Source organism: Micromys minutus (genome assembly GCF_963924665.1).
Source record: "Micromys minutus genome assembly, chromosome: X".
Classification (NCBI taxonomy): Eukaryota; Metazoa; Chordata; class Mammalia; order Rodentia; family Muridae; genus Micromys; species Micromys minutus.
In genome coordinates, this window is record NC_137970.1 from 117,888,465 (window position 1) to 117,960,553 (window position 72,089).

The following is a 72,089-nucleotide window of genomic DNA, read 5'->3' on the forward strand; positions in this document are numbered from 1 at the left end:
CAAGAACATAAGAAAAGAAAAGAAAACAAAACAAACAAACACAACAAAAAAATAAACGGTCATGCTCAATCCTTACACACCAAGAACATGTTGACTAATTTCGGGTTACACCCTGTTTTAGATGTACTTTTTGCTCATTGTAAATAGTAAGACCTTAATGCAGAGCATCAAACCTTGAAAAGAAAAGAAAAAAAAGTCAAAAAAATTACATTATTGAATTTATTTATTATTATAATTATAATATTACATCTTAAATTGTTTCTTAATATCATAAAAACAATAGATTTTAATTATACAATAGGAAAAGCATATTTATTTTTATCAATAAGAGGTAACCTTTGAATTGTAGAATGTATTGAAGATTTCCTTTGTAGTATACTAAAAGATATGCATATGTAATACAAATAATATACATTTTCTTAAAATATCACCTCCTGAGTTCTGAGGTACAGTAAAATATTGTGAGGATTTTCATGTCAGTGGAGATACTTTGTAAATGATATGTTGAATATGTGCACTTGTAATGTTTATGAAATATTTGTCTAACAAAGTTTATCAATTCTCCTGTCTAATATTTGTTATAGCTAAATTTGATATTATAAACAATATGGTACTCAATATTATAGTGCATAAAAATTCAATATATTCATATTTTAATGTCAGTGTGCTTTTCTACACATTGAATTGTTGGACTGCATGGCATAATAATTGAGATTATTGGGATGAGAGAGGTTTTTCAGCTATTAAAATCATGGTTTGTTTTGGAGGACTAAGAATTTAGTACCCAGCAATCACATCTGTAGCTCAGAGCTGAGACTCCAGATCCAGAAGATGTGGCATCATTTTCATTCCACCAGGATCACCACATTCATAAACACAGAACAACATACACAGGTTCAAGTACACATAATTAGAAAATCTCCACATTAAACCAGGTACAGTGTTACTATTAGATGAGAAAGTAGGGAAAACCTTAGAACTCATAGGCACAGGAGAAAATTTCCTGAACAGAGCACCAATGGCTCGAGCTCTAAGGTCAAAGATTGACAAATGGGACTTAATGAGATTGCAATGTTTCTGTAAGACTAAGGAAATTGTCAAGAAAACAAAACGGCAGCCAACAGAGTGGGAAAAGATATTTACCAACACCACATCAGATAGAGGCCTAATATCCAAGGTATATAAAGAACTCAAAAAGCAATACACCAGAGAATCAAACAACCCTATTAAAAATGGGGTACAGACTTATAGAAAAAGTTCTCAATTGAGGAATATCTAATGACTGAGAAACATCTAAGGAAGTGTTCAACACTCTTAGCCATCAGGGAAATGCAAATCAAAACAACCCTGAGATTCCACCTCACATCAGATTGGCCAAGATCCAAAACTCAGATGACAACAGATGCTGACGCAGATGTGGAGAAAGAGGAACACTTCTCCACTGTTGGTGGGGTTGTAAACTGATACAACCACTCTGGAAATCAGTCTGGCGATTCCTCAGAAAAATGGACGTAGTACTACCTGAAGACCCAGTTATTCTACTTCTGGGCACATACCCCAGAGAAACTCCAACTTACAACAAAGATACATGCACCACAGTGTTCATTGCAACTCTATTTATAATATTATAGTATAATAATGTTGTCCCACTTAATGTGAGAGTCTGAGCTGAACCATGTAACAACTAAGGCTTTTATTTCTCTTTATACCATAATGTATTTTGATATTTCTTGTTTAATTTATTCAAAAAATGCAGAGCTTCATTGAAAAACATTTAAGAATATTTTATTTATGTTATTTTAAACAAAAAATGATGACATCATTCATCAAATATAACCAAGCTAACAAAGGAACACAAATATATTAAAATGATTTTATCCATGATAAAACATTTACAGTTTTATATGCACAAAATACCTTTGAAAATATCAATGTTATGTTATTAATCCCCATATCTTGGACCTTGACTTCTAAACAAGGATTGAGATAAATGTAATGTTTTCAATTTCCAAGCAGAAATTCGACATGTGGTAATAATAATTTAGAAAACATTCTCTGATACTTGAAGAAATAGAACTAAGTCTCCACAGGAACATGAATGACTTCTTGAAGGGCAGTTGATGTGACATCAATTTTTAAAGAATTAATACATATTACTTAGTCAAAAAGGGAGGATATTAGAGAACAGGTGAATAGTTGGGTAAAATTCATTGTTGATTTAAGCCTATTTCATGATGACTCTCTTTAGAAGCCAATATGAACTCAATTGCGTGTGCTATCACTTGTAGGTCTCTCCCCACTTCTCTTAATGACTATAATTAAATTTATAAGAACACTTATTCTTAATAAAATCTAAACTTCACCTTACTGAATAAATAAATTGTGCACATATTTAGAAGTTAAAATGATGTGGGTCACGGTCACCCATCTGTGGATGAGACCCATGGCAGCATGACCCTGCAATTTAATCCCATTTACTAATCATGATCATATTAATAACACAATAAAACATTTTTAACATTTCCAAAAAAAGTATAGAATATTAAACAGAGTAATATGATGAGGTACAGAAGAAAATTTGTCACAGAATGTATTTTCTCTTGTGAACCTTATGCATAAGAGTCAAACATGAGCTAATAAATCAAACATATGTGTATTTAGGATGGAAGAAATAGTGCTAATCATAAACTTGGTCAGTCAAACACACTTGTGTGCCATTTTGTAAAATAATGTTATCCACAGTATCTAAACTCCTTACAATACTATACATAATAGTTTGAGGTATATGCCTCAATTTAGTTAAGTGATTAATCTACTTTTTGGTTCAATACGTCACCATTCAATGAATCATAACAAAACACCAATAAAAGAGGTATAAAGAAGGGATCACAAATAGTGAGTACAGATAATCAAGAACTGGAATACAAGTATTACTATTCTTCCTTTTCTCTCCCCGAATTCACCCCCACACAGGCACACTTCTCCCACATACTCCACACACAACCATATCTCCCAACATACATACACACATACACAAGCACACACACACACAAACACACACATACACACACACACACACACACACAGAGAGAGAGAGAGAGAGAGAGAGAGAGAGAGAGAGAGAGAGAGTGAGAGAGAGAGAGACAGACAGACAGACAGACAGACAGACAGACAGAGACAGATAGACAGAGAGAAACAGAGAGAGAAAGAAAGACACACAGGGAGCAAGAAACAGAGAAAGACAGAGACATAAAAAGAGACAGAGATACAGAAAGAACCATGTATAATAGTTTAGTTGGAGTTACCAAACACAGGAGATTAAGATCACTGTAGAAACCATGGGTTTCCAAATCTAAAGCACTGTTCAAAGAATAAGATATTTCCCAAGAACTTGGGTTTTTATTTAAATTTCTTTTTAAAGGAATTTTTATTGGATATTCTCTATACATTTCAAATGTTATCCCCATTTTCCTACTTCCATACATCCTACCCATCAACTTGTTTCTATGAAGGCACTCCTTTTCCCAACAACCCTCACCACTTCAGTGCCTTGGCATTCCCTTACACGGGAAAAATGTGACTTCACTGGATCAAAGGCCTCCTCTCCCACTGATGCCATACCATGCTATCCTCTGCTACAGATGCAACTGCAGCCATGGGTATCTCCATGTGTACTCATTGGTTGGTGTTTTAGACCCTGGGACCTCTGGAGGGTTTGGTTCATAGATAATGTTGTTATTCCCATTGGAGCTGCAAATCCCCTTAACTCCTCCAGTCATTTCTCCAGATCCTTCATTGGCGACCCTATGTTTAGTCCAATGGCTAGCTGCATGCATCCTCATCTGTATCTGTATGACTTTGGCAGAGCCTCTGAAGCGGCATCCATATCTGGCTCCTGCCAGTAAACACTTCTTGGCATCAGCAATTGTGCTTGGGTTTGATGGCTGCATATGAGGTTAATGCCCAGGTGAGGCAGTCTCTGGATGATCCTTTTTACAATGCCTGCTCCTCTATCAGTCCCTGTATTTCCTCCCATGAGTGTCAGTAGCCAACTTCAAACTAAATGATGAGAAACTCCAAGCAATCCCACTAATGTCGGGAACTAGACAAGGCACACCACTCTTCCCCCATCTACAAAATAGAGTACTGGAAGTCTTTGCCAGAGAAATTAGAAAGCAAAAGGAAGTCAAAGAAATAAGATAGGAAAGAAAGAAGTCAAAATATCACTATTTGCAGATGATATGATAATATACTTAGTTGACCCCAAAAATTTCACCAGAGAACTCCTACAGCAAATGAACAACTTCAGCAAAATAGCTAGATATAAAATCAACTCAAATTAGTAGCCTTCCTCTACTCAAACGATAAACAGACTGAGAAAGATATTATGGAAATGACACCCTTCACAATAGTCACAAATCATAGAGAATACCTTGGTGTGACCCTAACCAAACAAGTGAAGGACCTGTAGGACAAGAATTTCAAGTCTCTGAAGAAGAATATTGAAGATGATCTCAGAAGATGGAAGACTCACTCATGATCATGGATTGGAATGATCAACACTATAAAAATGGCCATCTTGTCTAAAGCAATCTATAGGTTCAAATAAATCCCCATCAAATTTCTAACTCAATTATTCATAGAGTTAGGAAGAGCAACTTGCAAATTCATTTGGAATAATAAAAACCCAGGAGAGCAAAAACTATTCTCAACAATAAAAGTACTTCAGGAGGAATCACCATCCCTGACCTCAAACTATTACACAAGAATCATGATGAAAAAAATAACATGGTACTGATACAGAGCTAGGTAGGTAGATCAGTGGAACAGAACTGAAGACCCAGAAATGAACCCACATACCTATGATCACTTGATCTTTGACAAAGGTACTAAAAACATTCAATGGAAAAAGCACAGCCTCTTCAACAAATGGTGCTGGTTCAACAGGCAGTCAGCATGCAGAAGAATGCAAAGCAATCCTTTCTTATCTCCTTGTACAAAGCTCAAGTTCAAGTGGATGAAAACCCTCCACATAAAACCAGGTACACTGAAACTGTTAGAACAGGAAGTGGGGACATATGCACAGGAGAATATTACCTGAACAGAACACCAATGACTTATGTTCTTAGATCAAGAATCAATAAATGGGACCTCATGAAATTGCAAAGTTTCTGTAAGACTAAGCACACTGTCAACAGGATAAAATGGCAGCAAACCAATTGGAAAATGATCTTTAAAAATCCTACATCTGATTGAGAGTTAATATCCAATATATACAAAGTACTCAAGAAGTTAGACTGCAGGGAACCAAATAATCCTATTAAAATTGGGTGCAGAGCTAAAAAGAAAATTCTCAACTGAGGAATACAGAGGGCTGAGAAACACCTAAAGAAATGTTCGACTCACTTCTATCATGGCCTCAGAATTTATTTTCATCATTAAATCCTATTCCCAATACAGAAAATGTACTAACTTTCACCGTATTTCAAAATGAAATTATGTGCTATGACTGTAATTCAGATGGCAGAGTGATGACATAGAATCCATAAATCCAAGAACTCAGTTTTCAGTACCACATAAGCTGGGTTAGGTAGGGTATGTCTGTAACCTCAGCATTTAGAGATAGAATTATGAGTATTATAATGAACATTAAGATAAATTTTTCCTACATGAATCGTTCAAGCCTACTTGAGATACATGATATCTAATCCCAAAAACATGCAAGAGAGAGAGGAGAGAGAGAGAGAGAGAGAGAGAGAGAGAGAGAGAGAGAGAGAGAGAGAGAGAGAGAGAGAGAGAGAGAGAAACAGACAGAAAGAACGAAAAGGGGAGGGAAGGGGAGCAGAGGAGAATAGAGGAGGAAAGAGGTTATGTAACATTTGTGTTCAAAGTGTTAGCCAATTGATCAGTTGCACAGAAAATGAGTTCATTCTGTGCAATATGAACACCACTACAAAGCCCTGACTTACCCCGAATAACCCTTGCACTTTTATTCTTGGAAGTTTCTTTACCATGCAGACACTTCATAATTAAATGATCTTGATCATGTCAACAGGTCCTCAGGGAAAACATTTTAAGTTACTTCAAGCACTTTATTTGGTATATGATTTCCAATTCTTTTCTTATATAGTTGCTTTACTTTGAGCAGAATCTGCTTTGACTATATTCCAATATAATCAATTGCCTTCATGGAGACTGACACATACAAGCACATTTGATTTTCTGTGTACTTAGTCCCCTGAAAATATCCATTGACTTTGGTAAAAGAATAGTGTTGACCTTTGCCCTTTCCATCATTTGTGTAGCTAATCTAAAGCAGAATGCTAATTTATCCAATAAGTAAATAGAAAGTATTCTAACATGAGCATCGTTCTTTAATGCTTTGTGCTATCCTTTGAAATCAATGTAGATGGATGCAAATAATAATACTTTACAGCATTAAGGATTAAATTCACTATAAACAAAGGCTGTGCTTTTAATGCAGGCTGAGAAAGACAATTTTCTGTAAAAGCAAATAATTTGCTACCAACTGCTCAGGGAAGAAGCCATTTCTTTGTTGGCCTGTCTCCATCGCCAATCTATTTGTCTAAAATTGCATCTACTTAAGTAAAATTTAAATGAGGGATCTATGGAGCATCTTCAGGTTTCAAATACAAAAGATAGCTCTGGAAATACGTGATGGTTTTGTAGTAAAAAGTCACCCTGTAATCTCTATTTTACATTTGTACTGCAAAGCCAGAATCAAACCATTGAAGAGTTCCCACTATAGCAAAAGGCTCTTTAGATGATGTATCAGAGTTCATAGGAGACAGTGCAACCTGTTCCAGGAATTCAGAGAAATAGCACTTGAAAGAAGCTGACAGTAATATTATCTCAGAAAACTAATGTACATATGGAAGGGAAAGAACAGGCATTTCCCAAGTGTTTACCAAAACAAAAATTGAAGCCCAGATGCTTACCTACTTGTAAATTTAAAAAAAAAAGACTTTTACTAATTTTACTTATGATAAAATTTTATGAGAGAACTAAAAATCAAAATAATATGATATAGGTGAGAGGAAAGGATAGCATTCTGTCTATTCTTATCTAATATGTATCATATAGAAGAGATCATCACTGAAAAAGTCATATTATTGTATGCTTAGTAAATTTAAAATGCACATGATAGAGAAGAAATGCTATATTTCACACTGTTTGGAAAGCATAGTGCTGGATTGAAATGTAATTAAAAATTCCAAGATTTTTAACATTATTAAAGATTACAAAATGTAATTTCTAAAAATTTCATAGAATTCCTGTTAATATTAAGTTTGTTTATTTTTACCCTTTTTCAGTTTAAAATATTATTTTTAAGCTAGGTTTTTTTCTATGTTCTGAAATAGGTTTTCATGTTATCACATGAATGTTTATCAAAGGATATATTTCTTTCCCAAATGTATGAAAATGTTTCAAGTGCATTGTATCAATTCACACCATAGTAGGTTTTAGTGTTTTCAGTATTTACCTTTAAATATATAATTATTCAAAAATACCCCATTATAAAATAGCATAAACTTTGCTCATTTAAATTTAGGACACATTTGAATATATTATGAATGGATTAAGACTAATCACATAAATATATTATAAATGAACATTATTAAAAATTAAAGTTTAGAGTACCAAACAAGAACTCTAGCATTTTTCATTGCCAGTGCTTTAAGAAGCAGAGAAACTTATGGGAATACAATTTATTGGCAGTTCACTGTGAGATTTGCTACCTTGCTTTGTGACCTTGCATAAGTAACTTATCCTCTATGGACTTAAATTTTTCTCATCTAAAGAGTAGGGAAAAATGTTACAGGAACTGTAGTGACCCTTTCAGTTATAATATGCCATGACTCCTTTTATATTTAACAAAATATGATAACATAGAGTGTCTCTCCAGATGCTAGTAAACAAAATAAAGTACATTATTAGTGCTCAAAAATACATAGAAAATTATTCATCATCACCTATTTAATTCATACTTCTACGCTCAATTGAAATGTCATCTATGAAAAAAGAAAAATAAATGTTTGTACAAAAATTTATATAACAAAGGAGCAAATTTATTAAGAGAACTGGGAAAGATTCAAGGAAAACAAAGAATACAGACTATGTGTGGTATAATTTCCAATAGTTTCTCCATCTTTTCTATTTTAATATGGTGATCACATCCTTTGTAGATTTATTTGTTTTTCTTTTTTCTTTTTTCTTACATTGGATTAATTGAATTTATTCTCTGCCAGTTTTGTACATGTAATGCAATGAATATTTATTACTCCCATTCTTTTATTTATTATTATTATTTACTTTATTTTAAAAACAAAATTAAATGTACAAATTTTCAGCATTATTGCATAAAAGAATATGAATACATACTTTTAAGGTTGTAATTAAGTATTTGTGGGTACATATACATACACACACACACACAAACACACACACATATTATACATATATATATATATATATGTAACAATAATATATAAAAAGAGGTTATTAATTTGAGGGAATTGGAGAGAAAACCAGGAGGGGCTGTAGGGATGAAAGGGGGATGTGATACAGTTCTATTTTAATTAAAATATATTCTTTTTTGTTGAAATTCACAGTCTGAGAGTTGTTTCTGAGGTGTTCAAAGCTTTCTGGGGTTAGTATCTCATTATCAGTGACTGCATTTTATTCTTTTGTGACTGGGTTACCTCACTCAGGATAATATTGTCTAGATGCATCCATTTTCTTAAGAATTTCATAAAGTCATTGTTTCTGATAGCTGAGTTGTACACCATTGTGTAAATGTACCAGAATTTTTGTATCCATTCATCTAATGAAGGCCATCTGGGTACTTTCCAGCTTCTGGCTAATATAAATAGAGCTGCTATGAACATTGTGGTCCATGTATCTTTGTTGTATATTGGAGTGTCTCTGGGTATATGCCCAGAAGTGGAATAACTGAGTCTTCAGGTAGTACTATGTCCATCATTCTGAGGAACCGCCCCACTGATTTCCAGAGTAGATGTATCCACAGCAGTGGAGAGGTGTTCCTCTTTCTCCACTTCCTCGCCAGTATTGCTTTGCATTTCCCTGATGGCTGAGGATGTTGAGCACTTCCTTAGATATTTCTCACCCATTTGATATTCCTCAATTGAGAACTTATTGTTTAAGTCTGTACCCCATTTTTAATAGGGTTGCTTAATTCGCTGGTGTCTAGATTTTTGATTTCATTGTATAACTTGAATATTAGGACTCTATCTGATGTGCGATTGGTAAATATCTTTTTCCATTTTGTTGACTGTCATTTTGTATTCTTGACAGTGTCTTTAGCCCTAGAGAAACTTTGAAATCTCATTAAGTCCCATTTGTCAAACTTTGACATTAGAGCTGGAGCCATTGGTGTTCTGTTAAGGAAATTTGCCCCTGTGCTTATGAGTACTAAGCTTTTCCCTACTTTCTCATCTAATAGTTTCAGTGCACCTGATTTAATGTGGAGATCTTTGATCCACTTACATTTGAGCTTTGTACAAGGAGATAAGAAAGGGTCTATTTTCCTTATTCTGAATGCTGAGTGCCAGTTGGACCAACACCATTTGTTGAATAGGCTGTCCTTTTTCCATTGAAAATTTACAGCTCCTTTGTCAAAAATCAGGTGACCATATACAAGTGGGCTAATTTCTGGATCTTCTATTCTATTCCATTGATCCACGTGCCTGTTTCTGTACCAGTACCATGCAGTTTTCAGCACAATTGCCTTATAATATAGCTTGAGGTCAGGGATAGTGATTCCTGCAGATGTTTTCTTGTTGTTGAGAATAAGTTTTACTATTATAGGTCTTTCGTTATTCCAGATGAAATTGCCCATTGTTATTCCAACTCAATGAAGAACTAGGTTGGAATTTTGATGGGGATTGCATTGAATCTGTAGATTGCTTTAGGAAAGATTGCCATTTTTAAGATGTTGATCCTTCCAATTCATGATCATGGGAGATCTTTCCATTTTCTGAGATCTTCCTCAATTACTTTCTTTTGAGTTTTGAAGTTCTTGACATACAGGTCCTTCACTTGCTTAGTTAAAGTCACACCAAGGTATTTCATAGTTTTTTGACTATTGTGAAGGGTATATTTTCCCTAATTTCTTTCTTTACATGTTTGTCCTTTGAATATAGGAAGGCTACTGATTTGTTTGATTTAATTTTATATCCTGCCACTTTTCTGAACTTGTTTATCAGCTGTAGGAGTTCTCTGGTGGAAAATGTAGAGTCTCTTAAGTACACTATCATATCATCTGCAAATAGTGATGTTTTTACTTCTTCTTTTCCAATCTGTATCCCTTTGCTTTCCTCTTGCTGTCTAATTGCTCTGGCCAGGACTTCCAGTACTATGTTGAATAGGTAGGGGGAGAGTGGGAAGCCTTGTCCAGTCCCTGATTTTAGTGGGATTGCTTCAAGTTTCCCACCATTAAGTTTGATGTTGGCTGTTGGTTTGCTGTATTTTGCTTTTATTATGCTTAGGTATGGGTTGGGAAGCCTGTTCTTTCAAAGACTTTTAACATGAAGTAGTGTTGGATTTTGTCAAATGTTTTCTTTCCATCTATTGAGATAACCATATAGATTTTTTTTTTCTTTGAGTTTGTTTATATGGTGAATTACATTGATTGATTTCCTTATATTAAACCATCCCTGCATCCCTAGGATGAAGACTACTTGATCATGGTGAATGACCATTTTGATGTGTTCTTGGATTCGATTTTCAAGGATTTTGGTGAATATTTTTGCATCAATGTTCATAAATGTGATTGGTCTGAAGTTCTCTATCCTTTTTGCATCTTTGTGTGGTTAAGCATGAAGGTTATTGTAGCCTCTAAAAATGAGTCAGGTAGTGTCCCATCTGATTCTATTTTGTGAAATAATTTGGAAAGTATTGGTATTATGTCCTCAATAAATGTCTGATAAAACTCTGCACTGAACACATTTGGACCTGGGCTTTTTTTGGTTGGGAGGCTTTTGATGACTGCTTCTATTTCTTTAGGTGTTATGGGATTATTTAAATTGTTTAGCTGGTCCTGGTTTAACTTTGGTATCTTGTATCTGTCTAGGAATTCAACCATTTACTCCAGATTTTTTAGCTTTGTTGAGTATAGGCTTTTGTAGTAGGATCTAATGATTTCTTGAATTTCCGCAGTTTCAGTCATTATTTCTCCACTTTCCTTTCTGATTTTGTTAATTTGGATACTCTCTCTTTGCCCTCCAGTAGTCTGGCTAAGGGTATATCAGTCTTGTTAATTTTATCAAATAACCAGCTCTTGGTTTTGTTGATTCTTTGAATGGTTCTTTTTGTTTCTATTTGGTCTATTTCTGCCCTATGTTTGAGTATTTCTTGCCTTCCACTCATCTGAGTGTATCTGCTTCCTTTTGTTCTAGAGCTTTCAAATGAGCTGTTAGGTTGCTAGTGTATACTCTCTCCAGTTTCTTTTTGGAAACACTCAGAGCTATGAGTTTTTCTCTCAGTACTGCTATCATTGCATCCCATAGGTTTCAGTATGTCCTGTCTTCATTTTCACTGAATTCTAGAAAATCCTTAATTTCTTTCTTTATTTCTTCTTCAACCCAGCTAACTTATAATAGAACATTGTTTAGTTTCCTTGTGTATATGGGCTTTTTGTTGTCTTTGTTGTTATTAAAGACCAGCCTTAGACCATGGTGATCTGAAAGAATGCATGGGAGTATTTCAATCTTCCTGTATCAATTGAGGCTCATTCTGTGTCCAATTATGTGGTCAATTTTTGAGAAGGTGCTGTGAGGTGCTGAGAAGAAAGTTTATTCTTTTGTTTTAGGACAATATGTTCTATTAATTCCAGTTGGTTCATAGTCTCTGCTAGTTTTACTGTGTCCTTGTTCAGTTTCTGTTTCCATGATCTGTTTATTGGTCAGAGTGGGGTATTAAAGTCTCCCACTATTATTGTGTGGGGTGAAATATATTCTTTGAGCTTTCGTAGGGTTTTTTTTATGAATGTTGGTGCTTTTGTATTTGGAGCATATATGTTAAGGGTTGAGAGTTCTTCCTGACCAATTTCTTCTGTAATGAGTAAAACATGTCCTTCCTTATATTTTTTGGTAACTTTTGGTTGAAAATCTACTTTATTCAATATTAGAATGGCCACTCCAGCTTGCTTCTTGGGGCCATTTTTTTGGAAATTTTTTTTCCAAACTTTTATTCTAAGATAGTGTCTGTCTTTGTCTCCAAGATGAGTTTCCTGTATGTAGCAAATGCTGGGTTTTGTTTATGTATCAAGTCTGATAGCCTATATCTTTTTATTGGGGAGTTCAGTCCATTTATGTTAATATATATTAAGGAATAGTGGTTGCTGTTTCCTGCTATTGTTGCTTTCTTAGCTTGAATTGTGCCTGTGTGTCTTTCTTCTTTTGGTTTTCTTTTTTAGAAGTTTTCTTGTTTTTACTATGACATGTATCCCCCCATTGTATTGGGTTTTCCACCTATAATTTTTTGTAGAGCTGGGCTTGTGGTCATGTATTGTGTGAATTTAGTTTTGTCTTGGAATAGCTTCATCTTGCCATCTATGGTGATTGATAGTTTTGCTGGGTATAGCAGCTTGGGCTGGCACTTGTGCTCTCTTAGTGTGTACATGATGTCTGTCCAGGCTCTTCTAGCTTTCATAGTCTCTGTTGAGAAATCAGGTGTGATTCTGATTGGTCTGCCTTTATATGTTACCTAACCTTTTTCCCTTACTGCTTTTAGTATTCTTTCTTTGCTTTTGGCACTTTGTATTTTGACTATTATGTGTTGGGGGGTATTTCTTTTCTGGTCCAATCTATTTGGAGTTCTGTTGGCTTCTTTTATGCTCATGGTCATCTCATTTTTAAGGGAAGAGAAGTTTTTTTTTTCCAGGATTTTGTTGAACATATTTACTGTACCTCTTAGTTGATATTATTTGCCCTCTTCTATTCCTATTATCCATAGCTTTGGTCTTCTCATAGTGTCCTGAATCTCCTGGACATTTTGGGTTAGGAGATTTTTAGTTTTCACAACTTCTCTGACTGTTTTGTTTATGTTTACAATGTTGTCTTCGGCCCCCGATATTCTCTCTTCCATCTTTTGTAGTCTAGTGGAAATGCTTGCATCTGTGACTCCTGATTATTTTTTTATTTTATTTTTTTAGGATTTCTACTTCTAGGCTTGTCTCTTTTAGTGTTTTCTTTATTGTGTCCATTTCTGTTTTAAACTCCTTCTTCCATTCCTTCATCTCTTTAGTTCTGTTTTCTTCTAGTTCTTTGAGTTCTCTGAGTGTTTTTCTTGTTTCTTCTCTAATAGCTTCTAATTCTTTATGCTTTTCCTCCCATTCTTGTTTAAGGATCTCTGTCATCATCTTGAGGTAGGATTTCAGACCTGAGTCTTCTTTTTCTGGAGTGTTTGGCATTATGCTGTTTGTTGTAATGGGAGAGCTGGGTTCTAGTGTTGCCAGGTTGTCTTGCTCTCCCTGGGATAAGTTCTTTCCCTTTCCTCTTGCCATCTTGTTGTCAGTGATTGGTTCAGGCCTTTCCCTGTACCTGGCCTGTGTCCCTGGATCTCTGCTGTTCCTGGTGACAGATGGTCCAAGTGCCTGTTGTGCACCCCGAAAGCCACAAGCTGGGATTAGAAGGCCCAATGTCAGTTTCCTGGGTCCCTGGATCAATTCAGGCAGGCACACACTTTCTGAGTGCTCTGCTGAGATCTGTCTGCCCCCTGGCTAGTCAGAATCCATTCTCACCCGGTTGTTGCCCCAGACAGTCCTGTGTGTCTGGGTCTCAGCTCTTCCTGGTGGTGGATGTTCCTAGCGCCTTTTGTGCACCACAGAAGCTGCTGCCTAGGAACAGAGGGCCCAATGCTGCTGGGTTCCTGAGTCCCTGGATCAATCTGGGTAGGCACACACTTCCAGTGTGCTCCACTGAGATTTCTCTGCCCCCTGGCTACTCGGAATCCGTTCTCACCCCTATTATTCCCATTCTTGACCCATCCTTTTCCCTCAAAGCCCTAAGAACCCCACCATATTTTCAAAATTTCCTTTCCTACAATAATGCCTAGTTTGTGGTTCATTGAGTTTAACCAAGCATAGCTTTTTGGCCATAGGTATGTAACTGGAGCCTAACAAACTTATCATTGGGCATACAGCTGGAGTCAAAGACTGACCTTTATTAAGTATACATCAGTAGTAAATAACTCTCCAGTGAAAAGTCCCTCGGTTAAGCCAGACTGATTATCACAAGCCTGGTGTTGTGCAGGGCCAGTTTAGAGGTTACAGATATTACAAATGCATTACTACCATGGTTGTGTCATGCCTAGAACATAAACATTTGAAGCCCTTCTGCTTGTGTTCCAAATCTTAACTCCTTTCTATTATCTCCTCTGTAATATCACCTAAACTTCATTAAGGGTCATATAAATGTCTCAAATGTCAGCACCTTGAGAAGCCATAAGTGATAGCATTTACCTCCTTTCACTACAAATCCTCTGATTGAACCTAAAAATAGAATTTGATCAAATCAATTAAGAACAGGCTATGACTGAGGCATCCACAGTCTGGCCTTCCTACTTTTTGAGCTTCATAAGGTTTGTGACTTGTTTCTTGGGTATTCAGAGATTTTTCAGCTAGTACCCACTAATCAGTGAGTCCTTAGCATGTGTGTTCTTTCATGACTTGGTTACCTCATTCAGAAGCACACATGGAGAGACCCTTGGCTCCAGTTGCATATGTAGCAGAGGATGGCCTTGTATGGCATCAGTGGGATGAGAGGCCTTTGTTCCAGGAAGGCTTGTTTACCCAATGGATAGGAATACCAAGTTGCTAAGGTAGGACTGGGTGGTTTCAAGTGGGGACATCATCACTGAAGCATGGGTGGGTATAGGAGTGGGGAAAAAGGGGATAAAATTTGAAATGTAAATACAGAGGATATATATATATAAGCAAATTGATAAAACTAAATAGGGTATGACACTGAACTGAACTGAACTGAACTGGGAGTTTTCAAAAGAAAAATAAATACTGGTAATGCCAAGTAAACACATTTAAAATGTTCAACAATTTTAGCCAACAGAAACATTTTGATTAAAATTCTAAGAAACTTCCATGGCTGAATCAGAACAATTATAATTAAAAATTAAATGACAGAAAGTTCTGACATAGATGTAGGGAATGGAAATACTTATGTACTGTCAGTGTGCGTATACATCAGTTAGCTAGAGATATAATTAATACCTGTCCAAGCTATACCATTCTTAAATTCCTAAAGGACTGCACAATGTTCTAATATATATATATATATATATATTGCTGCTCTATACATAATAGGTAGAAAATTAGAACACCCTACATGTCAATAAACTGATAAGTAGATAATGCAAATGTGGAGCAAAATGGAATGTTATTCAGCTTAAAAAAGAAACAATAAATTTGAAGGTAAATTGGTGAAACTGAAAAAAAAAATTACTATTTAGTGAAGCCTGCCCATAAAATCAAATACTATGTAATTTTCTCTTATGTCATTCCTTATTTTAAATTTTTAGTTACAAGTGTTGAGCTTTTTAAACTGTAAAATCAAGAAACTTGGAAAGGGTTTACCACAGAACATTATTTTAAGGGAGGAGAAATAGTATAACATAAGTAATATTAAAATAGATGTAAGGCATAACAAGATGAAAAATTTTAAGAAGAAAGAAAGATCCTTCAATGGTGAGTCTCATTGACCAACCTCATCCATGCTTTTTACCCAATTCTGAAATCTAGTCAAAGTCCCAGGTCAAGTGTCCTAGCCTATTCTGAACTTCCTTACCTATGCCATAGGGGACATCTTTATCTATTCACCAGCACAAGACACTTCTGTCATATCCAACATATCTACTTATCAGTGTCTACTCCCATACTGTAAGATTGGACTAGGAGGCACATACTAGATGGATACAAACCATCTAAGCAACTTCCAACAGGTAGACTCCACAACCTGATATGTTAATATCAGACTTTTACTTTACAAAAGAAATCAACATACCTATATTTCACCATAGGGGGAAAATATAAAATTTGTCAGTTCTACATAAAAGCATGCCAATGAGAATTAACTACATGAAGTGCAAGACACAAGTTAATACAACATTAAGCCTCCTCAATGAATGTAAGTGTTTAATGAAGACGCACACACACACACACACACATACACACACACACACACACACACACACACACACACACACATACACACAAACCAGCTCAAAGAAATTGAAGGGAAAGGGCTTAAGAGCAGTAAAGTGTGATACAGAAGATAACAGAAACATAAGGCTGATTGAAATGATGCCTAGATTAAAAAAAAAATTGAATATGGTAATGGAAGTTCTGAAGAGGACACAAGTATTCCAACTAGAAAACTCAAAAGAAATCCTAACAAGTTGAATAAACCAAGAAGATAAATTATCATAACTCAAAGATAAAGTTGAGGATCCAGACCAATAAATATAAAAACTCAAAAAAAAAGGAAACACAAAAAATCAAACAGGAAATGTAGGAAAACCTAATAAAAGAACAACTGTTTGTATACTAGGCATAAGTGAAAGAGAAAATTCCCAAGTGAATTGCACAATGGCATAGAAGAGAACTTCAAAAAAATCATTGAAGCCACTGATATCCCTGAAGACCTGTAAATTAAGGAAAAACATGAACATACAGAACCAAGAATCACACAGAACACCACACTTACAAGATTAGGGGCAAAAGAGATATCAATAGAATATCATAATTAAAATATGAAAATGTTCATTAAAAGCTGCAAGAGAAAAAAGCAACCCCCCCAAAAAAAGAAACTATCAGAATAGCAGGTGAATTCTCAGTGAAAACTTTGAAAACTAGAAGGGCCAGAGCATAGACTAATATATTCAGTAAAATGACTAGTCTTAATTTAAGAAGAATAAAAACATCCTGTGGTATGAATAGCATAATCAATTATATTCAACAAATGAAACCAAATCAAATATGGAAAGAAACATTTCATGCTGAAGAGATAAATTAACATAGCACAGAGACTATGGAAAGAGATATGAAGACACAATCATTAAAAGACAAAATGGTATTGAGATTGCAACAAAGGCACCAACAATGAACAGCACAATGACTACTAATATAACCTCACATTTTAGTAATAACTTCACATTTAAATGGTTTTATGTCTTTAATCGAAAGACATGGGCTTACTGAATGGACCAAAAACATCATCTATATCTGTGCTGTCTACAAAAGCACAACATAGCTGAAAAGATTGGCACTGTCTTAATGTAAAATAATGGGCAAAACTGTTCTAATCAAATGGAACAAAAAGCAAATAGATATGGATTTTTAAATTTTGGACAAAATAGACTTTAAAATACAACTAATTAAAAGAGAAAAAGAGGGATCGTTAATTCTAAGCAATGGGAGAAATAACTAAGACAGCATTACATATATATATATATATATATATATATATATATATATATATATATATATATATATATATATATATATATATATACCCAGTCTTGTAAAATGTACTTCTAGATCCAAAATAATACATATATAGTGGATACTACAATATCCTTTCTTTCCTATATAGGGAAACTTGAATAAGTAGAAATCAAAACACAAGACTGAACTGGCATCAGAAATAAAATAGACTTATCTGAAATCTATAACGTATTCAACTCAGACGCCATAAAAATACATGTTAGACTCAGCAGCACATGGAAGCATTTCTAACATAGAACTCACCTTGAGATAGAACACAATTTTATATAAAACTCAAAAAGATTAAAATAACTTCACTTCAATAAAATTTAAACCTGACAGTGAACAAATTCTAGTTAATCCCCTAAATCCTAGGCGTTAAACAACACTCTACTGAAAGCTGGACTGATCAATGATGAAATAAAATTGATAAGTTAATAAAAAGACAAAAATAGCAGAAATTATGACACACTTTATAAGCAGTCACATGAGAAAAATTATAATTATAACTTCACAAATTTCAATATTTAAAGAAAAACAACTTAAATATGGCAGAGAACATGGTGGTTATGTTCTATGCACTTTCGAAGAAAGCTTTGCCATATTTTTGAGGTAGTTCATTGGATTATTAAAAGTAAAATCAATTATAATTTGATTCAATCTTTCTTAGTTAGGATATTTGTTGTGGTGGTGAAGTACCATGACCAAAAATGAAGTAGAGAAGGAAAGGGTTTATTTGGGATAGAGTTCCACATTAATGCTTATTATCAAATGAAATCAGGATAGGAACTCAAACAGGGCAGGAATGTAGAGGCAGAAGCTGATACAGTCACCATAGAGGACTGTTGTTTACTGGCTTGGTTAATGTGGTTTATTCAACTTACTTTGCAATCTTAGGGAACCCAGAACCAACAATCTAAGTTTAACACTTCCCATATTGGGCTGTCTACTCTCACATCAATCACTAATTAAAAAAAAAAAAAAAAAAAAAAAAAAAAAAAAAAAAAACTGTCTTACATGATTTCCTATATCTACTTTTCTTTCTTTTTTTAGTGGATATTGTCTGTATTTACTTTTCAGATATTATCTATCTCCTTTCTGCCAATCTTATTTGCCCCCTCTCTCCCAATGCCTCAGTGGAGGTGCTACCTATCAAATTATTCCACAGAATACAAACAAAAAAAAAAAAAAATGTTGCCAAATCTATTTTATGTAGTCACAGTCACCCTATTATACAAACCATTTAAAGACATGATGATAACAGGATATTACACGCCAATTTCCATTCAAAAAATTCAAAAATACTTTAAAAACATCATCCCAGAGATGCAGTAACTGTTCCATAATGAAAATCCGCTAGTGATACCAACCGAAAGAAAACAAAAACATCTTACTCAATGCTGAAAAATTCATGGACAAATTCCAACACAGCTCATGGTAAATGTCTTAGAGAGATATAATCAAGGCAATTTATAGTAAGCACATAGTGAACATAAAATTAAATAAAAAATCTGAAACCAATTCCACTAAAATTAAGAACAAGAAAATTAGAAACAATGACTTCATACAATTTGTAGGGAAATGGATGAAACTAGAGACTATCATCCTGAGTGAGGTAACCCAGTCACAAAAGAACACACTTGTTATGCACTCACTGATAAGCAGATACTAGCCCCAGAAAGCTCTGAATACCCAATACCCAAGAAACAACTCACAGACAGTATGAAGCTCAAAAAGAAGGAAGACCAAAATGCGGATGCCTCAGTTTTTCTTAGAAGGGAGAACAAAACACTAATGGGAGGAAATACAAGGTCAAATAGAGGAACAGTTATTGAAGAAAAGATCACTCAGAAGCCGCCTCACCAGGGGATCTACCACAAATGAAGTCAAAAAATCCAAGCACTATAGCTGATCCCAAAAATTACTTACTGGCAGAAACCAGACAGGGATTTCTCCTCAGGGACTGTACTAGAGTCATATAGATACAGCTGAACATGTTTGCAGCTAACCATCAGTCTGAACTGTAGGATCCCAATGAGCTTGCTAAAGGAAAGACCTAATGAGCATGTAACCTCATGGGAAGATAACAACATTATCAACCAACCAAACCCTCCAAAACTCTCATGGAGTAAAACACCAACCTATGCATACACTTGGAAAGGCCTATTGATTCAGTTGCGTATGTACCTGAAGATAGCAGTGTCTGGCATCAATGTGAGAAGAGGCCTTTGTTCCAGAGAGGGTGTGTTGTCCCAATGCAGAGGAATGCCAAGGCAATGGGGTGGAGAAGCAGACCAGAAGGGAGTGTACCTTTGTGAATGCAACTGGAGGGGGAGGGGGAATGGGAACAGGGCAGGGTGAAGAGATAATATCTCAAATGTAAATACAGAGTAACTAATAAAAAAGAAAGAAATAAAGAAAAAAGAAAATGCTGTTCACTTTCAACATATCTATTTGTAATTTTTAATTAAAGATCTAGCTAGAGAAAAAAAGACCTTTAAAGGAGATTCAGGCCAAACCCACAGCCATACAGTTTTTCCAAAGAGGGGAAAAACTAGAAAAAGATGAAGTCAAACTATCTGTATTTGTGGATGATACGATAGTACACACATTGGCAGGGAATTCCTACAGCTAATGAACACACTCAGCAATGAACCTGAATACAAAATTACTAAAAAAGAAAAAAAAAATCAGTAGCTTTTCTATGACCTGAAAAGGAAAACGATAACTTTTAAAAGAGCCATGAACAATATAAAATATCTTGTCTTGGAGTAACTCTAACCAAACAAGTGAAAGATCTGTATGGCAAGAACTTCAGGTCTTTTAAAAATTGAAGAAGATAATTGAAGATGGAAAGATTCATGAACTTACAGGATTAACATAGGACAGTTTGCCATCTTTCTAAGAACAGTCTAGAGATTCAATGGAATTCCCATCAAAATTCTAATGCAAGTTTTACAAACATTCAAAAACTAGTACTCAATTTCATATATAATAAAGAAAACACCAAGTATAACTAAAATAATCATGTATAATAAGGGAACTTTTAGAGTTATCACCATTTTTAGTGTCATGATGTAGGTATTTGCATAAAAACACACTGATTGCTCATTGGAATTTAATCAAAGAATCAGATATAAGTCTATATACCAATAGCCAACCAATTTTTAAAGAAGCCAGAAATGTACACTGGAAAAAAAGAAAGCAATTTCAACAAATAGAGCTGGTCCAACATGATGGTTGCATGTAAAAGAAGGCAAATTATCATCTTGCACAAAACTAAAGTCCTAGTGGATCAATAACTTCAACAAAAAACAACATATATTGAACCAGATAGAAGAGAAAGTGAGGAAGTTCCTTGAATTCATTGGCAAAAGAGATAACTATCTGAACAGAATATCAATGGCTTAGATACTAAGATCTACAATTAATAAATAATGTGGGGAAGAACAGGAAATATGACTACATAGCCATGAAAGTAAATGTAAATTTTCTATTGACAGGAATCGGGAGATGGAGGACATCTCCAGGACACAGACCTGATATAATGTATGTGCCCAAAAATTAGTGGGAATGACCTTAGTTGTGACTAACTACATTGGGAATATAGAATCTGAACTGGCCATCTTCTGTAGCCAGGCAGGATCCCAAGTGCAGCAATAGAGACAGAAACCCACCCATAAAACTTTTAACCCAATGTTTATCCTGTCTACAAACAAAACAGGCATGGGGACTAAAGCAAAAGACAGAGTGAATGGCCAACAAATAACCATCCCAGTTTGAGACCCTTCCCATGGGCAAACACCAGTCTCTAACACTATTAATATTCTGTTAATGCATGCAGACAAGAGCAAGTTGTCCTCTTAGGGGATCCATGCAACAGCTGATTCAGATCTATACAGGCATCCACAGTCAAAGAGTAAATGGAGCTTGCTTGGGGACTTTATGAAAGAATAAAAGGATGGATTGCAGGCCCTGAAGGGGATAGAAACTACACAAGAAGACCAACAGCATCAACTAACATGAATCATTGGGGCTATCAGAGACTGATGGACCTATCAAACAAGAGCATACACAGCCTGGACCTAGGCCTCCCTGCACACCTGTAGCAGATGTGTGTCTTGTTCTTCATGTGGTTCCTAACAACTGGAATAGGGGTTATCCCTAATGCTGTTGCCTATACTTGGGATATGTTCTTCTAGATAGACTATCTTATCTGGCTTCAGTAGGAGAAGTACCTAGCCTTACAGTGACTTGAAGTGCTAAGGTGGGGACAGCCTGTTCAGAGGAGAAAAGAATAGAAACAGAAGGATTATGGAAGAAGGTGACCAGAATTGGGATTGTTAGTGTGATGTAAAGTAAAAAAATGCAACTAAAATTAAAATATCTTTATTTCATACTCCCATGTTTCTTGTAACAATCAGCATCACAACTTTACTCTTGTCCATTTAAAATAATTAAACACTGGAGATTTCATTCCTCAAATCAGGCAAGTTTATAAAGATATGCTCAGGAACTTAACTTTATTGTCAAATGTTGTTGGAATAACAATTTATACCAATGTCTGGGAGATTAACTGTACAATATTTTTTTCTTTATAAAGACTTGTATTGTATGCTTGTCCATATAAATGGTAAAATTTGGTGTAACTCTAGACCACATAACCAGTAAAATAAATAACTTTCTGTAAGTTGATATATTCTTCTACATTCCGTAATATTATATTATGCACTATGACTAAGACTTTATGAACAGTTATTTTGTATTCAAAACTAATCCAATTATAAGACTTTCAGTCTTGCTGTAAAACATGTTTCCTGTCCTTCAAGATAAAAGCTGACTTAAGTAGAGGATAAAACGGTATTCAAAGAACTTTCCTTTAACTTTTAAATTTTCTAAGGACAGCTGCTTATATAATCTCCATTCAGTGATTCTCAGCCAACCTTAACTGTATGTACTCTAAGCTCTCTTATGTTGTGTGTATATGAAAAGTATAGCTTACAAATAATAAGGTAAACTGACACAAAATCATTAATTTGTCAAAAAAAAATTAAGTGATGCTTGTTTTATCAGTAATGGGACTAGAATACTTAAGGAAAGATTGTTTTCCCCAGAGGTTTGGATTTATAGTGCTACTACTGTTTATTAGATATTTTGATTAGAATTTAATGTGATTTCATAAACTCTTTACAACTTTACGATGCTTTTAAAAATATATATGAATAACCCAACTATATGTGACTCCTTGAATAGGTTAATAAAAAATGAGTGAATCTAGGACGATATTAGCAGTATGTTTATTTTAGTTTAAAATAAAAGAATGGTTAATTTTCGTATTTACCCATTATATTGTTCTCTTTGGTCTCAAGCAAAAAGAGTATTATATAAATTCTGTTTATTTCACAATTAAAGAAAATAAATGTGACTATCTATCTATTTATCTATCTATTACCTATCTATCTATCTATCATACATACATACATATCAACCAATGACCTTCCTATTTCTCAATAGTTTTTACCCACTGCTGAACTCTTAATTCAACACTATCTTATAACGTCCACCTAGAGAAAAATAATTAGTCATTTTCTTTATATATATTCCTTCATATCACTAGGCCATGTTAAATGCGATAGCTACAGTAATGAACTAAAAGCATGGGAAATACTTTTTTAAATTATTTCAAAATGACATATATTCTTACTAAGATCATGCAATGACTTCTCACTAAATGTGTGTCTCAATTGACCTTCATCAACTACTTTTTGATGCTTCTTTATATGTATGTATGTATGTATGTATGTATGTATGGTATGTATGTATGTATGTATATGAGAACATTCTGTTCTCCAAGTGGTCTACACTGTGTTAGCATTGTTTCTCTTCTCATTACCCCTTCTCAATATACTTAATTTTTGCATATCACTTCATAACATAATTTCATTATTTGTTCACATTTTCATATGCAAATTTGGCCATTAAGTATTATATAAATATTAGGGATAATAAGTTGTAATAATGAATAGTTATTATTTCTAATATTCTTGTAATATTCCTCCCTACTTAAAATAAAATTAATTGTACTTTAACTTTATGATTGAATATAATATTGAAGTAAAAAGTTTGCATCAGATAAACAGAGTTGTAGGTATCCTTCAGCTCTATCATTAGAAAAAATTCTTGGAGAATCATTTTCTCAGCCACTATATAATTTTGAAAAATACTAATTTCACAAGGTTACATGAAGGATTAAATACATAATTATGTAATCTAAACACAATACTTGACATATCTATACTTGGCAGATAAATTTTCTGAATGATTCTCCAATATTATCCCACTATAGTTTGTAATACACTGTTGCTGTTAAAAGCCTTGTTGTCAGTCTATTTTAATTCCATGGTAAGTCATATGTCTTCTTTAGCTTCCTTTCTTTGACTTTTATGTCTCATTTCACTGACAAATGCCTAGTTGTAAATTGCTTTCAATTAGTTCTATTCATTCAGTTCTGTGCATATTGATTCTTTATTTTTATATGTTTCATCAGATCTGAAAAAATTTAAGATAATTCTTGTATTATGTACTTTTCGGTATGTTAGCCTATTCTTAACTATAGTTAGACATTTATTAGGCATTCTATCATTTAACCTGAAATATTATAATTTCTTCACCTTTCTGTACTCTGTACTATGAAAAAAATTCGGGTATTTATTGCAAATCAATTATTTTTCTCCTTTGCTGTGTCTAATCTACCACTTAAACTGTTCTCAGTGAGACAAAATCACACATGCCTCTAATCTTAGCACTCAGAAGGTGAATATGGGAGTTTCAGATGTAAAAATTATGATTGAAACTGTAAAGTTCAGAATCAACCTGTGATGTGTGACAATGTCGTCAAAATACAAAAAAAAATCTATTCTTAGGAGTAACTATAATTTCAGCACTTATGCATTGGATTTGTTTAATAGTTTCTATTGTATTTCAAGCACTCATGATCATTTTGATCTTTGTACTGTCCATATTTTTTAATTTATTTTGTGAAACATTTTCAATGAATTTATATTACATATTAGTGAACGCTAATAGATAATTCTTTTGGTGCTTATTACTTACACTCTTTTTTTAAAAAAAAAACTTTATTTTAAAAACCAAAGATAAAAGAAAAAAAAATTTAACATTTTTGCATAAATATATACTTACACTCTTTATATACTTATGATCTTACAGATTGTTTGTCATTTAGTGTTTTAAGTAATCCTCATTTTAAATTAGGTGAATTTTAAACCATGATAACCTTTAGAAATATGTTTTCCCAGGTAGTTTTTGCTTCATTGTACTTGGAATGTGAAAATTCTCCTGCACTTGTGTAGCAGATGTGCAGGTGGTCTTCATGCAGGTCCCCTAACAACTTGAGCTTAGGCTGTCCCTGAATCTGTTGCCAGCATGTGGATCCTGTACCGTTAACTGGGCCACATAATCTAGTTTCACTGGGAAAGGATGTCTCTAGTCTTGCAGTAACTTCATACTGCGGTAACTGTGGGATGCACCCTCAGAGTAGAAAAGTGGAGGAAATGAGAGAATGTGTGTGAGGAGAAGATGGGGGACTGATATAGGAATGTAAAGAGAATAAATCTAAAATAAAACAAAAGAAAAAGAAAACCAGAACACACCAAAATTGGGTATGTAGGGAAGGGGGTCTAGGAGAATATAAGAGATGTATGAATATTAACAAAGTACCTTATACAGAATAAAACATTAAGAAAAAATAACACTGAGAGAATCCTAAAAAGCATCCCTGTACTAAGAGATCAGAAACAGGAGTATGTGGGACTCTCACTGCCCATTCCAGCCTACTGCCAATTTGGGCTTAGTGTAAGACAATAGGTCAAAAAATATGGTGGTAAATTAAGGAAAATGATCAATATTTCAAACAGGTTTCTACACAGAGAGAGAGAGATGGGGGGAACAATAATATGTTAATTGATCTCCAAACCAAGTTATCAGGTTTGTTTAAATGCTGATAAGGCCTTTAGATCGTCAACACATTCTTACAAGTCATAGCTCTTCATTTTCTAGATTTATCTTGATAATCTTAGAGTTTTTTCAAATCCTACTTAATTTAGGTTTCTTCAACACTCTTCCACGCCTTCTAGCCCACTGAGCACAGGTAGGGGAAAAAGAAGGTTATTAAAAAAAGCGATTTGTGGACCTGTTTAGTAATAGTTCTTCATGGCAATTCCACTCTTCATTGTCAGGATACCAGCAGTCCAGTTCAAAAGCAAATGCCAAAAACAAAATCAGCAGTAGCGGCATAATCCACCAGAAACAGCAAGGTTCCACCGAATCTGCACGAGTCAGCTGACGTGAACAGAATCACCCTGAATCCTATGAGTTCTTTTGTGAACTTCTCTCTGTAAAATGAAGACTGGTGACATGTTGCACAGCATAGCAATGCAAGAGCATCCTCTCACAGTTTGCAAGCTTTCATTTATACTTTCTAAACATCATGCACCCTCTCCACTGTCTGTTTTCAGCAAAACCTAGCACACTTTCTCACAAGACTGCTTCCAGAAAAACATCCTGTGCAAAACTCAGTTGTTAAAGAAATAAATCTCCACTCCATTTACTATTATTAATGTTTCGTTTTATTTGATTATTTTATGATTTCATAAAATTTGTTCATTTGTGATACAAACACATGCTCTCCTTTTCTCTCTGTCTCTCCATCTCCCTGTCTCTATCTCTGTCTCTCTGTCTCTCTCTCTCTCTCTCACACACACACACACACACACACACACACCTATTATACCCAGTTAATGTAGTGAAACCCTATACAGAATACTTGCTGAACCTGAATTCAAGTGCATTTGCAAAGATATCAAGGAAATTCATCAAAGTTTAGTCATCCCAATGTGTCACTTTGACTGAACTCAGATTCAGAAATAAGTTCAGCTAAACTACTACTAAGGCATAAAGAAGAACAATGAACCATCAAGTAGCAGAGACAACAAGCAGGGGAGTGAAACAAATGTAAAAAAACCGACATAACAGTGAAAGAACATGAAGCTATTGGAAAACCATGGCAGTCAGAGCTGTGATGGTAGCTGTCATAGCAGTATCTAGAGGATAATTAGGCATTTGAATAGCATAACAGGGTAATGGAAGGGGCTAAGGAGAACTGCAGCAAGGAACAATAGCACATGCCACTCAGAAAAGGTTCTTCTTTCAGTTTGAAAAATGAATGAAAGGAACCTAATGCTATTTAGTGCCTGTGATTGTTGGAAGACTGACTTCAAGGCGATAGGTGAAGCTGAATCTAGCTGCTGTGAATCAAACAGAGGCTGACAAATCTTTTCTTCCAAACAGAAAATATTTCATGTCAAGTCACACTTGCACATCTACAGAGTTTCAAAGGAGCTCTGAATTGAAGTATATACACAGTCAGTTTTACAATATGTCTTATTTATACCTTCATTTCAGCTGATTTTTTTCTCTCTCCTGATTTGACCCTAGAATGGAAGGGGATGCAGTTGGTATTCTTACTTGATCTTCATTGTCATATCCAAGATGTGTAGGTAGTTTTAGCTTATTGGAAGGTTTGTATTGATATATGCCTGGTTTTTGGTGTTTTATGATTCTTTATTCTTCACTGAGAATAATTTAGGTGTATACTTATTGCTTCAGAGCTGTAATAGAAGTTCAACAGGTTTCTTCTGATGACATCTTTGCAAAGAGCTGTAGGAATACTTTTTTCTTATCAAGTTAGAGTGCAGATTGGTTATTTCTATATGCTTCCAATTGAGACTTTTATAAAAAAACTCTCTAAGAATGAATAAAAATAGAAATAAACTAAACCTAAAGAGATAAAAGGTCCCCACATTGAAAACTTTAAGCCAAGAGATTGCAGAAGGCACTATAGAAAACCAATATTTCCTAAAATAACCAACTAAAATTTTTAGGATAAAAATCTTAAAAATAACATACATAAAGTCACACATGTGTTAAACTTTATCCATAGATGAGTGACTAATTGTAACTTGTTTATGATTGTAGAGTGTTGGGCTATTATAGGCCTTGGGACAAATTGTCTTGGTCTATATTTAGGTCCACAAATAGCCCTTAACACCAACTGTATATTTGACCTGACATTTGTGTGCCTATTAAATAAATACATTTTAAAATATACAAATTGACAATAGAGACTTTAAATCAAAACAAAACAAAAGAGCTTTAGAGAGACTCTACAGACATACTAAGCAAAAAATAAAGTCCAAGAGAATCCAACAAGTTTAGATATTGTCTAGCAACACTAAGGCACAAAAGTTTATAAAAGAAATATTACTTCAACTAAAACCATACATTTCTCCTAACAAAATTAGTATGGGCAACTTTAATACATGACTCTTGCTAATAGAGCAGACAAATCTAAAAGGTAAAATTCTGCCATTAAATAACACCATAAATCAAAACAACCTAGAACACCTCCACAGAAAATTTTACCCAAATACTTAGAATATACTTTCTTCTCAGTAGCTTAGAGATCTTGATCCAAAACTAACCACATTCAAGTAAAGTCACAGCAGGCATTTAAAATAATTAAAATAAACCCTGATATTACCACCATGGACTAAAGCTGGATGTCAGCATGACAAGAATATTAGAAATTATTTTAAAAATAAAAAAAAATACTTACAGATGGTTAACTCCCTACTGAATAAAAATATTTGTAAGAAAGAATTCAAGAAGAAAATTATAAACTTTTTAAATTTCAATGAAAATTAAAAGGCAATATACCCAAATGTATGGGACAGACTAAGGCTGTTCTAAGACACATGTTTCTAATAATTGCCTCTATAAAAGAAGAGCAACCTGGAATAACCCAATATTACTAACCTAATGACTCACTTTAAAGCTCAAGAAATAAAAATAATAATACGCAAAGATGAGATATGAAGAAATATCAAAACTGAGGTCTGAAATCAGTAAAGCAGAAAACAATGACAAAGAATCAGTGAAATGAGAATTGTTTTTCTGAAAAGCCAAACGAATACAATTAAGTTTGAGAAACATTACTAAAGAAAAAGAAGATATATAGAGAATCATAAAGTCACAATTTAAGAACCCAGATACCCTCAACAGAAGAATGTATAAAGAAAATGTGGTACATTTACACAATGGAGTACTACTCAGCTATTAAAAATAATGACTTCATGAAATTTGCAGGCAAATAGGTGGAACTTGAAAATATCATTCTGAATGAGGTAACCCAGTAACAAATGAACACACATGGTATGCACTCACAGAAAAGTGGATATTAGGCCAAAACAAGCTTGGAATACACATGATACATCTCATAGGCCATATGAAACCCAAGAAGAAAGAAGATCACACTGAAGTGTGGGTGCTACAGTCCCACTAAGAAGGGGAAAGAAAATAATCTCTGGTAAGTAGGTAAAGAAAGACATCTGGGAGGGTGAGGGGGGACAGAAGAGATAGGGAATAAGTAAAGAGGATCAGAAATTTGAAAGTAGGCATGTAGCAGTGGGGAAGGGAGAACTTAGAGTAGCTACGAGAAAGTCCCAGATTCCAGGGATCCAAGTAGTTGTCAGGTCCCAACAGAGAGGACATTAGCTGAAATATGCAGGAGAGATAGAACTTGTAGAGACAAAATTCAGTAGATAGGCCTGGCCCCGGGTTGAAGGATATGGCCACCCACCCACCTCAAAAATATTAATTCAGAATTCATCTTGTCAAAATAAAATTCAGGAACAAAGGGTGGAACAGAACTGAAGGAAACGCCATACAGAGAATGTCTCACATAGAGATAAATCTCATTTGCTGACATCAAACCTATGCACTATTGTTAATGCCAAAAAAGTGTTTGCTGACAGGAGCATGATATAGCTGTCTCCTGAGAGGTTCTGCCACAGCCTGACAAATACAGATGTGCATTTATGTAGCTAACCACCAGAATGAACACAGGGACCCCAATTAAGCAGGTAGGGCAAGAATTGAAGGGGGTGAAGGGGTTTTCAACCTCATAGGAAGAACTTCAATATGAAACAACCAGTCTCCCCAAAAGTCCCAGAAAACTAAACAACCAACCAACGTTTATAGGGTAGGGGACCATGGTTTCAGCTGGATATACACCAGATAATTGTTTTATCTGGCATAACTGGGAAGGAAATACCTTGGTCTTTTGGAGGCTTGATGCCCTAGGATAGGAGAATGCCAGGATGCTGAGACAAGAGTAGTTGGACAGTTGGGAGACCATCCTCTTAGAGGTAGGAGAACAGGGAAAGGGAAAGAGAGAGCTTGTAGAGCAGAAACCAGGAAGGGCAAAACATTTGAAATTTAAATAAATAAAATAATCAATAAAAATTAAAACATATGTGCAGCTTAATAAAACACAGATTGTCCAATATATTTGGAAATGTTTAGGCTTGTTGTATATTCATGGACATCCTGTTCTTTATGGTAAGGAAGTTCTGTTCTATAATTTTGTTGAAGATATTTTTTCTCAATTTTTTACAGGATATTTTGTTTACATCCATTTGTTTACATACATTTTAAATGTTATCCCATATTCCATCCACCTTCCCCTGCCTCTATGAGAATGTTTACCTACCCACCAACTCCCTACAACCTCCCTGCCCAGGCATTCTCCTACATTGGGGAATTGAGCCTTCACAGGACCAAGGGCCTCTCCTCCTGTTGACGCCTGATAAAGCCATCCTCTGCTACATTTTCTGGTAGAGCCATGAGTCCCTCCTTGTGTACCCTTTGTTTGGTTGTATAGTCTTTGGGAGCTCTGTGAGGTTTTGCTGGTTAATATTGTTTGTTCTACCTATGGGGTTAAAAGCCCTTTCGGCTCCTTTAGTCCTTTTTCCAACTCCTCAATTTGGAACCAGACTTCACACTTTGTCTCTTTATTTCATCCTATGAACATTTTGTTCCTGCTTTTAAGAAAGATTGAATGCTTCGGCCAGGACTTACAGTACTATATTGAATAGGTAGGGGACAAGTGGGCAGCCTTGACTAGTCTCTAATTTTAGTCGGATTGCTTCAAATTTCTCACTATTTAGTTTGATGCTGGGTACTGGTTTGATGATATTGCTTTTATTATGTTTAGGTATGGGCTTGGATTCCTGCTGTTTCTAAGACTTTTAACATGAAGGTGTGTTGAATTCTGTCAAATGTTTTCTCAGTCTCTATAGTGATGATCATGTGTGTTTTTTTTTCCTATGAGTTTGTTTATATGCTGAATTATGTTGATGGATTTCTGTATATTGAACCAACCCTGCCTCCCTGGGATGAAGCCTACTATAGAACACTAAATAAATTGGACAAGAAAAATATTCTCATCACATAATAATAAAAACACTAAAAAAGAAAGAAAAAAAAACAGCACAAGGAAAGAATCTTAACAGCTGCAAGAAAAAAAAAAAGACCAAGTAATATATAAAGGCAGATTTACCAAAGTTACACCAGACATTTCAACAGAATCACTAAAAGTCAGAAGATCCTGGAAATAGGTTATGTAGACCCTAAGAGAACAGAAATGTCAGCCTATGCTATTATACCCAGCAAAACATTCAATCAACATTGACGGAAAACCCAAAATATATAAAGAAATTCACTATTTTTTATGAAGATATTTAGTTCTATGAACTTTCCTATTGTGTTCCATAAGTTTGTGTATGTGTGACTTCATTTTTATCAATTTGTGGAAGGTCTTTAATTTCTGTCTTTTTCTTCTACAATCCACTGATTATTGAGTAGACAGTTGTTGAGTATGTATGTAGGATTTCACTTATTTCTGTTGTTGAAATCCAGTTTTAATCTACAGTGATCTGATAGTATAAAAGGAGTCATCACAGTATTCTTTTATATGCTTAAGGCTTTTTTATGACTAAGTGGTAAATTTTTGTAGAAGGATCTGGAAGAAGAAAGTATATTATTTTATGATTGGGTAAAATGTTCTACAAATATCTGTTGTGTCCATTTGAATCATAGCATTTGATAGTTTCATCATTTCTTTGTTTAGTTTATGTCTCAATGACTTGTCACTTTTTGAGACTGCTGCTTTGAAGTCTCTCACTATTAATGTGTAGGGTTCTATGTATGATTTAAGCTTCAATAATATTCCTTCTATGAATGTAGGAGCCCTTGCACTTGGGGCATAGATGTTCATAATTGAGAAGTCATCTTGGTGAATTTTTTCTTTGAGGAGTATAAAGTGTTTGTGTGCTTCTCTTTTGATTAGTTTCAGCTGATAGCCTATTAGATATTAGAGTGACTACTCCAGCTTATTTCTTTGGTCCATTTTCAAGAAAACCTTTTTCTAGCCCTTTACTCTGAGATAATGTCTATCTTCATTTTTCAAGTGTATTTCTTGTATGCAGCAGAATGTTGGATCCTAGATCCCATATAAGCATCTACTTTGTTAGCTTGTGTCTTTTTATTGGGGAATTTACACCATTAATTTTGAGAGATATTAATGACCAATGATTTTTAGTTTCTGCTATTTTGATGTTGGGGGTAGTAATATTTGGTGTGTGTGTGTGTGTGTGTGTGTGTGTGTGTGTGTGCACGCAAACATGGAAGTTTTTGAAGTAAATGTCTTCAGTTACACAATGTACTGTTCATATTGCTTCCCATGATTCATCTGATTCCACTCATAAGAACTTACACACATACACCGGCAGAACATAGTTAATAGAAAATGTATCTTCTACCTGAAGACCCAATTATTCCACTTCTGGGCATATACCCCAGAGACAACATACAATACTTCAACATACAGTAAGGACATATGCACCACAATGTTCATTGCAGCTCTATTTATAATAGCCAGAAGCTGGAAAGAACCCAGATGTCCTTCAGTAGATGAATGGATACAAAAATTGTGGTATATTTACACAATGGAGTACTACTCATCTATCAGAAACAATGACTTAACCAAATTCTTAAGAAAATGGATGCATCTAGAGAATATCATCCTGAGTGAGATAACCCAGTCACAAAAGAACAGACATAATATGCAGTCACTGATAATGGGATACTAACCCCAGAAAGCTCTGAACACCCCCAGAAAAATCTCACAGACTATATGACGCTCAAGAAAACAAAGGCCAAAATAAAAAAAAAAAAAAAAAAAAAAAAAAAAAAGAAAACTTCAGTCCTTCTTAGGGAAAAAATAAATGCATAGCACCCTCTCATATTGTGGTACAGCTGAACCTTAAATTATTAATAATCCAAGAGCTAAGATAATAGCCTTGTAGCAAATTTTGGAATTCACAGATCATTATGCTTAATCTATACTCAACAAGAAATCTGTTTCCATGCTACATTCCATCCTACATGTACTTTATGCTTATGGTAACTAGTGTGATTTCAATGCATGCTATCAAACCTCTAAAACAATTAAATACTGACAAAAATATTTATATAATGTTATGCCGAAATACCTTTAAAAATCTGTATATGTATCCCTCTTTTTAAAAATAAATTGGTAAGAAAAAGAAATGAAAAATAAATTAAAAAAAGAAAATCAATCTATCTATCTAGATAGATTGATAGATAGATAGATACATCAAAAATTAATTTAGAAAAGTTGATTTCTGTATACCTTATAGACTCATGCTAACTTGGGTTTTTTTTATAAAATAGGGATCACTCGCTATTTAATGATACCACTAACAATTGGCTAGTGTTCTTTACATTAATAATTAATCAAAACAGATTCCAACAAACATACCCATATGCAAATTTGAGCTAGAAAATTCTTCAATTAAGACTTTCCCACACTACAACCCACAGACCACATGAAGCTCAAAAAGAATGAAGTCAAAATTACAGATGCTTCTTCAGTGCTTCTTAGAAGAAGGAACAAAAATATTTACAGGAGAAAATATAGAGACAAAGTTTGGAAAAGAGACTGAAGGAAAGGCCATCCAGAAACTTCTCTGACCTGGGATTCAGTCTATCTATATACAGCCACCAAACCCATACAAAATTGCTGATGTCAAGTAGTGCATTCTGAAAGGAGCCTGATATAGGTCTCTCCTGAGAGGCTCTTCAAAGCATACCAAATACTCACAGCTAACCATTGTATTGAGAACAGGGTACCAAATGGAGGAGTTAAAGAAAAAAATTGAAGGAGCTGAAGGGGTTTGCAACCCCATAAGAACAACAATACCAACTAACCAGAGCTTCTAGGGACTGAACCACTAGCCAAAGAGTATATACATGGAGAGCTCCAGCTGTATATGTAGCAAAGGATGGCCATGTTGGGCATCAATTTGAGAAGAAGCCCTTGGTCCTGCCAAGGCTCTATGCTTCAGTGTACTGGAATGTCAGGGCAGGGAGGCAGCAAGGAGTTGTTGGGTAGATGGGTGGGTAGAGGAACACCCTCATAGAAGCAGGGTGGATGGGATAGGGAGTTTATGAAGTGGAAACTGGAAAAGGAGATAACATTTGAAATGTAAATAAAATATATTCAGTAAAAAAGACTTCCCTCTGAGAGAACTCCAAGCTGTGTCAAGTTGACATTTGAAGCTAACTAGGAGAGTTATTAGTATCTCTAGATAGTTTATATGCATGGCAGAAAAATAGAAGCCAAAATATCTATAAGGACTATGTGACTAACAGAAAGTATAAGATAAATAAGAGCATAAAAATAAAGATAACATGGTTATATCACTTGATTACTAATATGAATATATTTGTGTGATATCCAGTGCTGTTTATGATGAATACACTCCAATAAAATTAGACAAACCGTAAACAAAATAAAGAAATCAAATTACAATTGAGAAAAAAATACCAGAAAGCAAAAGACTATTCAGAGAAGCATGAACTAGAAGAGGGCCATAAGTCACTATGATGTTGTAGCCAAAACCTGACCTTTACACTTAGGGGAAACAATTATACAATAAAATTATGAGAGAATCCAGAGGTAGAATAATGCTGGTTGTAATGACTTCATACCTATATTAAAATGATAATCATCAGTTGTACTTGGAGATTTTGTTCAGACACCATGAAATCTAAATCTTAGATGTAAACAGCATCCTCTAAAGTAAGATGCAAAAAGAATTTTCTTGCTACTAATATGGCCAACCATTTGTATTTGTGCACAAAATTGTATGGAATTTCTCATTGACAGTGACTGCTTCTCTGCTTTTATTTAAAAACTGAGTACTTGCCACAGGACATTCCTGGCTTTGAAATATTTACAAGTATTTACTAACAGGCATATTTATAAAACCAAATTTTCAACCCCTTTTGGAGTAAAAACACTAAATTCAGCTAATAGAAACCTAAAATCAAGCACTAATTGAAATAAATGGCTATCTCAGACTAATACTTAAGAGAAAACCAATATAAAAATGTACCGGATTCAGTCTGTTTTAGACTTCTAAGGTAAACATTAAGGAGTAAGTAATTTAAAGCAAGAAAAAGTCTGTAAGTCATAAATCAAAGACAAGAGTTAAGAATCAAAGTTTGAATTAAATATTGAAAACTAACGTTTCTGGCAAAATAATTTGATATTAAACATGAATTTGCTAAACATATTACAAATATAAAGTGCTATTAGAATAAGAGAAATACACCCAAAATTTTTATGTAGATTTAAAGTACTCACAATAAAAACCTTTCCTAAGAGAATGCATTTTCTCTTTACAGCATTATGAAAAGAAAAAAACACTACCTCAGTTTTCATCCTTTTATGTGAGAGCATGTCTCAAAAATGAAGGAAGCATAAAATATACACATAATATCCAAAGTACAGTAAATTATTAAAACTTGAAGCACCTATTTTGACTGTATTTGAACAAGAATTTTATATTATTGTAACTAATGTGCTGAAAGGTCTAAAGTAGAAAGTATGCAATTGCAATAAAGGAAATAAAAGCTTTAAGAGGGAATGAAATGAAAAAGGAAAATGTGAATGACAACACTACTAAATGAAACTTCACTGAGGAAAGAATTAGGGAATTTTAAAGTATACAAACAGAAACTTTAACCAAACCTTATGTTTTTAGAATGGTAAAGTGGTGGGATTTTTTTTATTAGTTCAATTGAATGTAACTGAAAATCAATATGTACACATTAACGGTGATTTTATTATCCAGTAAATGACTAATTGGAATTCCATCTGAATGATAAATGTAGAGGCATGTAGAGATACCTCAGTGGAACAGCCTGCCTATCATGGAAAAAGCTATAGGTTCAGTGACCTCTAGCAGTACAGAAAAATTAAATAAATATTAAAAAATTGGAGCTGGAGAAATAGCTCAGTGATTAAAAGCCTGTACTCCTCTTGGGGGAGGACTCGAGTTTAGTTACCCAAACAAACTTTTGTAAATTGTCTCACAATATAAGCATCAGGGATTTTGATAATTTCATTGGGCTGCTGCTGGCAAGCAACATTATATATATATATATATATATATATATATATATATATATATATATATTCACACATACACATATATATTACCATATGGACACAAAAGTATACACACACTTAAAAATAGACATGAAATATTAAATTAAAATTAAAAGCTAAACCTATACATATAGAAATTAAAACTGAAATGATACCTGCCTAAATATGGTGTCAATTTTTACAAATATTGACCAATTCTACAGGATAAGAAATTCTACATAAGAATAAAAATAGCCAATAAATATAAATCCTCTCTGATTAGATTAATTTTTATGTGAAATACTAATAAAATCTTAGCAGAAATTTAAAAATGATTCTCAACAAGCTGATTATAAAAGTTGTATGAAAATAGAAAGGAGGCAGAACAGGGCTCTGCCCATCAGCCACCTGGACCAGCAATTCCCAAAGGCAAAGGCCTGGAGAGAAGGAGATCCTAGTATCCAGCGGGCAGAGAGATCTTTGCCGAGTGCACACTGAAAGCCCGCCCCAGCCCTGGTGATCCAGGTACCAGGAACCAAGCATTGGGGCCTCTGTTCACACCTGGTAGATTTGGGACAAAGAACAGGGCTTGGCCCATCTGATACCTGGACCAGGAGTTCCCAAAGGCAAAGGCCTGGTGAGAAGGAGATCCAAGTAGCCAGGGGGCAGGGAGATCTCTGCCGAGTGGGCACAAAAAGCACGCCCCAGCCATGCCTGATCCAGGGACCAGAAACCCAGCATTGGGACCTCTGTTCTCATCTGGCAGCTTTGAGGCGAGGGACATGGCTCAGAACATCCGCCACCTGGACCAGCGGAGATACAGACACAGACCAGGTACAAGGGAAAGGCAAGAACATATCATTGACAACAAGATGGCAAGAAGAAAGCGAAAGAGCAAATCCAAAGGAAACCCAGAAAACCTGGAAACACCAGTACCCAGCTCTCCCATCACAGAAAACAAAAGAATGCCAAACACTCCAGAAAAAGAAGACGTAGACCGAAAATCATACCTCAAGATGATGATAGAGATACTTAAACAAGAAGGGGAGGAAAAGCAAAAAGAATCAGAAGCTATTAAAGAGGAAAAAAGAAAAACATTCAAACAACTCAAAGAACTAGAGGAAAACAGAACCAAAGAGATGAAGGAATGGAGGAAGGAATTTAAATCAGAAATTGACACAGTAAAGAAAACACTAAAAGAGAAAATCCTAGAGGAAGAACACCTAAATAAGGAATCAGGAGTCACAGATGCAAGCATTTCCAATAGACTACAAGAGATGGAAGAGAGGGCCGAAGACAACATTGAAAACAGAAAAAAACAGTCAGAGAAGATGCAAAAACCAAAAAGCTCCTAACCCAAAATGTCCAGAAGATCCAGGATACAATGAGAAGACCAAACTAAAGGATAATAGGAATTAGAAGAGGGAGAAGAATATCAACTAAGAGGCACAGTAAATATCTTCAACAAAATTGTAGAAGAAAATTTCCCTACCCTTAAGAATGAGATGATCACGAGCATAATAGTAACATATAAAGGCAGACCAATCAGAATCACACGTGATTTCTCAACAGAGACTATGAAAGCTAGAAGAGCCTGGACAGACATCATCCAGACCCTAAGAGAGCACAAGTACCAGCCCAAGAGCTATATCCAGCAAAACTATCAATCACCATATATAGAGAGATGAAGATATTTCAAGACAAATCTAAATTTAAACAATATATGACCAAAAATCCAGTACTACAATGAATTATAGGTGGAAAACCCAATACAATGAGGGGAAGTACATCATAGTAAAAACAAGAAAACTCCTAAGCAAGAAAACCAAAAGAAGAAAGAGACACAGACACAACCCATCCTACAAAAGAAATAATAGCAGGAAACAGCAACCACAATTCCTTGATATCTATTAAAATAAATGGACTCAACTCCCCAATAAAGAGACATAGGCTATTAGACTGGATACATAAACAAAATCCAGCCTTTTGCTGCATACAGGAAACTCATCTCAGAAACAGAGACAGACACTATCTCAGAGTAAAAGGGTGGGAAAAAAACTTCCAAGCAAACAGCCCCAAGAAGCAAGCTGGAGTGGCTATTCTAATATCAAATAAAGTAAATTTCCAACCAAAAGTTATCAAAAAAAGATAAGGAAGGACACTTTTTACTCATTACAGGGGAAATCTGTCAAGAGGAACTCTCAATCCTTAACATATATGCTCCAAATACAAAAGCACCCACATTCATAAAAGAAACCCTTCTAAAGCTCAAAAAACACATTTCTCCGCATACTATAATAGTGGGAGACTTTAATATCCCACTCTCATCAATAGACAGATCATAGAAACAGAAACTGAACAAGGACACTGTAAAACTAGCAAAGACTCTGAACCAACTGGACTGGAATTAATAGATATCTACAAAACATATCATCCTAAAGTAAAAGAATAAACCTTCTCCTCAGTACCCCATGGCACCTTCTCAAAATTTGACCAAATAATTGAACACAGAACGATATAAGAAGATTGAAATACTCCCATGCATCCTCTCAGATCACCATGGTCTATGGCTGGTCTTTAAAAACAACAAAGACAACAAAAAGCCCACATACACATGGACACTAAACAACACTCTGTTAAACGATAGCAGCGTCAAAGAAGAAATAAAGAAATTAAGGATTTACTAGAATACAATAAAAATGAAAACACAACATACCCAAACCTATGGGCTGCAATGAAAGCAGTACTGAGAGGAAAACTCATAGCTCGGAGTGCTTCCAAAAAGAAATTGGAGAGAGCAAACATCAGCAACTTGACAGAACAGCTAAAATCTCTAGAATATAAGGAAGCAGATACAACCAAGAGGAGTAGACAGCAAGAATTTAACAAAATTAGGGCTGAAATAGACCAAATAGAAACAAAAAGAACCATCGAAAGAGTCAACAAAACAAAGAGCTGGTTCTTTGAGAAAAATCAACAAGATTGTTAAACCCCTAGCCAGACTAACTAGAGGGCAAAGAGAGAGTATACAAATTAACAAAATCAGAAAGGAAAGTGGAGACATAACAACTGTAACTGAGGAAACTCAAGAAATCATCAGATCCTATTACAAAAGCCAGTACTTCACAAAGTTGGAAAATCTGGAGGAATTGGATGAATTCCTAGACAGATACAAGATCCTAAAGTTAAACCAAGACCAGGTAAACCATCTAAATAATCCCATAACACCTAAAGAAATAGAAGAAATCATCAAAAGCCTCCCAGCAAAAATAAGCCCAGGTTCAGATGGGTTCAGTGCAGAATATTATCAGACATTTATTGCAGACATAACACCAATACGCTCCAAATTATTCCACAAGATAGAATCAGATGGAATACTACCTAACTCATTTTTGAGGCTACAATAACCCTCATTCCTAAACCACAGAATGACCCTACAAGGAAAGAAAACTTCAGACCACTCTCACTTATGAACATTGATGCAAAAATACTCAACAAAATCCTTGCGAACCGACTCCAAGAACACATCAAAGTGATCATTCACCATAATCAAGTAGGCTTAATCCCTGGGATGCAGGGATCTTTTAATATAAGGAAATCCATCAATGTAATCGATCATATAAACAAACTCAAAAAACAAAATCACATGGTCATCTCACTAGATGCTGAGAAAGCATTTGACAAAATTCAACACCCCTTCATGTTAAAGGTCCTGGAAAGAACAGGAATCCAAGGTCCATACTTAAACATAATAAAAGCAATATACAGCAAACCAACAGCCAACATCAAACTTAAAGGTTTGAAACTTGAAGCAATCCCACTAAAATCAGGGACTTGACAAGGCTGCCTACTCTCCCTCTACCTATTCAACATAGTACTGGAAGTCCTGGCTGGACTGGACTGCAATTAGACTGCAAAAGGAAATCAAAGGGATACAAATCGGAAAGGAAGAAGTAAAAACATCACTATTTGCAGATGACTTGATAGTGTATTTAAGTGACCCCACAAATTCCACCAGAGAGCTCCTACAGCTGAAAAATAAGTTCAGCAAAGTGGCTGGATATAAAATTAACTCAAACAAAGCATTAGCCTTCCTATATTCAAAGGAAAAACATGTGGAGAAAGAAAATATTGAAAAGATACATTTCACGATAGTCACAAAAACTATGAAATAACTTGGTGTGATTCTAACTAAGCAAGTGAAGGACCTGTATGACAAGAACTTCAACCCTCTAAAGAAGGAAATCGAGGAATATCTCAGAAGATGGCAAGATCTCCCATGATTATGGATTGGAAAGATCAACATTTTAAAAATGGCCATCCTACCAAAAGCAATCTATAGATTCAGTGCAATACCCATCAAAATTTTAACCCAGTTCTTCATTGAGTTGGAAAGATCAATGTGCCATTTCATCTGGAATAACAAAAGACCTAGAATAGCAAAATCCATCCTCAACAACAGGAACATATTTGCGGGAATCACTATCAATGACCTCAAGGTATATTACAAGGCAATTGTTGTGGAAACTGCATGGTACTGGTACTGTAATAGGCATGTGGATCAGTGGAATATAATAGAAGATCCAGAAATGAGCCCTTACCTATATGGTCACCTGATTTTTGACAAAGGAGCTGTAAACATTCAATGGAAAAAACACATCCTCTTCAACAAATGGTGTTGGTTCAACTGGCACTCAGCATGCAGAAGAATGCAAATAGACCCTTTCTTATCTCCTTGTACAAAGCTCATGTGTAAGTGGATCAAAGATCTCCACATTAAACCAGATATACTGAAACTATTAGATGAACAAATATGGAAAACCTCAGAACACATAGGCACAGGAGAAAATTTTCTGAACAAAACACCAATGGCTCAAGCTATAAGGTCAAAGATTAACAAATGGGACTTAATGAGATTGCAAAGTTTCTGTAAGGCTAAGGACATTGTCAAGAAAACAAAATGCAGCCAACAGAATGGGAAAAGATCTTTACCAACTCCACATCAGATACAGGCCTAATATCCAAGGTATACAAAGAACTCAAAAAGCTAGACACCAGAGAATCAAACAACCCTATTAAAAATGGGGTACAGAGCTAAACAAAATGTTCTCAATTGAGGAATATGGAATGGCTGTGAAACAGCTAAGGAAGTGCTCCTCATTCTTAGCCATCATGGAAATGCAAATCAAAACAACCCTGAGATTCCACCTCCCACCAGTCAGATTGGCCAAGGTCCAAAACTCAGATGACAGCAGATGCTTGCGAGGTTGCAGAGCAAGAAGAACACTTTTCCACTGTTGGTGGGGTTGTTAACTAATACAACCACTCTGGAAATCAGTCTGGAATTTCCTCAGAAAATTGGACATAATACTACCTGAAGACCCAACTATTCCACTTCTGGGCATATACCCTAGAGACACTCCAATACACAACAAAGATACATACACCACAATGTTCATAACAGTTTTTTTATAATAGCCAGAAGCTGGAAAGAACCAGATGTCCTTCAGTAGATGAATGGATACAAAAATTGTGGTACATTTTCACAATGGAGTACTACTCAACCATCAGAAACAATGACTTATCAAAATTCTTAATAAAATGGTTGCATCTAGAGAATATCATTCTGAGAGAGATAACTCAGTCACAAAAGAACAATCATAATATTCAGTCACTGATAGTGGGATGCTAACTCCAGAGGCTCGGACTGCCCCAGAAACAACTCACAGACTGTGTGAAGTTAAAGATAAAAAAGAAAAGAAAACAAAACAAGAAAAAAAGTCATGCTCAATCCTTACACACCAAGAACACATTGACAACTTCCATGTTACACCCTTTTTTACATGTACTTTTTGCTCATTGTAAAAAAAAAAAAATAAGAAAAGTATTCATTAAAAAAAGACACAATTGTATCTGTATAGATTTATTCAAAAATGTTTAATTTTTTTATCTTTGTTTTTTAAAATAAAGTTTAATAAAAAAGAAAAAAGAAAAGAAAACAAAACAAAAACAAAAAAATATCATTATGTTCAATCCTTACACACCAAGATAACATTGACTAATTCTGGGTTACATCCTGTTTTACATGTACTTTTGCTCATTGTAACTAGTAAGAACTTAATGCAGAGTATCAAACCTTAAAAAAAAAAGCCAAGCACTGAGAAAAATGTATTTGTATACATTTATGCAAAAATTTTTAATTTTTTTTCTTTTATCTTTGTTTTTTATAATAAAGTTTAAAAAAAGAAAAAGAAAAGAAAATAGAAAGGAGTTTATAAAAATCAAATTATAACTACATAAAAATATTGAAACTATTTTACTTTTATATAACATGTGATTCAATAATATCTAACAGTTAGACCAAAATTTAAAAAAAAAATAGCCATTTGATTATTTGGATGTAGGCTTTTAAAAGTAGGAATAACTTTTACTGGTCTCAGTCTCTGTTCTAATATTAGAATTAATTGATTTATAATCAATTCCTCTGTGTAATAGTGCCAAAAATGCCATGTGATTCATAATTGTTTCCTTTCATATGGGGTTGATAAAACATACCTAGAAAGATTATTGCTAAGAAATTTGAGGCTCCAGTTTAGGTCTTTCATGTAGTTAATAAAGTAATTTTAAAACTGATTTGCAAGAAAGTGTGAGGACAATTTTCATTAAGGCTGAGTGGAAAGCCACAGAGAAGATAAAATGCACAATTTAGCAGCTTCCAAGAGGTTTGAAGGGCATGAAGAAACAGAAAAGAATAATTGTGCTTTTGGACTTAGACTCCAAGAAAGCAATAAAGTTCAACAACACAGATATATAAACAGCTACATAGTCCAAATAGAGAGTATACCAAAGAAAGAGTGAGAGAGAAAAAAGTCAAGAAAAGCATTCTTAGGATTTTGGTCCTTATATGAAAATATGTTATAGCAAGACAGTAAAAAAAAGTTTTTTCTTCATCATGTAACATAGAAAAATATCTAGAAGATGAATTTCTGAAATATATAAATGTATTATCACACTAAGGGGATAATTACTTCTCTCATCGATTTAGAATAACTTTAGATGGATCCGTAATACTGAGAGGTTTTTGGCAAGGTGATTGATGGTCTCAACTGGATTATGAGTATGTAATATTTTATCCTTTTTAGTAGATCAAAATATAATATCTCTGCTTTGGGTCAAAGTTATTCCTTTATTTGGTCAGTGGGTCTAACTGGTCAAGGGATGGCAAATATTATGATGGCATTTCTAGTGTAATAAAAGAAGCAGGAGAAATGAGACCTAAAACCAACCATAAGGGACAGGTCCTGGGGCTGGAATTTCAGCCACACCCTCATGTAGATCATTGAGACAGTGTTATTCATTCAAGAAGATACATTAGAAACAAGATTCCCTTTCTGCATTACAGACCTTCAGTCATCACCAAACCAAAGATAGTTTTGTCTTCCAGCTGAACATGGGCACTATTATAGAGCTGCTGTCTTCAAAGTCCCTGACTCTAGAAGTGCAACAAAAGTTTAGTATCTAGTTTTCATCATTTATACAAATCAACATCAGGTAAATAATATGTTACTATAAATGGTGTTCTCAGTTGGAACATTCTAGAACGAGTCTGCATGATAGTTAGACTTATGCAAGTGATTCTTAACCAAGTCCTTTCAAAGCACAGGGAATCAATAACTAAGCAAAACATGGAAGGTAATGTAATTAAGCAATAGCGTGTGGTTTCCAGTTCAGGGTAAATCACAGAAATAATTCTACCTTAAAAATTATATTGTCTATGGGCATAACATTAATGTGGCTTCTATGAAACAAATGCAATCTAATAAAAAAAAGTTACTCTCATAGAATTTAGGGAATAGAATGAACCTGATTATTTAAGACATCTGAACAAAGCAAAAATTATATCTTTTATTATAGTGATATTGCATCAACATTTTAATAGAAACTAAGCCATTGAATGATATAATTAAATTAAGTGTTATTATAAAAATAGCTTTCCAAACTCTACAAAAAAAATCAATGGAAATGAAAGAACATAATATTAAAAGTTATTATTACAGAAAGATAAACTATTTTAAATTGTAAAATAATTTTAATTAGTAACTATTCTCTCTATATACCACTATCATGTAAATTTTAAAGTGAAAAAACGAGTCATGATTTATTTTATTTTGTAGAAAATTCAATCAAGCATGTTTTGACAGAGACACAGAAAGCAAGATAGACCATTTTTCTTTTTATGCTAGGTGGAAAGAAGTTTAAATGATCAGAAACACGAGTGGTTAGTACATACAGTAAATAACACATTCAGTAACCCCACAAAAAGAAAAGAAAAACACACACACCAAAAAAGAAAAAAAAAATAACAAGAAACAAACAAATTAAAACTCACAACCATCTGTAAAAGCCTACAAGTAATATACAGACATACATTCAGGAAAAAAATGCCTTTACTCGTAAAAATAAAAATATTAACAACATCAACATTTCTCAAATTACCAGAATATGGAAAAAATAAACTTCCAGAAACACAGTAAAATATAATAAAGTAGCAACCAGACACACTCGTTTTCTGCATTTTCCCAGTCTTAGTCTTTCATTATGAGTAAAGAGTACAGGATTATTGATTGGTGCTTGTGAAGACAGTATGAAAAGAAAGTATGTATTGGCCTATGAGTCTGATTTTGTAACTTCAGAACAAAGGTTTGAAAGATTATTCCCAAAGAGTAAAATGAAAATTTTAAAGGTAATCTCTGTTGATTAATTACTTTGACTGATTCAACAGAAAATACAACTTTAAATAATATGGAATAGTTGAGATATAGTTTTGCTAATAAGTCAATTATTTATCTGAAATTCTACTTTAGTTGGATTTTCTGTTTCCAAATATTGATGAGTCATTTGTAGACTGGTGTGAAATGTGAATATATTGGCTGAAGTTCCAGCAGATGTTCTAAATACAGAAAGGAGTTATCCTGTTTTCTGTTTATATATACGTTGCATATATCTGTAAGCATGGAAGGAGAAATCTGGATTAATTTTATATGATAAACAAATTAGTTTCCTCTCTAAGCCACATTATAATTTGTGATATGTTGAAAACACCAGAGTTTTACTCAATCTAGAACAAAGGAATGAAATTCAGCAATACGTACTCATATTTTTATCTATGAAAATAAAAGGTCCTGAAACAGATGACTATAAAATGCTTGAAGAAACACTATAAATTAAAGTATATGTGCCATATAATAGCAATGTATAAAATTTATAAAAATATTTTATAGTGTTTTATATTCGTAGTGTCAAAACACTGAATGATAAGATATATTGAATGAAACAAAATTATAAAAAGTAAAAGAATAAGAAGAAAGTGTTAACCACAGAAATAATAATTTATTTCTTCTAAATCTAATAATTAATAAATAAATGTAATTAGAAAGGAAAGATTGATTTATGTATATCATATTAGAGTTGATGGAAATTTCAGCATAAATAGTTTAGGAATTCTATATCTAAGGAAAATACAATAAAAATTTTACATGATAAAGATGTAGCCAAAGAAAAATAGAGAGAAATTAAAGTGATAGTAGAAAATGCCATGAAATTAAGGAGTGACTAAACAAAAATACTAAAAGAGTGAGTTACATTGATAAAAATTCAAATATATTGTTAATATAAACTTTAAGAAAAATTAGATCCTCTTGTATATAATAATTTTTTCACCTAAAAAAAACTTATTTTAGCTTCACATTTATCTAAATGACAAATAACACACACACTCAGACATGCACACACAAAAGTGTGCACAGTACGGCCATGATCCCAATGATTTATTATGTGTTTGAGAACAATTACACTTATTTCTATCAAATTTGAAATTTGGTATAAATTCATAGTAACTTTCACTAAACTGTTAAGGTATATTACTTTACCAAACCTAAAAATGTGTGTACTCTTAATTTAGGTCTTTATTGATTCATGTCATCCATTTAGTAGTAACTACTTTCTCTTTATTTGAGCTTAATGTTTCTGAATTCTTCATCTTTGTAAATCATTCTTTCTTCTTCTTTCTGTTATCACAAATGATAGGTTTCCTTCTTTTCTCTTTTACATTCCATGGCTCTTTTTTGTGTCCATTATCAAGTACTGTTTTATCTATTCTTGTCTGGCAGAAAATAGTTTGCTTTTTTATCTTTACTAGCACAAGTAATTGGGAAGTGAATATGAATTAGAGATATTTCTACAACATGCAAAATCAGTACCTCTGCATGTAATTGGGATTCCTGTGTCATAAAGGGCAAGTTTAACTGTCTGAGGGCAATATCAATAACAAAAGAAAAACAATATCAATTTTTTTTCCTTTGTGGGAAAGAAACTGCCCTTAACGAATATGGACTAAACTTAAGTGGTGAGATAAAGTTATTGCATCTCTACTCACCATAACAAAACAAGGGTAAAATATTCTCTTTGTTTATATAGTCAATTCTAATTATACCTAAAAGCATGAAATTATATATAAACATTGATTGGGTAGATGAAAGATATCAGCAGGTCTATAAGAGGAGCAAATAATGGAAAAACAAATAAGATGAAAACATATTATATCTGTTAAAATATCATAAGAGAACTCACTATTATAGTTAATATAGTATAGTTATCATATTCAAAAATGAATTGTAGATCATAAAGTAAAAAAATTAGAACAAAAATGGAAACATATGAAATGATTCAAAAACAATTCTAAGAATGAAATTTATTATGAATGACTATACTAAGTTAAAAGAAGTATTTCATAGTAAAAACAAATTCTATATGCACAAGGAAACTAGAAAAGATGAAAGTATGCCTAGAATTAGCAAATGCAGTAAAGCAATAATACTTATGCTGCAAGACAAACAAAGGGAAGTTCTATTGAAAAGCATCTATAAATTGGTCTTTATAAACTATAAACATCAGTTGGAAACTTTAACTAGACTAGCCAGGAAGAGAATGCAAATGAAAGCAAATAAAAGAGGAAACATTACAACTGAGACAACAGTTATATAAAAACTCCTAAAACTAATGATGAACATGTATATATGCCAATGATTATGGTAACAAAAATGCATACAATCCTGAAAATAAACACCTTCCAACGACTGAATCATGAAGAGCCAGAAGCTCCAGACAGTATTAAGAATGTTGAATAATTAATAAAATCCTTGAAAAAATCTAAAACAATACATGTGCATAGATGAATTCAACATGTATTCCTGAGTCATTCAGACTAAGACTGAATCCTTGATCAGCAGGATGAGCACTGTTAAAATACTATTATCAATGGTCAGCAGCTGTGTCTACCAAATCCATGGAAGTTATTAAATGAAATGTGTAATTAGATTCCATTAGGTTCCTGAGGAGATCCATGTTGGGCCATTGTATGTATAATTCCTAAGATACCCAATATCTCTCTGTAGTACAGTTAGTTCTGAAGAGGCTAGAACAAGCGAAGTATAATCCTTGGTTTTTAAGTTGTTTCCTATTCTTCCTGCCCTATTATAGCTCATTGTCTACTAACCACAAAATTCAAAAAATTGAGAAAAGTATGTAGTGTATTGTTCTACATGATACTGCTTGCACTTGGAGTACTACATGGATCAGAGAGTCAGTAAAAAGGAATTCATAAAGAATTAAAGGTAACTAAAATGCTAGTAACAAAGGAGAGGGGTTGGTTCCATAGGGACACAGCATCTGAAGTAAGTGCAAAGCACACTATTTTCATTAAATATTGCTAATTCTTTTAATCATGAAAGAAAGTAATGTTATTAAATTTAAAATGATAATAAAGTGAAAATTGAAGATATTATTGCTACTCTCAAGAATAATGATGTCATTTACCATTTGTTATGCCCCAAACTAGGTATATTTTCATTATAAATATGAAAGTGTCATTTATATTACAATAGTATATATGATGGAACTGAGACAGAAAAGTCAGATGTCATACATTCATGTATTTATTAGAGTACAGAAGTCAAACTGTGCCTGTCTGCTTTGACTTTCACTATGATATTACTGCTTCCTTTATATCAGTGAAAGCCCTTGAACAAACTACCCATCAGAAGCATTCATTGGCAATAGAATATATGTTTTAGAGATTAGGCTTTCTTACTTTTACTTTTAATACATAACAAGTTATAGTTTGCTAACAAGTTTCAATGTGGTCATGTATCTGGCAAAAAAGGTTTTTTTTTTTTTTAATTTAACTTTACTATTTTATTAATCATCACATTCATTTACATCTCAAATAATATGAAGGACGCTTCCAGGTTACTCCTCCACAAAATTACCTCCCACATCTGTCCTCTTTCCCTTACCCTTTGCCTCTACGAGGGTGCTCCCCCACCCACTTCTGTCCCATGGCTTCAGCATGCCCCTAGTCTGTGCCGTCAAACATCCTCCACAGGACCAAGGGTCTCCCTTCCTATTGATGTCAGACAAGGTCATCCTCTGCTACATATGTACCTGGAGCAAATGATCCTTCTCTGTACACTCCTTGATTTGTGTCCTAGTCCCTTGGATTACAGGGTTGTCCAAGCAGCCAACATTGTTCTTCCTACAAGGTTGCAAATCCTCAACAGTCTTCCAGTCCTTTTAACAGCTCCCCAATCAGGGTGCCCAAGCTCAGTATATTGGTGGGATCCAAGCATCCACATCTACATTGGTCAGTTTCTGGATGAACCTCCTATTATTCTTCTTTCATATATTACAAGTTGACCATAATTTTCTAGCTCTCCATTCCTCCCATCTTCCCCTACATTTTTTCCAAATTCAATCCCTCCCTATTTCTCTTCAAAAAAGGCAGACCTCACAGGGATATCAACCAAACATACCACATCAAGTTGCAAGAAGACTGGGCATCTCACCTCTTATCAAGGTTGAATGAAGCAACCCAGTAGGAATACAAGGGTTCCCCCAAACAGTCAATGGTGTCAGAGACAGTTACTACTCCCACTGATAGACCCAAAAGAAGACCAAGGTAAGCAACTGTAGCATATATGAAAATGACCTATGTCAGACTAAGGAAGGCTTCCTAGAAATGAGAGACTAGAGAAACTAGACACCTAAGATAGAACCAACCCACAAAATGAAAAAAAAAAATAAGTGAAATGATTCCTGGTGATATTCTCATATACTCTTATACATGAATCTTACATAATCACTATCAGAAAAACTTCATCCAGCAATTTTTCTTTTTTGTTTTTAAAAAACAAAAATACCCAATTTAAACATTATTTTTATTTTATCTTTAACTTTTTAAGAATAATTTTTTGAGACTATATTTTATTCAAAACAATGATAATATTTCAAATTAATGGTTATTTTCATCTATCAATGTATATATTTTGTTGGTAAAATCCTATTTGTAGATGATAATGTAGTAAGAGTAAATGTCATAGATCATTTATTTTTTATATCTAGCAAAAATATAATGAAAGTATGTTATGATTAAGGTTTTTAATCACATCTCACACAGATGATTACCTAATTATCATTCCCAAGGCCTTTTCCACTTTTAATTTAGCTTTATGCATTTTTAAATGACAGCTGAAAGAACTCATCCAGCCAGAATACTAATAATGAAATAAGAATATGAACTGTCTTAAATAAAATGAAATAGAAGAGAAAAAAAAATTGACATTCTAGGACAGTGCAAACGAGAGACAGAAATTTGATCCAAACAGTACACTGTCTACTCTACCTCAAAACCCATTTTATAAGAAAATATGTGCCTGCCAGAGTCATATAGATATAGCTGAGCTAGCTTGCAGCTAACCATCGGACTGAACACTGGGGTACCAATGATGGTGCTAAGGAAAAGACCAAAGGAGTTGAAAGGGGTTGCAAACTCATGGCAAGAACAACATTATCAACCAACCACACCCTCCACAACTCCCATAGACTGAAACACCAACCATTGAGCACACATGGAGAGACCCATGGCTACAGGTGCATATGTAGCAGAAGATAGTACTGTCTAGCATCAGTGTGAGAAGAGCCTTTCATCCAGTGATGGGGAGTTTTCCCAGTGTAGGAGAATGTCAAGGCACTGAGGTGCAAATGTTGGGATAGGGTACACCTTTGTTGAGACAAGTGGATGGGGAAAGAATTTGAAATGTAAATACAAAGAGTATCTAACTTACAAAAAAGGAAATATGCTAGTGAACTCTGTGCTTACAGAATTAGATTTGCCCATTAATAAATATTCCAGTGAAATAAGTAGTTGTGTATTTAATGATGTATGCAAAAAAGATATATTTGTCAGAGAGCATAGACAAACAATGTGGTATTCTTTCCCTTATCATACAGTGAGGTGGGTGTCAACTTTACTTCTGAGTCACAAGAGTTTAGAACTCCCCATCACAGAGAAAGTCTTTCAAATGTTTCCTTTATTATTCTTTATAAGCAGAATAAGTGTACTTTGAATTATTATAAACCTTAACTAACTTACATACTCATGACGCTTACAATAATTAAATGTGTGATGTCCGGCTTTTCCTCAAACACTTCTTTTACTTAACTAATTCTTCGACACCTATAGGAAAACCAATGTGAAAGATATCAGGAGCCCTTCCTTGAGACACTGCACAATATTAGTTTTGTAACATTCACCATTTGATAGTTAAGATGCAGGGGGAAGCTATATTGCTGAAATGAAATAGTTTAAATACATATTGATATTTGAAACTGCTTTAATTTTCTGACCTTTCATAAAAAATAGTGTATTTCACAATGAAGTAAAGTGAGGCCAATAACAAGGAGAAGCAAATGTATATCTTTTCCAGTTTTGAAAACAGTATAATTTTCTAACTATACTGGTTTTGTTAATGGAGAAGCTTCCAAAAAATGGATGAGCAATCAGGCAACTGACTATAATCAAGGGAATTAGTATTAATAATCAATGTAATGTGGGTAATGTGAAACTCTTGTTGTTCTTTTTATCTAACTCATAAACACATGTGCATAAAAACACATGTAGCACACGTGCACACACACATAAACATTATTTCCTCTTTTACTAATTAGCTTATTCCTGTTTGTATTTGTGTTCTTTCTATTATGTGAATAACAAAATTTTCACTTTGGTACGTAGAGCTTGAAATATGTTTGAAATGGTACAAGGACACCAAATAAGGCTAGTCTTATGTAGTTAATCAGAGAAAGTATAATTTGTTACTTCAGAAGTTTTGAAAAGTGGAATTCACATCTCAGAATCAACAGATATATCAGAGAGCTTGTAAGAAAGGCAAAGTGTTGGCCCCCATGGTAAATTCACTAAATAAACCTTAAATATATTGTCCAACAAACTCGGGTTATCCAAGCTCTCCTGGAAATTCCAAGTCATATTTGTTTGCAATTGTGGTTACTCTGACTTGAATATGAAAGGCTCATGTGTTTCAATATTTGGTTCTCACTTGGTGCTTCTATTTCTGGAAGATATATGATTTTTGTGAAATGAGACTCAGCTGGAAGAAGAAAATACAAAGGGCATGCCTTAGAATGTGATAACTTGTCCTTGTTCTCATGCTCTCTGCTTGCTGTACACCTTGAGGTGAAGAAATCTTACAATCACACGTTCCTGCTACCATAATGTTCAGCTCAAGAATATGGGGCCACACCTTATACATTTTCACCTTTCAGAATATTAGTAAACTGAAATACTTTCTGTTTAAATTTTTCCCTTCAAAGTATTCTAGCCCTATCTATGAAAATGTTACTAACACAAATGTCTTGCTTAATTATCTTTGTTTCCATGAGTATGTATTAGAGGTTCTAATGCTCTATTAAATATACTTTAGTGGTACTTACTTTGACTAGATGTAATATAAAGATGCAATACTACAAAGAACAAGATCAGATGATTTCAATCTTTGTAGATGAACCTAACTTCAACCAAATTCAGCCATTAAAATGAGATTAGATTAACAGGATGTCCAGCCAATAGACACAATCATGATGTTTAGAGTATATGATTTTTTAAAAATATCAGTACATTTCCTAGTGATTTTTCAATGTAATGTATGGTGGCTTTAATGGGAATTATTCATGAGAACCAACATTTGAACATTTGGTATCTTGTTGGCTACAATATTTGTAGAGATTATACTTACTTATCACATTTCTAGAAGAAATATATCACTGAGGGTGAACATTGAGAATTTATGATCCTATAAATTTGCTTTCTCTATTTTATGATTGAATATATTGCAAAGTATACACTTTTTTCTTACAACTTTATTTTAAAAAACAGATATATATGTACAGATTATTAAAAGCATTTTAGCTAAAACTATATAAATATATTTCGTCAGTACATGATTTTGTAAAGGTTTGGTCTGTGTAGGCAGAACAAGCAATAAGGCCATTTACCACCAGGAATAGCAGAGATCCAGGGACACAGGGCTGATGAGACTGGGCTGCAAATAGCCAGGGCACAGAGAGGTCTGGGTTCAGTGGCCGGAAAGAATGAACCCCTCTCCCAATTGGTTCAAAGGAGCAGTAATTCTGCCTTAGGAACTTGGTTTCCAACCTGAGGGCGATGCTTGCAAAACACTCAGACCATCTGCCACCAGAAACAACAGAGATCCAGAGACACAGGCCAGGTACACTGGGGAGACTGAACCAAACACTGACAACAAGACTACTTATAAACACAGACAACACGATGGCAAGCAGAAAGTGAAAGAACTTACCAGAGGGAAACCAAGACAACCTGGCAACACCAGAACCCAGCTCTCCCATCAGAGGAAACAGCAGAATGCCAAACACTTCAGAAAAGGAAGACTCAGACCCGAATTCATACCTCAAGATGATGATAGAGATTCTTAAACAAGAATGGGAGGAAAAGAATAAAGAAATAGAAGCATTTAAAGAGGAAACAAGAAAAACACTCAAAGAAATCAAAGAACTAGAGCAAAACAGAACCAAAGAGATGAAGGAATTGAAGAAGGAATTTAAAATGGAAATGGAAACAATAAAGAAAACACTAAACAAGACAACCCTAGCGGTAGAAAACCTAAAAACGAAATCAGGAGTCATAGATGCAAGCATCTCCAACAGACTACAGGAGATGAAAGAGAGAATCTCGGGGGCCAAAGACAACATTGAAAACATACACAAAACAGTCAGAGAAGATGTAAAAGTCAAAAATCGCCTAAAGCAAAATGTCCAGGAGATCCAGGACACAATGAGAAGACCAAAACTAAGGATAATAGGAATAGAAGAGGGTGAAGAATATCAACTAAGAGGCACAATAAATATCTTCATCAAAATCATAGAAGCAAACTTCTCTAACCTTAAAAGAGAGATGACAATGAGCATAAAAGAAGCCTACAGAACTTGAAAGAGAGTGGACCAGAAAAGAAATTCCTCCCGACATATAATACTCAAAATGCCAAGTGCCTGAAGCAAAGAAAGAATACTAAAAGCATAAGGGAAAAAGGTCATGTAACATATAAAGGCAGACCAATCAGAATCACACCCAACCTATCAACAGAGACTATGAAAATTAGAACATCCTGGACAGACATCATGCAGACCCTAAGAGAACACAAGTGTCAGCCCAAGCTGCTATACCCAGCAAAACTCTCAATCACAGTATATGGAGAGACCAAGATATTCCAAGACAAAACTAAATTTATACAATATCTGACCACAAACCCAGCACTATATTGAATTATAGGTGGAAAACCCAATACAAGGAAGGAAACTACATTTTAGTAAAAACAAGAAAATAACTAATAAAGAAAACCAAAAGAAGAAAGACACACAGGCACAATTCTACCTCTAAAAGCAAAAATATCAGGAAACAGCAACCACTATTTCTTAATATCTGTTAACATAAATGAATAGAATTCCCCAATAAAAAAGATATAGGCTATCAGACTGGATACATAAAAAGAATCCAGCATTTTGATGCATGCAGGAAACTCATCTCAGAGACAAAGGCAGACACTATCTCAGAATAAAATGTTGGGAAAAACCTTCCAATCAAAGGGCCCTAAGAAGCAAGCTGGATTGGCCATTCTAATATCGAATAAAGTAGATTTTCAACCAAAAGATATCAAAAACGATAAATAAGAACACGGTTTACTCATTACAGGGAAAATTTTTCAGGAAGGCCTCTCAATCCTTAAAATATATATTCCAAGTACAAGAGCACGCATATTCATAAAAGAAACCCTACAAAACATCAAAAACTATATTGCACCCCACACAATAATAGTGGGAGACCAAAACACCCCACTCTCATCAATGGACATATCATGGAAATAGAAACTGAACAAGGACACAATAAAACTAGCAGAGGTTATGAAACATTTGAAATTAATTAAAATCTACAGAACATATCATTCTAAAACAAAAGAATGCACCTTCGTAGCACCTCACAGCACCTTCTCCAAACCTGACCATATAATCTGTCACAGAACAAGACTCAATACATATAAGAAGACTTAAATACTCTCATGCATCCTCTCAGATCTCTATGGTCTAAGGCTGATCTTTAATAACAACAAAGACAACAGAAAGCCCATATACAGATGGAAATTAGACAATGTTGTATTTAATAATACCATGGTCCAAGAAGAAAGCTAAACAAAAAGTTCTCAGTTGAGGAATATTTAATGGCTGAGAAGCATCTAAGGAAGTGCCATCATTATTAGCCATCAGGGAAATGCAAATCAAAACAACACTGAGATTATACCTCACACCACCAGAATGGATAAGATCAAAAGCTCAGATAAAAAAAGATGCTAGCGAGGATATGTAGAAAGAGGAACAAGTCTCCACACTTGGTGGTGGTGTAAACTGGTACAACCACTCTGGAAATCAGTCTGGCAGTTCCTCAGAAAATTGTACATAATACTACATGAAGACTCAGTTATTCCACTTCTGGGCATATACCCCAGAGAAGCTCCAACATACAACAAAGACACATGCACCAAACAGTTCATAGCAGCGCTATTTATAATTGCCAAAAGCTGCAAAGAACCCAAATGTCCTTCAATAAATGAATGGATACAAAAATTGTGGTACATTTACACAATGGAGTACTACTCAGCTATCAGAAAAAATGACTTCATGAAATTCTTAAGAAAATGGATGCATCTAGAGAATACCATCCTGAGTGAGATAACCCAGTCACAAAAGAACAGACATAATATGCAGTCACTGATAATTGAATATTAACACCAGAAAGCTCTGAACACCCCAGAAACAACTCACAGACTATATGAAGTTCAAGAAGAAACGAAGGCCAAGAACAAAAAAAGAAAGAAAATGAAAAACCATTATGCTTAATCATTACACACCAAGAAGTCTTTGCGTACTAACAGGTTACATCTTGTTTTACATGTACTTTAGGCTCATTGTAACTTGTAAGATTTTAATGCACAGTATCAAACCTTTAGAAAAACCAAGCACTGACAAAAATGTATTCATAAACTTTTATGCAAAAATGCTTAAAATCTGTACATTTATCTTTGTTTCATTAAATAAAGTTGTTCAATTAAAAAAAGGTTTGAGACAGAGCCAGGCCCATTTGCCATCCGGTCCTGCAGGCACTAAAGGTTTAAAAAATGGTGAGTATGAGATCAAGGCAGCCAGGGAGCAGAGAGATCTCTGCGGAGTGCCCACAGAAAGCACACCCCCACCCCGCCCTGCCCGATCCAGGGACCAGGAACACAACTTTGGATCTTAGGTTTCCACCCTGCAGTGACTTCAGGGTGCAGAACAAAGCCCGGCCCATCTGCCATCCAGTTCAGCAGGCACTAAAGGTTTAAAAACTGGTGAGTAGGAGATTGAGGCAGTCAGGGAGCAGAGAGATCTCTGCGGAGTGCTCACAGAAAGCGCACCCCCGCCCTGCCCGATCCAGGGACCAGGAACACAACTTTGGAACTTCTGTTCCCACCCGGCGACTCTGAGGCACAAAACAAGGCTCAGCTCATCTGACATCTAGACCAGTGGAGATCCAGGGACACAGACCAGATAGATACAAGGGAAAGGCAAGAAAATATCACTGACAACAAAATGGCAAGAGGAAAGCGAAAGAGTATATTGCAATGAAACCAAGACAACCGGGCAACACCAGAACTCAGTTCTCCCATAACAGCAAACATCAGAATGCCAAACACTCCAGAAAAATAAGACACAGACATGAAATCATACATCAAGATGCTGATAGAGATACTTAAAAAAGAATGGGAGGAAAAGCAAAAAAATTCAGAAGCTTTTGAAGAGGAAACAAGAAAAACACTCAAAGAACTCAAAGAACTAGAGGAAAACAGAACCAAAGAAATGAAGGAATGGAAGAGGGAAATTAAAACGGAAATTGACACAATAAAGAAAACACTAAAAGAGATAAGCCTAGAGGCAGAACACCAAAAAAAGAAATCAGGAGTCACAGAAGCAAGCATTTCCAATAGATTACAAGAGATCAAAGAGAGAATCTTGCAGGCAGAAGACAATATTGTAAACATAGACAAAACGGCCAGAGAAGATGCAAAAAACAAAAAGCTCCTAACCCAAAATGTCCAGGAAATCCAAGACACAATGAGCAGAACGAACCTAAGGATAATAGAAATAGAAGAGGGAGAAGAGTAATAACTAAGAGGCACAGTAAATATCTTCAACAAAATCGTAGAAGAAAACTTCCCTACCCTCAAGAATGAGATGACCATGAGCATAAAAGAAGCTTTCAGAACTCCAAATAGATTGGACCAGAAAAGAAATACCTCCCGACACAAAATAGTCCAAACACCAAGTGCCCAAAGCAAAGAAAGAATACTAAAAGCAGGAAGAGAAAAAGGTCAAGTAACATATAAAGGCAAAACAAACAGAATCACACCTGATTTCTCAACAGAGACTATGAAAGCTAGAAGAGCCTGGACAGACATCATGCACACCCTAATAGAGCACAAGTGCCAGCCCAAGCTGATATACACAGCAAAACTATCAATCACCATAGATGGACAGATGAAGATATTTCAAGAAAAATCAAAATTTACACAATATCTGACCACAAACCCAGCACTACAACGAATTTTAGGTGGAAAATCCAATACAATGAGGGAAAATACAGCCTAGTGAAATCAAGAAAACTAAACAAGAAAACCAGAAGAAGAAAAAGACACAGACACAACTCAACCCACAAAAGCAATAATATCAGAAAACAGAAACAACTATTCCTTGATATCTATTAACATAAATGGACTCAACTCCCCAATAAAGAGACATAGGCTATCAGACTGGATACATAAACAAAATCCAGCCTTTTGATGCATACAGGAAACTCATTTAAGAGACAAGACAGACACTATCTCAGAGTAAAAGGTTGGGAAAAAAATTTCCAAGAAAACATCCCCAAGAAGTTAGCTGGGATGCTTATTGTAATATCGAATAAAATAAATTTCCAACCAAAAGTTATCAAAAAATGATAAAGAAGGACACTTTTTACTGATTACCGAGGAAATCTGTCAGGAGGAACTCTCCATCCTTAACATATATGCTCCAAATAATAAAGCACCCACATTCATAAAAGAAACCCTATTAAAGCACAAAAAATACATTTCACCCCACACAATAATAGTGGGAGACTTTAATACCCCACTCTCTCCAATGGACAGATAATGGAAACAGAAACTGAACAAGGACACTATAAAACTAGCAGAGACTAAGAACCAAATGGAATTAATAGACATCTACAAAACATATCATCCTAAAGTAAAAGAATACACCTTCTTCTCACCACCCCATGGCACCTTCTCGAAAATTGACCACATAATTGGACACAGAACAAGCCTCAATAGATATAAGAAGATTGAAATACTCCCATACATCCTCTCAGATCACCATGGTCTATGGCTGGTCTTTAACAACAGCAAAGACAACAAAAGGCCCACATACACATGGAAACTAAACAACATTCTGTTAAACCATAGCAACGTCAAAGAATAAATAAAGAAAGAAATTTAGGATTTTCTAGAATTCAACGAAAACGAAAACACAACATACCCAATCCTATGGGCTGCAATGAAAGCAGTACTGAGAGGAAAACTCATAATCATAAATGCTCCCAAAAACAAACTGGAGAGACCTTACTTCAGCAACCTGACAGCACAGCTAAAAGCCCTAGAACAAAAGGAAGCAGATATACCCAAGAAGAGTAGAAGGCAAGAAATATTCAAAATTAGGGCAAAAATAGACCAAATAGAAACAAAAAGAACCATTGGAAAAAAATCAACAAAACCAAGAGTTGGTTTTTTGAGAAAATCAAAAGATTGATAAACCCCTAGCCAGACTAACTAGAGGGCAAAGAGAGAGTATACAAATTAACAAAATCATAAAGGAAAGTGGAGACATAACAACTGAAACTGAGGAAATTCAAGAAATCATCAGATCCTACTACAAAAACTTATACTCCACAAAATTGGAAAATCTGGAGAAAATGGACTAATTCCTCCACAGATAGAAGGTCCCAAAGTTAAACGAGGACCAAGTAAACCATCTAAATAATCCTATAACACCTAAAGAAATAGAAAAAATTATCAAAAGCCTCCCAACCAAAAAAAGCCCAGGTCCAGACTGGTTCAATGCAGATTTATATCAGACATTTATTGGGGATATAACACCAATACTCTCCAAACTATTCCAAAAGATAGAATCCGATGGAATACTACCTAACTCATTTTTTGAGGCTACAATAACCCTCGTACCTAAACCACACAAGGATCCTATAAGGAAAGAGAACTTCAGACCAATCTCACTTATGAACATTGATGCAAAAATACTCAACAAAATCCTTGCGAACCGACTCCAAGAACACATCAAAAAAATAATTCATCATGACCAAGTAGGCTTCATCCCTGGGATGCAGGGATGGTTTAACATAAGGAAATCCATCAGTGTAATCCACCATATAAACAAACTCAAAGAACAAAATCACATGGTCATCTCACTAGATGCTGAGAAAGCATTTGACAAAATTCAACATCCCTTCATGTTAAAAGTCCTGGAAAGAACAGGAATCCAAGGTCCATACTTAAACATAATAGAGGCAATATACAGCAAACCAACAGCCAACATCAAACTTTATGGTGAGAAACTTGAAGCAATCCCGCAAAAATCCGGGACTTGACAAGGTTGCCCACTCTCCCCCTACCTATTCAACATAGTACTGTAAGTCCTAGCTGCAGGAATTAGACAGCAAAAGGATATCAAGGGGATACAAATCAGAAAGGAAGAGATAAAAACATCACTCTTTGCCGATGACATGATAGTGTACTTAAGTGACGCCAAAAATTCCACCAGTGAACTCCTACAGCTGATAAACAAGTTCAGCAAAGTAGCTGGATACAAAATTAATTCAAACAAATCAGTAGCCTTCCTATACTCAAAGGACAAAAATGTGGAGAAAGAAATTAGGGAAAAGGTACCCTTCACAATCATCACAAAAACTATGAAATACCTTGGTGTGACTGTAACTAAGCAAGTGAAGGACCTGTATGAAAAGAACTTCAAACCTCTAAAAAAAGAAATTGAGGATGATCTCAGAAAATGGAAAGATCTCCTATGCTCATAGATTGGAAAGATCAACATTTTAAAAATGGCCATTCTACCAAAAGCAATCTATAGATTCAATGCAATCCCCATCAAAATTCGAACCAAGTTCTTCATGGAATTGGAAAGATCAATATGCAATTTCATATGGAATAACAAAAGACCTAGAATAGCGAAATCCATCCTCAATAACAAGAAAACATCTGCGGGAATCACTATCCCTAACCTCAAGCTATATTACAAGGCAATTGTGCTGAAAACTGCATGGTACAGGTACAGAAATAGGCATGTGGATCAATGGCATAGAATAGAAGATCCAGAAATGAGCCCTCATGTATATGGTCACCTTTTATTTTTTTTTTTTACAAAGGAGCTATAAACATTCAATGGAAAAAGACAGCCTATTCAACAAATGGTGCTGGTCCAACTGGCACTCAGCATGAAAAAGAATGAAAATAGACCCTTTCTTATCTCCTTGTACAAAGCTCAAGTGTAAGTGGATTAAAGATCTCCACATTAAACCACATACACTGAAACTATTTGATGAGAAAGTAGGGAAAACCTTAGAACATATAGGCACATGAGAACATTTTCTGCATAAAACACCACTGTCTCTAGCTCTAAGGTAGAAGATTAACAAATGGGACTTAATGAGATTGCAAAGTTTCTGTAAGGCTAAGGACATTGTCAAGAAAACAAAATGGCAGCCAACAGAATGGCAAAAGATTTTTACCAACTCCACATCGGATAGAGGCCTAATATCCAAGGTATACAAAGAACTCCTTAGCCATCAGGGATATGCAAGTCAAAACAACCCTGACATTCCACCTCACACCAGTCAGATTGGCCAAGATCCAAAACTCAGATGACAACAGATGCTAGCCAGGTTGCAGAGAAAGAGGAACACTTCTCCACTGTTGGTGGGGTTGCAAACTGATACAGCCACTTTGGAAATCATTCTGGGATACCTCAGAAAATTGGACATAGTACTACCTAAAGACCCAGCTATTCCACTTCTGGGCATATACCCCAGAGACAATTTAGTACACAACAAAGATATATGCACCACAAAGTTCATAGCAGCTCTATTTATAATAGCCAGAAGTTGGAAAGAACCCTGATGACCTTCAGAAGGTGAATGGATACAAAAATTGTGGTACATTTACACAATGGAGTACTACTCAGCTATGAGAAACAATGACTTAACGAAATTTTTAAGAAAATGGATGCATCTAGAGAATATCATCCTGAGTGAGATAACCCAGTCACAAAAGAACAGACATAATATGCAGTCACTGATAATTGGATACTAACCCCAGAAAGCACTGAACACTCCAGAAACAACTCACAGACTGTGTGAAGCTCAAGAAAAAAAAAAAGAATGAAAAGAAAGAAAAGAAAAAAAATCATTATGCTCAATCCTTACACACCAGAAAATGTTGAATAATTCCGGGTTACATCCTGTTTTGCATGTACTTTATGCTCAATGAAACTAGTTAGACATTAATGCACACTATCAAACCTTTGGGAAAAAAAAAAGCCAAACATTGACAAAAACGTATTCGTATACTTTTATGCAAAAATCCTTAAAATTTGTACATTTATCTTTGTTTTGTAAAATAAAGTTGTTCAAAAAAGGTTTGATAGTGTGCATTGAAATCTTACTATTTACAATGAATATAAAGTATATGTAAAACAAAACTTAAAATGGAAATACTCAATGTTTTCTTAATGTGTAAAGATTGATGAAATATTCTATAGATGTTTGTTAAATCCAAATGGTTCATAAATTCTGCTAGTTTTGCTGTGTCTCTGTTCAGTTTCTGCTTCCATGATCTCCCATTTTACGAGAGTGTGGTGTTAAGTTCTCCCACTATTGAGTGTGATGCAATATATCCTTTAAGCTTCAGTTGGTTGCATTTTTGGATGTGGGTTCTCTTTTTATTGGAGCATAGATATTCAAGATTGAGAGGGTCTTATAATTTTCTTGTGATGATTTTAATGTGTCTTTCCTTATTTTTTTTTTATAACTTTGGTTGAAAATCTATTTTATTCCATATAAATATTGCTACTCCAGCTTGTTTTCAGTGGCCATTTGTTTAGAATGTTTTTCCATGGTTTTACTCTGAAGTAGTGTCTGTCTTTGTCTCTGTGACGAGTTTCATGTATGCAGCAAAATGTTGAATTATGTTTATGCATCCAGTCTGATAGCCTATGCATTTTTATTGCTGAATTAAGTCTACTGATGTTAACAGATATTAAAGAATAATGATAGTTGTTTTTTGGTATTTTTGTTGTTTGACATATAATTATATTTATGTGCTTTTCTTAATTATTTGTATATTTTCTTAATTTTTATAGGATGTAGCTTCCATTTTTGTACTGGATTTTTCAATCTGTTATTCTTTGTAAGTCTGGATTTGTGGACAGATATTGTGTAAATTTGGTCTTGTCCTGTATTATCTTGGTTTTACATCTATGATAATTGAGAGTTTTGCTGAATATAGTAACCCCGGCTGGCATTTGTATTCTCCCAGTGTTTGTAGGATGTTTGTCGAGGATTTTCTAGCTTTCATAGTCTCTGTTGAGAAGTCTGGTGTAATTCTGATTGGTCTGCCTTTATGTGTTACTTGTACTTTTTCTCTTACTGCTTTTAGTATTGTTTGGTGTTTTGACTATCATGTGTCTGGAAGAATTTCTTTTCTGGTCCATTCTTTTTGGAGTTCTGTAGGCTTCATGTATGTTCATGGTCATCTTGTCCTGAAGGTTAGGGACATTTTCTTCTATGATTTTGTTGAACATATTTACTGGTCCTTTTATCTGGGGTCTTCACCCTCTACTACACCTATTATTCTTTAATTTGGACTTCTTATTTTGTCCTGGATATACTGGATGTTTTGAGTTAGGAACATTTTGTATTTCCATTTTCTCTGACTGTTGTGTCAATTTTTACTATATTGCCTTCTGCCCCTGAGATCTTCTCTTCTATCTCTGTTCGTGATGTTTGCATCTATGACTCCTGATCTCTTTCCTAGGTTTTCAATCTCCAGGATTCTCTCTTTTTGTGATTTAATTATTGTTTCTATTTTTTGTTTTCAGTTCCTTCACCTGTTTAGTTGTATTTTTTTTTTTTTTTTTTTTTTTTTTTTTTTTTTTTTTTGTAGTTCTTTGAATGCTTTTTGTGTTTCCCCATTAAGGGTTTCTACTTCTTTACTTAGGTTCTTCTGGTTTTCCTATAATTGTTTAAGGGAGTTAATCATGCCCTTCTTAAGGACCTCCATCATCGCCATGAAGTATGATTTTAAGTCCATATCTTATTTTTCAGGTGTGTTGGGAAATCCACCACTTGCTGTTGTAGGAGAACTCGGTTCTGATGTTGCCATGTTGTCTTGGTTTCCATCACTTAGGTTCTTGCACTTTCCTCTTGCCATTTTGATATCAGTGATATTAGGTGATATTTTTGTCTCTGACTGGGGGTTTGTCTCTCTTTTGGGTCTTTGGGTCTGTTGGCCCTTGGGCTCAGGAGAGAGATTACTCTTGGATATATGGTTCTTTTCAGGCAGTTAGTCAGTTCTGGTCCTGGTAACTCAGCTTTATCTCTGTGGGCTCGAGTAGGATAGTCCTTGTGAGGCTCTTCTGGGTGCTTAGGCGTCTGTAAGCAGGCTCTGAGTCCTGATGGCAGTGACCTGTCTCTGTCTCTGGGCAAAAGTGGACCTGTTCCCAGAGAGGACCTCCCTAACTATGCCCTGAGAGTTCCCAGAGGTTCTCCTCAGGAAACCTGTGAATGTGGGGGTTGAGGCAGGCTCACCTTGGGTTCAGATGGGAGAGCACTTGTAAGGCTCCTCAGGGTGCTCAGGCATCTGTTGGCAGGCCCTGAGACCTGATGGCTGTGACCTGCTTCTCTCCATTTTATACAGTTTTGAAACTGTATTTGGAAGACCTTTTCTTCAGTTTCTGCTCCAAATTTTGTCTCCATATTTCCTACTGAGAATATTTTTACTTCCCATTCTAAGGACTAAAGCATCCACACTTTGGTGTGATCTTCTTTCTTCTTGGTTTTCATATGGCCTGTGTGTTGTATCATGGATATCCCAAGCTAAATTTTTACTAGTATTCACTTATCAGTGAGTTTATACCATGTGTGTTCTTTTGTGATTGTGTTACCTCACCCAGGCTATTTTCTAGATCATTCCATTACCTAGGAATTTCATGTAGTCATGGTTTCTTAATAATCAAGTAGTATTCCATTGTGTAAATGTACCACAATTTCTCTATCCATTCCTCTGATGAAGGACATCTGGGTTCTGTCCAGCTTCTGACTATTATAAATAAGGTTGCTATAAAAATAGTGGAGCATGTGCCTTTGTTATGTTAGAGTACCTTTTGGGTATATTTCCTGGAGTAGTATAGCTGTGTCCTTAGGTAGTACTATGTCCAATTTTTTGAGGAACTGCCAGACTAATTACCAGAGTGGTCGCACCAGTGTGCAATCTCACCAACAATGGAGGAGTAGGTGTGGAGTAGGTGTGGTTTTGGTGGTCTTACCTTCCTAGAAGCCAGTATTATCCTAGACATTTTCAAATGAAAATGTAAAACTTTTAGCTCCTATAACATGCCTGCCTGTATGTTGCCATATTCCTGTCTTGATGATATTGGACTGAACCTCTGAACTTATATAAGTCAGCCCCAATTATATGTCATTCTTATAAGTGTTGCCTTGGTCATAGTGTCTGTTCACAACAGTAAAGCCCTAACTAAGACACCGTGTAACTTAATTTTCCACATTCTGCTTTAATATTCTTTCTATATAGTGATTGCTATAAGATACAGAAAATAAATATTGTTTTAAGATTTAAAAATATTCACAGTTTGGGTCATTTTCCAAATTTTATTTGCTTCAAAATAAAATTCAGCAGTTTCCTTCTGAAAACAATTTGCCACATAAGAAAGAGAATGAAATGACTATAATTGTCACATTTCTTTGAAAGCTTTTATAAAAATTTCTAAAAGTTGTATAATGTGTTGTATTTTGTTCATTGTTTTTTTGTTCTAAAATTTTACTCTGCTTTGTTTCAAAAACTCCTTTGTGTTAGATGAAAACTTCATTTTCAGAATAAATACCATCATAAACTTTAAGATACAATTGATACAGTGCCTTTTAAAGATATTTTTTACCTTCTTCTTTGATATTAAATTTAGAAGCCTAATCTAAAACCTCAAGACTTAGCACAGACTTTATTTTGGAAAAGTGATCATTGTAAAAAAAAGAAAAGAAAGAAAGAAAAAGAATGAGGTGCAGTTCAATATGAGAAATCTACCAGTGATATAATAGGTGGTTCATTTCTCTTTGAAGTCCAATTGGTTCTCTCTATGGACTTTATGTACAAGGTTATGTAAAATCAATACTGTCCTTCAAATTTGGTTTCATAAATTTACCATCATTTGCTATCAGTAGAGTTTATTTTATCTCAAATAACAGTTCCTTGTAGTAAAACAACCGCCTCCATTGAATCCTCTTGCATGAAGTTTCACAGTATCTGTTATGGTTGTCAAAGCTTCAAAATTCTACAGTATTCCAAGACTTCTCTATATTGTTAGTTTATTTGGTGCTGGATTATGTATAGAAAGGAATTACAGTTGATATTGATAATATCTATAGGATTTACTAAATGGATAAATATTTTGACTTCTATTTTTGTGAGACATTTATTTATTTAAAGCACATATCTGATTTTGCCACGATTACCATAAAAACCATAAATTTTGGCTCTTATCTATGTTACTGTCCTGACCTTTCCCAAAAGGAAGAAGGTGGGAAATCAATTCAGAAGGAGAAGGCAGGGTGCAGGCAAATAATTTCCTTGCTAAATTAAGAAATCATATTATTTCATATTTACACAAAACTATATACATTACAATTAAAATCTATGTATATACACTAGCACTAGCACGTGCACGCACACACACACACACACACACACACACACATGAAAGTTATAATACTATGGCTGATACTGTTTCCCACAAGAAATGCTAACAAAAACTCTATAACAATCACAATAAATTTCCTTTCAAATACTTGGGCATGTTACTCAATGTGAATCTCAAAACAATAGATACCATTGATACAGCTTTTCACTGACTCTCAGAGGTTGGAGGTAAGTGCCTGTTGGTAAAGAAACCAAACACTTAGGACACAGGACTCGAGTGATTAGAGAAACCTAGACATAACTAGAGAGCCTTTATCCTATAATCTAACTTCCATGGTACCAAAAAAATGTATGCAAGCTGTTAAGGGAAGGAAGCAATTTATAGTCTTATCATGGTTAAATAACAAACAAAAAACAAACAAACAAACAAACAAAAGCAAAAAAAGAAACAAACTAAAACTGTAACCAAAAAACTGGTGAATGTGTCAAGATGTCCTTAAAGGTGCAAAATGTGACTCTCACAAGTAATTCTCACAGTAGCAACCAACTGTCTCTTTGTAATAAGTCTACTCACTGAGAGTAAAATCATATCTTTACTAAAAACTTGGACAATTCTCTGGTGCTAGTAAAGTCATAGACCTTAGAAAACAATCTATTCTTGCCACTTTGCTAGACCATCATAATTTATTGCTACATTCTAAATCTTTTTCTTATACCTATAGACAAATGCTGTAGCTTCTATTCCTTATTAAAGAAAATCCGTTCATAGCAAATGGAGGCCATCAAGAAAAACTACAAGTGGACACACAATTAAAATGAACCGAATATGGGGAATCCCAGGACCAAGGGATTTGTATATAATACAGCTCCTGAATGTAGAATTTATATTACATCATGACAGAGAGTACAGAAATAGTGTAAGAGTTCATGTACCAAGAAGTCTGCGTGAAACTATCTCCTCTAAATAACTATAAAAAGTTTGTGAAAAGTGGCAGTATACATAAGCATGCTAATGTAGAAGGGGAAAATTTTTACTAGATTAAACACTCAGATAAAAAAAAATAGGCATCTAATGACTGCTGATAGAAGGAGAAATTCCTCTCCTAGAAATGAACCCTACTGTTAACTGGCTAATACAAAATGACCAGTCTTCAAACCATAAAAACACAAAAGCAAAAATGTGCTCAACAGTCATATTGATGTAGTTACATAAATACTTATTCATATTCATATATAGATAACATTCATAGAAAAATATAACAGTTTCAGAATTTCAGAGTTGGTCAAGTAAGAGATGGGAAAAGGTTATGTGATAGGTGCTGTAGAGAAGAAAGGGAAGGTGGAAATGTATTTTAACTTCGTAATATATTTCCAATTCAAGAAAAAATAAACAGTAAAATTATATAATTCACCATTTTCACAAGGATGTGATGTAAAAATCATGTACTATCTGTACAAACATTGCCAATCTTGAGTAGTGAAATAATGGTTTAGAGAGAAAGCATGTCTCAAAAGGACTATACAATAAAGTCTAAATCTTTATTGCATTGTTTAAAGGTAGAATTTTGAAAAGTGATTTAACCACAAAAATATGCATTTCATATTAATTAATACAATGATGGGTTTACTTTTTTATATCACTATAGTTAAGGAGTAGAAAATGTAGGGAGTTGAGCAGAGTTGGATGGTGTAGATCATTTAGAACATGTAACTGGAAGCCAACTATTGTCCTTATACTTGGGCTCATTCTACACACCGTCTTTTAAGCTACTTTCAGGAAAATAGTCTCATTTATCACATGGTTTTGTTACCATGATATTTTGTTCCATCTCAGTGTCAAAGTAATAGAAAGGAACATGATTTAGAACCTCTAAAATTGTGAGCAAGGATATATGTTTCTTCCTGTTGAAAAGTTCATCATTGGGTTTGGTTTGTTAGTTTGTTTGTTTTTTAGGGCTTTTTTCTGGTTATACAAGAAAGGTTATCACATATGGAACTTTAAATATCATCCAAGTATGGAAAAATGTACCTCATAGGATCACACCTTCAGTATTTTAGTAGGCATTCAAGTCAATGCCATCTTCAAAATAATGTGAACCATAAGAAAAGTAACTAAGATCTGGCTTCAAATTTCTCCACAGAGCAGTGCCAAAACTTCTATTGCAGAATGTATAGGTTATGAGAACAAATGATTTTCTACAAATACAAAATAAATTTATATATAATAATGTAAAAATTCCCAAACGTGTTCCATATGATGAATAACTTAAGGAAATCCAAAAATGCCAGTGAGATAAAACAGTAAATTAAAAATTTTCTGATTTTTGTTGTTTTTCCTATGGGGAGAAACCCATGAATCCAACTCCTCATGTAGCAGAGGACTGCATTGTCTGGCATCAGTAGGAGAGCCCCTTGGTTCTATGAAGGCTTTTTTTTCCCCAGTGCAGGAAAATGCCAAGGTGTTGAGGTGGGAGTGGGCGGGTAGAAGGGGGAGCATGCTCACAGAAGCAGGGACAGGACGAATGGGAAAGGGGGAAACTTGGAAATGGAATAACATTTAAAATGTAAATATATAAACTATCCATTAAAAAGATTTTTAAAAATCTTTTGATTAAAAAAAAAATCCCAAGCCCAGATGAATTTCCAAGAATTAAATGAACTTATGGAAGAATCACAAGAATACCTCTCAAATTATTGTATAATTTTTAAAAATTAAGGCTCACTATTCTTACTTTTAGCCAATACTATCTTAAGTCCAAAACCACAGAAAACACAGAAACAAACAAAATATTGCAAACCAATATCCTTGATGAAGAAAAAAGCAAAATCATTAAAATAAAAGTTGTAAATAAAATTCAAGAAAATAATTTACCATAATCATGATTGCTTTAATTTACACTAAAAATGATGGTTCAATATATTGAAATCAGTTATTGCAACTCATTATATAAAGGGTCTCAAGACCGGAAATTATGTGCTCATCACAGAGAAAATGTTTGACAAACACAAAGCCATTCATAACAAAAATCCCAGGTGAGCATAGAGATGGAGAGAACTTACCTCAACTTAACATATGTTGCTGCATATGACAAAGCTATAGATAATTTTGTATAGGTCCCGTTACAGAGGACAATGTGGTGTGAGTTGCCAAGTGAGAAATGTCATCAAACATCTTACCCAACTATGAAGTCTGAGAAACAGAATAATAGTCACATTGGCAAGCTAACATAAAGGGTTATTAGTGACAGATATATCTTGATTTAAACCAGCAGCTATCTAAATAGACTTAAAGGTCTGCCCAATATTAGAAGCCTCATTTCTGTTACTGTAAACCCAACCATGTATCTATGGTTGGAAAGGTCACAGACATTAGAGGAAACCCTATTAATTCCATTAATTTAAAGAAATATTATGTTAAATGTATTCTACATAGTTATGATTATACCCACAAATATGTGTAGATTTCACCTCTCTTATAATAAGCAGCAGCATCCTCTTCCTCCTACTCCTCTTTATTTTCCTCCTCCTCCTCTTCTCAGATAGAAAGTATTATGGAAATACACAGCTACTCAATAGTTAAAAAATATGTGACTATAGACATTCTAGGCACACCTGATACTTGTATAACACAAACATTTCATCACACACACACATAAAAAGATTGTAAGAGACAGAGTATCTAAACAGCTGCTGTTACAGTTTCTTTTAGATATGACATGGAACCTAAATAGAAACAAAAATGTTAAGCCAATGAAGAAAAACAGTCAGAGAAGTCAAATCATAGTTATTAAGTGGGAAAAAATATTATCAGCCACTCATCTGCTAAAAATTTAAAATACAAACAATACAAGATATACAAATGAAAAAATATTAATAAAGACAAACAAAGCAAATAAGATATGAATAAGAAAGTAGAACATTTACTTAAAGACATTGAAGTGGCTAATAAATATTAAAATGCATTCAATATTATTAATCACTCAGAAAGTGCTAATAAGAATGTATTATCTCATAATATGAAAGTTATACAAATTGAAACTAACATATAAAAGATTAAAGTAAGTGTAAATAAAACACTTGTTTTCCAAATGGGAGGAATGTAAATTGCTGTAGCAACTAAGTAAAATCTGAGAAATTCATCAAAACAATAAATTTAGAATTCATATATATATATATATATATATATATATATATATAAAGTAAATAAAAAATTAAAAGCATGTATCTACTACATTTATTGCAACACTATTCAGAGTAGCTAATTATAAAAGTATAATATGATTCCTGACAGATTAATTTAAAATGTTTTATATATACACAACTAATTACTATTTTTCACTTAATAAAATTAATAATTCTGAAAAGGTAAATGAAAATTTATTAAATAAAAAAAATGAGATAAGCATAAATACTCCATTATATATAATTTATGACATATTTACAGTAATATCATTTATAAAATAATAAATTTTAGAAGTGAAGTTCTGGGAAAAGGGGGAAGTGTTATAAAAGCAATGCATAACTTTACTTGTATAGTAAGACAATTAAATCTAGAGGTAATATAAATTTCAAAATTAAAACTAATATATTACATATTTAAAAAGTGTCATGTATATAGATGAAATTGTTGTTGTAGGGAGCCGTTTGTGCCACACCCAAACATGGCACCGGCTTCCCGCAGAGAACTCAGCAAACAGAGCTGTTTCCCAGCCAAGAGACTTAATGCGCATGCACCACATATGTCACAGCCTGCTCTGGGGCATACTATTGAGTTACTGGAGGGCGCACCAATCAGGTAGCGAAAGGAGTTTCCTAGGCATATATAGCAGTGCATTTCTCCCCCACATGAGGAGAAGAGGAAGATAGTGGAGAGATTGCGGGAGACCCCACGTGGAGGGATGGTGGAGAGGTACCACGTGGAGAGAGACCCGATAGGAGAGATTGTGGGAGATCCCGCGTGGACAGAGACTGGACAGAGAGATCGCTCGTGGGGGACTGTGCGTGAGAGGTCGCCTAGACTGTAGAACCCGGTAGGGAGTCCCCGGCTCAGAGAGAAGTTTCCTGCTCAAGAAGCCCCCTGCTCAAAGTGCTGTACAATAAAGGTTATCCGCAGACGAATCTGTTTGTTGCACGCCTGTTCCTATCGGCGGGAAGCGTGGGCACGTGACAGTTGTGTTCACAATAAATTAATAATAAAATGTAGGGGCTAAGAGGAAAGTTTAAAAATGGTAAGTTTTATTCATAAATTCTGCACATGGTCAATTCTGCAACTTTGTTCTTTTTTTTTTTTAACAACTTTATTTTACAAAACAAAGATAAATGTACAGATTTTAAGCATTTTTGCATAAAATTATACAATACATTTTTTCACTACTTTTTATTTTTTTAAAAGTTTGATAGTGTGATAAAGATCCCACCAGTAACAATGAGCATAAAGTATATGTAAAACAAGATGCAACCTGGAAATAGTCAAAGTTTCTTGGTGTGTAACGATTTTTTTTTTTTTTTTTTTTTTTTTTTTTACAATGAGCAGACAGTACATGTAATACAGGGTACAATCCTGAATTTGTGAATGTGTTCTTGGTGGGTGAGGATTGAGCATGACTATTTTGTTTTGTTTTGTTTTGTTTTGTTTTGTTTTCTTTATTTCTTGGACTTCATACAGTTTGTGAGTTGATTCTGGGGCAGTGTGAGCCTCTGGGGTTAGCATCCCACTATCAATGATTTCATATTATGTCTGTTCTTTAGTGGCTGGGTTATCTCACTCAGGATGATGCAGCCATTTTGTTAAGAATTTGGTTAAGTCATTATTTCTGGTGGCTAAGTAGTATTCCATTGTGTAAATGTACCACAATTTTTGTATCCATTCATCTTCTGAAGGACATCTGGGTTCCTTCCAGCTTCTGGCTATTATTAATAGAGCTGCAATGAACATTGTGGTGCATATATCTTTGTTGTGTATTAAAGTGTCTCTGGGGTATATGTCCAGAAGTGGAATAGCTGGGTCTTCAGGTAGTATTATGTCCAATTTTCTGAGGTATCACCAGACTAATTTTCAGAGTGGTTGGATTAGTTTGCAACCCCACCAACAGTGGAGAAGTGTTCCTCTTTCTCCACAACCTCGCCAGCATCTGCTGTCATCTGAGTTTTGGATCTTGGCAAATCTGATTGGTGTGAGGTAGAATCTCAGGGTTTTTTGATTTGCATTTCCCTGATGGCTAAGGATGTCGAACACTTCCTCAGATGTTTCTCAGCCATTCGATGTTCCTCAACTGAGAGCATTTTGTTTAGCTCTGTATCCCGTTTTTATAGGGTTATTTGATTCTCTGGTGTCTAGCTTTTTGAGTTCTTTGTATACCTTGGATATTAGGCCTCTATCTGATGTGGAGTTGGGAAAGATCTTTTCCCATTTTGTTGGTTGCCTTTTTGTTTTCTTGACAATGTCCTTAGCCTTACAGAAACTTTGCAATCTCATTAAGTCCCATTTGTTAATCTTTGACCTTAGAGCTTGAGCCATTGGTGATTTGTTCAGGAAATTTTCTCCTGTGCCTTTGTGTTCTAACGTTTTCCCTACTTTCTCAACTAATAG